The sequence below is a fragment of the Myotis myotis genome, unplaced genomic scaffold (genome assembly GCF_014108235.1).
Source record: "Myotis myotis isolate mMyoMyo1 unplaced genomic scaffold, mMyoMyo1.p scaffold_m19_p_8, whole genome shotgun sequence".
NCBI lineage: Eukaryota > Metazoa > Chordata > Mammalia > Chiroptera > Vespertilionidae > Myotis > Myotis myotis.
Window position 1 is genome coordinate 82,842,678 of NW_023416390.1, and position 72,089 is coordinate 82,914,766.

General features: G+C 38.4%; 1 pseudogene; it reads left to right on the forward strand.

Moving 5' to 3' along the window:
• The first annotated feature begins 30,338 nt into the window (after nucleotides 1–30,338).
• On the forward strand, nucleotides 30,339–30,740 carry LOC118661074 (annotated as a pseudogene).
• Nucleotides 30,741–72,089: the final 41,349 nt, after the last annotated feature.

Genomic DNA, 72,089 nt, shown 5'->3' on the forward strand with positions numbered 1-72,089 from the left:
CTTTCACGCAGCTCAGAAGGACTGGTGTCGGGGCTGCAGACCCAGAGCCTTCCATCAAAGATCAACTAGTCCACATTTGGCATGAAAGTCATTTGAGACTTCACTATACTCTCCAGGGAAGAGAGCAAAGCATTAACATTGTCTCTGTACTTAGATGGGAGAGAAAACATTTTTTTTTTTTTGTAAATATATTTTATTGATTTTTTACAGAGAGGAAGGGAGAGAGATAGAGAGTTAGAAACATCGATGAGAGAGAAACATCGATCAGCTGCCTCCTGCACATCTCCTACTGGGGATATGCCTGCAACCCAGGTACATGCCCTTGACCGGAATCGAACCTGGGACCTTTCAGTCCGCAGACCAACGCTCTATCCACTGAGCCAAACCGGTTTTGGCGAGAGAAAACATTTTCCCAGCAAGTTCCCATCTCTACTGAAAGCTCTGTCTCCACTACTTTTCTCCCATCACTTGAAATCTTCATGTTTTCTTTTTTCCTCTTCCTCCTATCAGATTGCCATTCTTTTGTTGTTTAATCAATCTTGGGTACCCAGTATGTGCTGGGCACAGGTCTCAGTGTCAGCATAATAGCAACGGAATTATATTCTAAAACACTTAAAGTTCACATTACAAATTTCTGTCTTCTTTTTTTCTCCACATCAAAGCTCTAAACATGCTATATTTTCGTAATCCTAGAAATAAAAAGGTTTTTCTATTTTATATATATTTTATATGAAAAGTTTGAAGTAACAGTTTATAATTCATGTGTCCATGTGTTTCAGTATCTAAATGTGGAAATAAATTACAGTGAATTGTCCATTACTTTTCTCCAGGATCTTCCTTGATGATAGTTTTATCCAATAGGAAAAAATAAAATGTTTAAACTTATTGTCTTTAAAATTTTATTATCACAATATTAGGGTACTGTTAATATTATTTAGTATTAAAAATAATTATATCTTGTTAATAAAAGAAAAGGTATAACAATTATATCTTTAAAAAACATGTCGTATATCCAGCAAATTGTATGCCATATATTCAGCATGAAATCATATAGGAAGTAAAGAGATATAGTAAATCATTCTCTAAGAAGAAAAGAATGTTCTTTTATTTTTTTGTTATAAAATATTTTTTTTAATTTAATTCTCTGTTTCTCTGTCTCTTTGTCTCTCTGTGTGTGTAGTATTTAGATGGCTGTATGTATAAATTTGAATTTATTTATACACATACATAATAGTTGTATAAATACATATTATATATAGAAGTCAAATGAATAAAAGTCTTTATTTCAATATCAGTACAGCTAACTCTTAACTATGTAGAAGGTGAATATTCTCATTTTTGGACCATTTTTATTACTCATTTTCTTATTATCAGGCATTGTATTTCTTCCCCAAGAAATAACATTAGCACAGAGAGTAAGAAGAGAAAGAGGAAGAAAAAGGTGACTTTACTATAAATCTACTTTTCTACTTTTGACCAGAGTTTTGAGGGTTGAGAAGTTGGTGACTGGAGATAAAGTTGGGCTGTCATCTGGATGACACTTACCTAGTACCTAGTAGTCTCTCCCTTCTACAGATCATAAAAGGAACAGTCTCCCTGAAGTTTTCCAGAATTCTCCCATCTCACTCCTATACATTTGTCTAAACCCTTTAGTTTTAGGAACTAGAAAGTACATTCTAAGATTATCCAGCAACAGTTTGAAATTTAAGACTTTTTTTTTTCATTTGATACATTAAAGAAACCACAGCAAGCATATCTATCCCTGAGTGGAGAGCTGTAAGTAAAGTAGGCAGTAGTGATTATGTAAACTTATTGCCATCAAGTCCCAGAGGCATACAAAAAGTTTGCCTAAGGAATGATAACTTTAAAATTCTTATAAATATTACCATGAAATTGCTGAGTAATTAGGTATAGACTTTTGGATTTTTTTTTTTTTCAGAATTTCCACTTCCCTGAAAATATTTTGGTCTTTAGTCATCTGTCTTTGCAATCCTATGTCTTTTTTAAGTTTATCTACATAATTTCGTTTTTTATTACATTTATTGGAGTGATATTGATTAATAACATTCTATGAGTTTCAGGTGTACATTTCTACACTGCATCATCTGTAAGTTGCATTCATAATGATGTTTTAAATATATGTATGAAAATTCAATTAATTAATACAGAAATATGAATCCTTTTAGTTGGATCTCCTCAAGTGGGCTTTATTATTTTCTAGAAAATATAAGGTATTATATTGAATAAGATTATCCCCTAAGAGTATTTCATTTGTTTTATTTTTACTATTGATCATTTTTATTGGAATCCAAATAAGACCCACACATTATATTTATTTATAATATTTCTTATACCTACTTTTATCTTTTATTTCATTGCAATTTATTGGAAAAAAAAAGTGGAGTGGGGGGCTGTTTATTCACCAGGGTTTTCTAGTCTATATTTCACTGGTTATATAGAGGTGGGGTCATGTGACATGTTTCTCTGTCTTCTGTACTTACTGTAATCAGAACTGCAGGCTTATTTTGATTTTGATTTTTTGCAATATCCTTTGGTAGTGAAGGTATACTCATATCAAAAGGCAGATACTTGGGGAATCCAAAATGGTGGCAGAGTAAGTGAAAGCTACACTGACACTTTCCCATGACCAAACTGTAATTACAACTAAAATACAGAAAAGCCATCCTGAAAAATCAACTGAAGACTAGCTGGAGAGAACCCTGATAACTAAGGGCAGAAACTGGAGACCACATAGAGAAAGAGAGGAAGTGCAGAGGCACAAAAGGGCTGGCCAGGCTTCCAAAGACAGTAGCTGAAGTTCTAGAGATATAGCTCAGCTGTGGGGGGTTCCCAGTGAGAACTCTTGATTCTAAACCCCAAGCTGAGCTCCCCAGTCCAGAGCACGAGAACTGAGAGAGGTGCCTACATAATATCTGGTTGTGAAAAGCAACAGGGTTGCTGTCTGCCAGAAGAGAGGGCTGGAAATGGAGGCGCCCTTTTAAAGTGCCAATGCATAAAAATATGTATAGCTACTTACCTTGGGCTCCATCAGAGGGAGGGCAGAGGAGACTGGAACTGTGTAGGAGAGTCCAGTGTTGGAGGCTCTGGGGTTGGAAGTTGAAGGGCAGCCATCCTGGTTTCCTGTGCTGAGCCATTCCCTCACACTGCAGATGTCATCTTTCTCTGATGGACCTTTGCCATTGGGTGGTTTTTGCCTGGGAGGAAGGCAGTTGCCCCACCCTGTGGAATACTTCTTGCCCCACCCTGTGGTCAATAGCCTGTGGCTAATCAAGACTGAGTGTCAATTGAACTGCAGTCAGAGATGGATCTCTGGAGGTTTTGTCTTTGCCTAGTCTACTTCTGGGCCCAGGGCTAGGAAAAGCAGACCCTGGTGCACATCTTGGTCCATTCCAAAGGCGCCCAGCCCCAGCAGAAGAAACCACAAGCAGTGGATTGCTGATAGCTCCAAACAGGGTACTCAGGGCCAGTCACAAACAGCACCTGACATTGTCCAACACTAGAGATTGGGAATCATAACAGATCTACCTAATACATAGATGCAAACTCAAAAAGGCAGCCAAAATGGGGAGATATGTAATAAGCCCCCAAATGAAAGAACCAGAGAATTCTCCAGAAGAGATAAATGAAATGAAGATAAGAAATTTATCAGATCTAGAGTACAGAATGATGATGACAAGGATGCTCAATAGCATGAGAAAAGATATAGTAACTATGAAAAAAGACTGGACAGAAATGAAGAATAACATACCACTAATAAAGAACAAATTAGAAGGAATACACAGCACATGAGGGGAAGCTGAGGATGGAATCAGTGAATTAGAGGACAGGGTAGAAAAAATCACTCAATCAGAGAACCAAAAAGAAAAAAAAAAAAATTAAAAAACAGGAGGACAGCTTATAAGAGCTGTAGGATAACATGAAATATAACATTTGCATAATAGGAATGCCAGAAGGGAAGGAAAGTATAGAGAATGTGTTTGAAGAAATAATGGGAGAAAACTTCCCTAACCTGGTGAAGGAAAAAGTCACACAAATTCAAGAGACATGGAGAGGCCCAAGCAAGAAGAACACAAATAGACCCAAGCCCACATCATAATTAAAATGCCAAAAATTAAAAACAAAGAGAATCTTAAAGGCAGTAAGAAAAAAGCAATTTGTTATTTACAGAGGTGCTCCCATAAGGCTGTCAGCTGATTTTTCATCAGAAACTCTGCAGGCCAGAAGGGAATGGCATGAAGTGACTGCTCTAATGAAAAGAAGAAATAGAGAGAGAGAAATATGAGCATAAATAATTAAAATGGCAATAAATAAGTACCTACCAATAATAACCTTAAATGTAAATGGATTAAGTGCTCCAATCAAAAGAAATAGGGTAGCTGAATGGATATGAAAGCATGACCCAGTTATATGGTCTCTACAAGAGACCCACCTCAGAACAAAGGACTCACACAGACTGAAAGGAAAGGGATAGAAAAAACTTTTCTATGCCAATTAAAATTTTAAAAAACTGGGGTAGCAATACCCATATCTGACAAAATGGACTTCAAAATGAAGGCCAGAAGAGACAATAAAGAGCCTACAAATACTAAAGAGATCAATCCAAGAAGAGGATATAACCCTGATAAACATATATAGAACCAATGTAGGAGCACCTAAAAATATTGAAAAACAAAACAAAACAAAAAAACTTCTAGAGCACTTCAAGGGAGAAATCAATAGCAATACATTCATAGTAGGGGACTTTAACATCCCATTAGGAAACAGTGATTAACTAGGAAACAGTGATTCTAAATGACACACTGGGATCAGATGGATTTAATTGATAGTTATAGAACATTTCACCACAAAGCTGCAGAATATACATTCTTCTCAAGGGCACATAGGTCATTCTCAAAGATAGACCACATGTTAGGACACAAAACAAGTTGCTACAAGTTCAAGAAGATTGAAATCATATCAAGCATCTTATCAGATCACAATGGAATGAAATTAGAAGTCAACCACAGTAAAAACACTCAAAAACATAGAGGCTAAATAGTATATTATTAAATAATGAATGGTTTACCAAATGATATCAAGAAAGAAATTAAAAAACTTGCTGGAAACAAATGAAAATGAACACAAAACAACCCCAAATCTCTGGGACACAGCAAAAGCAGTCCTGAGAGGGAAGTTAATAGTACTACATTCCTACCTCACAAAATGAGAAAAATGAATAATAAACTATTTAACTCTACAACTTAAAGAATTAGAAAGAGGATAATAAGAAAAGTCCAGAGTAAGTAAAAGTAAAGAAATAATAAAGATTAGAGCAGAAATAAATGACATAGAGACTAAAAAAAAAAAAATACAAAAGATCAATGAAACCAAGAGCTGGTTCCTTGAAAAGATAAATAAGATTGAAGAAACTTTATCCAGACTCATGAAGAAACAAGAAAAGAGGGCCCAAATAAATAAAAATCAGAAATGAAAGTGCTGACTTGACAACTGACACCAAAAAAATGCAAAGTATTGTAAGAAAATACTATGAAGAACTATTTGCCAACAAGCTGGCCAATGTGGACAAAATGGGAAAATTCCTAGAAAAATACAATCTTCCAAAACTGAATCGGGAAGAATCAGAAAATATGATTCTTGAATAAATGAATTCAGCAATGTGGCAGGATACAAAGTTAACACCCAGCAATCAATGACATTTTTATATACCAATACTGAATTCTTAGAAAGAGAAACTAAACAAACAATCCCATTGACCATTGCAACGACAACAATAAAAATAAGATATTTAGAAAAAAAAACTTAAACAAGGAAGTAAAAGACTTGGACTTGGGAAACTACAGCATGTTGAAAAAAAGATACAGGAAGATATAAACAAGTGGAAGAATATACCATGTTCATGGATTGGTATAATTAACATCATTAAAATGTCCATACTATCCAAAGCAATCTATAGAGTAAAATACCAACAGCATGTTTCACAGATCTAGAACAAATACTCCAAAAACTTATATGGAACCAAAAAAGACCTTGAAGAGCTGCAGCAATCTTGAGAAAGAACAAAGTTGGAGGAATCACAATACCAGATATCAAGCTATACCACAGAACCACTGTAATCAAAACAGCCTGGTAATGGCACAAGAACAGGAATATAGATCAATGGAACAGAACAGAGACTCCTGAAATCAATCCAAGCCATTACATTCAATTAATATTTGACAAAGGAGGCAAGAGCATACGGTGGAGTCAAGACAGTCTCTTCAATAAATGGTTTTGGGAAAATTGGACAAATAAATGCAAAAAAAATGACACTAGACCCCCAACTTATACCATGCACAAGAATAAACTCAAAATGGATAAAAGACTTAAATGTAAGATGGAAAACCTTAACAATCCTAGCAGAAACCATAGTCACCAAAATCTCAGCATCTCTTGCAGCAATATGTTTATGGATACATCTCCTAGGGCAAGGAAAAGTAAGAAAAAAATAAACAAATGGAACTACATCAAAATGAAAAGCTTCTGCACAACAAACATAACCATCAAAAAAATGAAAAAGGGCCGAAACCGGTTTGGCTCAGTGGATAGAGCGTCGGCCTGCGGACTGAAAGGTCCCAGGTTCGATTCCGGTCAAGGGCATGTACCTGGGTTGCGGGCACATCCCCAGTGGGAGATGTGCAGGAGGCAGCTGGTCGATGTTTCTCTCTCATCGATGTTTCTAACTCTCTATCTCTCTCCCTTCCTCTCTGTAAAAAATCAATAAAATATATTTAAAAAAAAAAAAAAAAAAAAAAAAAATGAAAAAGGACCCCACTGTGTGGGAGAACATATTTGGCAGTGATACATCCGATAAAGGATTAATATCCAAAATATATAAGTAACTCATACAACTTAACAAAAGGAAGACAGACAATCCCAATTTAAAAATGGGCAAAGGACCTAAATAGACACTTCTCCAAAGTGGACATACAGATGGCCAAGAGGCATTTGAAAAAATGTTCAAAGTCACTGATCATTGAGATGTATATTAAAATGACAACGAGGTATCACCTCACACCTGTCAGAATGGCTACCAAAAACAAATGGCAAGTGCTGGTGAGGATGTGGAGAAAAGGGAACCCTAGTGCACTGCTGGTGGGAATGCAGACTTGTGCAGCCATATGCAAAACAGTATGGAGTTTCCTCTAAAAATTAAATATGGAACTGCCATTTGATACAGTGATCCCACTTCTAGGAATATATGCTAAGAAACCTGAAACACCAATCAGAAAGAATGTGTGTGCCCCTATGTTGCAATTTACAAAAGCTGAGATCTTGAAATAGCCCAAGTGCCCATCAGTAGATGAGTGGCTAAAAAAGCTGTGGTCTGTTCAGTATGCAGCAGTGAAAAAGAAGGATGTCTTACCCTTGAGACAGCATGGAGGGACCAGGAGTGTATCATGCTAAGTGAAATAAGACAGTCAGAGAAAGACAAGTATCCCATGATCTCACTCATATGTGGAATCTAATGAACAAAATAAACTGATGCTCAAAATAGCTCCAGAGACATAGAAGCATGGAACAGAGTGCAGAATCTCAGAGGGAAGGTGGGGCAGGGTGGGTGGGTGGGAAGTGATCAACCAAAGAACTTGTATGCATATATGCATAATCCCTGGACACAGACAATAGGGTGGTGAAGGCCTGGGGTGGGGGGCTGTGTTTGGCTAGAAGAGGTCAATGGGGGGAAAAGGGGGATATATGTAATACTTTCAAAAATAAAGATTTAAGAGGGGGGAAAAAAGACCACCACAACAAAAATAAAATAAAATGAGAAAACCTGAAAGAAAAAAAGGCAGCTACTTTCTTGTTGTCTCTTATTTTATGTCAATGGCCATTATAATCATTGCCAGGATTGATTATTTCATTATGCATTTTTAAATACAAATATTCTGTGACAAACATATGCTGTATTAACCAGAAATAACACAGTAACAACAATGTCACTGTCAGCTCTGCAGCTGATATAGGAGACTCCTTTTGCTTGGAGATGTCAGGAGAGAGAAAACATTTAAGCCACAGCATTTTTCAGCTATCGGCAGCGCGTGTGAAGCACATGGTGTATTTAATTACACAGAAAGAAGAATCAAAATGTACCCTCCTAAGAATTGTGTCAATTTGACTACTTGAATGCTGTGTAAAAATATCTTTGGACATGTGCAGAAATGGGGCTACTTAAAGAATGTTTCAGTAAAAGCCAACTCAAAAATATGGAAAGAGAAAATCTTTACTTGTAGTTTTTTATAGGACAATGGGATAATGCACAATCACAATGGAAGCTGAATGCCTGCATCATAAACTCAGCCCGCAAAGCAAAGGAAGAAGATGTAGGGAGGAGAGTATTAGAGTAAGGAGCAGAACCAAACACCAGAAGAGAAAAGGAGAAGAGGTTAAAGAGCAGTTAGTCAACGAGTTGCATGTCAACTTTCAGAGACAAGAAACAAAGACAGAAGGGCTATATCTTCTATAGAAACTATTTTTTTATAAGTTGTTTAGTAATGATACTGTGAGCGTCCCCAATAAAAACTACACATTCTTTATTTCTCTCCCTATATATCACCTATTTAGGTTTTCCCTTCATTTCTTGGTAGGGCACCTGTTATATTTTTGAGTTAATTTTTTTGCCAAGTGGCATGCTATACTCTCCTGTTGCCAACAGCCAAGCTATGTTTGTGTTTCTTTAAATGTGTCCTGTGAGAGGTCAGTACTGGGAGATGCTCCAGGAAAGAATTCTGTTATTCAATTTGTTCAGCAATCATTGCTTACATTATCACTAGTTGGAGCATCTCAATAGCTGTTGGAACATCTCAGAATCAATTTAAGTTTTGTCCAAAAAACTACTTTTTACAGAAAACCACCAGTGGGAATGGTACCTGATGAGCTGTCCTGGCGAATACTGTCATAGATAGAGCTGCCAGAATACCTAGTCCTTTCCAACACCCATAGAAGGATCAGTCAGCCTAACAGCCATGTATCTAATCTATGTGCTGGTTCCTCCCAGCCTGGTGCTTTAATTGACTGGCGGGTGCCCATTGACTGGTGATGTATAATAAGAGTACTGTTCACATTAGACCCACAATGTGGAGGGCATCTGAATAACCATGTCTGCTTCATGAAGCCTTCACTGTCATCATTTGTTTTCCTCTTTTCTAAACTCCCATAATACTCCTAGTTTCATTAAATGGCTCACTGTTCACTATTGAAGTGCACAGAGGCTTGTATTTTTGGCTTATTGCTTCTATCCTTATAGCGAATCATTCTCCACTTCTACATGCAAGCAGCACGTGTTTCAGTCACAAGCCCTCAGAGTCCGCACGCATGCCTGGTGTTCGCTCAGTTCTGTGCTTTTACATAAGCTGTTGGAGCTCTCCTTCTGCCTTCCTCCCATCCTCTCCAATTACTATGGGCTCTCCGAGACCTTGGTCAAACATCACCTCGGCTGCAAAACTTCCCTGACCCCGGGAGTCACTCTGCCCTCTGTCCTCATGACATTGTGTGTAAATCACTCTGTCACACCTGTCATGTCATGTGTGCTGTAAGTGGGAGCTTCTTTTACTATCCCCCAACTCTTGCCGGGGAAGTCATAACACTGTCTTATTTGATTGTGAATCTGTTTTTGAAGGATGACTTCTGGGTGATTCATTTCCTCAGGGAGGGAGGGAGAGACCCGAAAAAACAACTGCTTTGGAGCGGCAAGGAGGAGGGAGGAAGAGCATGGTTTATCAATATTTGTTGCTTTTCAGTGGCAACTCTCAATTTTAAATTAAAATTGAATGGAGGAAGAGGGGCTTCAAACCATGAACTTTAGCTCTCAATGTCACTTGGTCATACAAAATAAAAGGTAATTTCTTTATTCTTGACTAAACTGAATATGTTCTTTTATATTAGCTGGAAAAAAAATCACTAAATATCTAATCTGGAATAAACTGTACTCCAACTTAATCTTTAAACTTCCTGAAGGGCCAGTTCTCGGTGTCTCTTGCATGAACGTGCTCAGTCTCTGCAGTAACCGCCCTGCCTTCTAGACTCTTTGCCTTGGCATCTAAATGCGCTGCAAACAGGCTCCAGGTGCTCCGGGAAGAGGAAGGTGGAGTTTCTCTGACTTCTTGCAAACGTTTGGATCTTCCTTTCGCAATGATATTCCTTTGCATCTCTCTGGTTATTACATGCCTTACTGACATAGGTAGAGAGATCTGCAGCCAGTGTGACTCAGCGTCTGATCTCTCTAGGCTTCAGCAATAGTTCAGGCAAAATCCCTATAGACTGCACTTCCACTGGTACTTGTTTCTGATCCATCCTGTAACTTGTCCCCTACCGTGGATTTCTGCTCACATCCTCCAATGAGAGGTCACCTTGTTCTCCCACCAGTATCTCTCACAGCAGATGACTGGCTGGTAAATCAGCACTTATACTACTTTGTAACTGAGAGTGGCCAGGATGGCTGAGCTCCTGCACCTACCTCTGCTTGATGATATTGCCCAACAAAATTGATGGGGCAGGAAAGCTCAGGGGATGATTCTCTTTCCGCAAAACAGCAAATCATTTCTCAGTGCTCCTCTCATGATATGTATTCAGTTCTTCCTCATGGAGGTAGACATCTAGCTGTTTTGTTTGTTTGTTTGTTTTTGTTTTCATTCTCCTCTTTTTTCTCCTAATACCTTAGTTCAAGAAAGGGTCTAACTTTCACCCTCCTTCTTTCTAATTAGCTTTCCTTATGTAAACTCTCATCTGACATCCTTGCCTGTTAATATATTTAAATAGGAAAAGCAGAAGTGGAAGTTAGGCAATTCATTCTCAAGAAAGTAGTTTAAGTTGAACATAATTGTCTTGCTGTAAAATCACATTTTTAATGTAAGAAGATGAATATTACATTCCTAATTTTCTCTTTCCTTCCCACAAGTCCAGGGATATGAGTACTATGGGTCAACTGGTGTGAAAATAATGTACTCAAGAAATCTAAGGGGAAAAAAATCACATTAATAGCTGTTGAAACATTTTTTATATTAATAAGGTGAGTTTTCTCTCTAAGGAAAAACAGTCTCTAGACAAAATAATAATGTTACTGTGTATTCATTTAATAAATACCAACTATATATTTAAACTGTGTGAGGGTTCACTTTGGGGAAGTTCATTCTATATGCGTTATTCTAAATATAGGCACATTTCGTCTCTCTTACATTTTAATCTTTGGTTAGGATTCCAACAAGAGAACGGATAGCACAGATCCAACATTGTCCTACCAACAGGTTTTACTCAGTATAGATACTAGATATATTTTTGTGAAAATAATTTGAAATAAATAAATAAAACAATGATCATGTTTCCAAGATTAAATATTGACTCAACTCCAGCAATCCATGAATTTCTTCTCTGGTCTTTTACAGCTCAAACTTTTAAGGTCTAGAGACTAAATTTCCCAGTGTCATTTCTGTTGTGGCATCTCATGGTCCCATCGAAGGTGAGGTTACTCTTACTTCTTATTTATCTCACATAATTGTCCATTCATTGATTCACAGAACATAACTTAAATCCTAGTGGTCTGTTATTAAACACTAGGGGCCCATGGCACGAATTCATGCATCTTGACAGGAACTGTGGGCCACAAAGCTGCAGTGGGCACAGGGGCAGGTCTCGGCCCATCCTCCATGCCTCCACTCGGCCCCTCCCACCGTGGCCCCCCCATCCTCTGTCTGCCAGCAGCCCCACTCCCGCTGCCGCTGCTCCCACACACTGACTGCACTGGCCCTGCTTGCACCCGTTGATGGTGCAAGCAGAGTGGGCATTGTCAGCTGGTGCAAACGACAGCTGCTGCCCGATCGCCCCTAAGGAGCAGGGGGAGGTGGAGAAGACTTCAGGGGCAATCAGAGGCCAGCAGCTGCCATTCTCACTTGCTGACGGCGCCAAGCAATTGGGTCCAGCACCGGGCAGCAGCAGCGGGTACGAGAGCCCAGTGGGACTGTGACGTGTGGGAGCAAAGAATTTTCAGTAATCACCAGAGGCTCACCCCGATGATAGCGACTGGCGCCCCGCCTTGGTCTGGCGCCCCCGCTCACCTGCTCCACCATCCTGCTGCAGCCAATGCCCATCATGTTCCACACTCTGCAACCTGCTGCCGATGCCCGCTATGTTCTGTCCACGTCCCCTGGTGGAGCACATCATAGCAACAGGTTGTTTGGTTGTTCATTGTTCCCCAAATCAGTCTATTTGCATATTGGGGTTTTATATATAGAGATTTCTCATAAAGAAGTTTCTGTAGACTGAGAACTAGGGTCCAGAAGAAAACTCAACCATATTAGCTTCCACACATCAGCAAACACTTGTTTCATTGTAATTTACAGATTTTTGCATACATACACCTATATTTATGTTTGCATTATAAGTCATTTCTAGCACTGATAAAGAAAACCATTAGCTTCCCTCTCATTCCAATTTAAAAGAGAGTTTATATGTGACAAAGACACCATTCAGAAATGTGCTAGGAACTGATTAAATCTTAAAAGCACTTGATGTTGTCTAAAAAATAAATTACACTTATGTAGAATTTTCTCATTTCTATTTCACTTGCACTGCTTCCAAAATCCCATCTTCTTTTTATCTTCTCTTTTCTCTGTTATCATCTAGGAATTAGGAATGTATGTTTGCAAGTTATGAAGAAAGTCATTATTACACAAATTCAGTAGAAGTTATGTTTAGCTATTTTGAACTGGGTTAAAGGGTAACAGAGTTCACTCATAAAACAACAGCATCCCCTCGCCTGGATAGGCCTTATTTATAGCTGAGCCAGGTATACGTCTGCTAAAGCTCATTACCAGTTCAAGGAAATTTTGATTTTTATCACCATCCCAACCAAGCAAACTTCTTTATGGAATAAACTTGAATTTACTCTCCATCTCCTGTTCCCTCTCTGCCTAGGCAGCATTCTCATGCCATTTCCATTTATTCTTTCAGATTCTTTAACCATGTTTAAGTGTTTTACACTTTCACCTTTAAAAGGAGTACATTCTTACCATAAAAAAAGGAACACATTTTCGGCATTATTCAAGTTAGGAGGTTTGGGAATGAGGGCCAAGCAACATCTTCCCTATATTTGATATTACATGATATATTTGACCATCTACTCTGTTGTTATGCACCGTAAGTCTGCATAACCATTAAATAGTTCAAATAAACATTCTCCGATAGCTGTGCTAAAAAGACTCTGCCCTCAAAACTAGAGGTGGTCTTTTAGAGCGGAATTACTTAAAATGTGCTCTGTACACTGTTATCAATCCATCAATTGTTTGTGTCCAGAGTGTGTTGTTGGGCAGTGTTCTCTAAATAAATAGAACAAGTAGGAGATAAATGATAAAGATAGATTGATGATAGGTAGGTAAATATTGATAGATAGATAGATAGATAGATAGATAGATAGATAGATAGATAAATAGATAATAATATAATAGTAGATTTATTAAAGGAATTGGTTCATGCTATTATGGAAGCTGAGAAGTCCCACAATCTGCTATCTACAAGTTAAAGAATCCGGAAAGCTGGTGGTGTAATTTAGTCTGAATCCAAAGCTTAAGAACAAGGGAGCCCATGGGGTAAGTATGAGTCCAAAAGTCTGACAATTAAGGGCCTATGTAAATTCCAATATGAGTTCAAGGGCCCAAGAACCAAGAGCATCTGTGTTAGAGCGTAGAAATTCTAGCTCAGCTCAGACAGAGAGATGGAATTCGCCCTTTCTTCACCTTTTTGTTGCACTCAGGCCCTCATCCAATAGGGTGACACCTACCTGCATTAGGGAAGGTGGATCTTTACTCAGTCTACTTCACAGACACACACACATAAATCATGTCTTACCAGTCACCTGTGCATCCCTTAGCCCAGTCAAGTTGACACATCATATTAACAGTCACACTGTGAGCATAGACATTGAAAGTGTTTAGAAGCTTTCATAGCAAATTGATGAAATCTGTTGATTCTTACAATAATTCTTTTTTAAAAAATTGCCTTGCCTTTTTGTATATTTTGAAATTTCATTTTCATAGTAATGTATTTTACTGTATTTTATCAAGGAATTAGTTAACAACAGATTTAAACAGAAAAGTAAAGCTGATTCTTACCACGGAGAATACTAAAAACATTGTTTTATTCCTTTGTGTCCTAAGAATAACTATTTTAGGATACATTTAATGGAATATACCATTGACAATATTTTATTTAATAGAAAATAGTTACTTAAGAGAAGAACCAACCTCTACAATCAATCTCAGAAGGGCATAGGACAGCAGCAAGCTAGGCCGGTGGTTATGAAGATGACTATCTTACATGAGTCAATGACATGATAAAAGAGAATAAAAAGGAATAAAGGTAATTTACTGATACTAATTTTATTTCTAAACAGGTGACTTTCATTTTTTTTTGTTAAGACACATCAACCTTTTTATAGTATCAAATATATTTGGAGTATCATTTTCATTTCACTCTTTCTTCTTTAACTATATATTTTTTTAGTTATTTTATTGAGTTGTTCTAATGATTACAATGTAGTTCTTAATTTATCACAAGCTAATTCAAGCTAGTAATTATGTAGTTTCAATAATATATAGTACTACTTTTCTAATAAAGATCCATTTTCTCCCACTTCCTTTGTATTATTGCTGACATATAATCTCTATGTTATAAATCCATCAGTTGAATGGTATAAACATACAAAATTGCATATTTTTAAAACAAATTCATTAGAGAAATAAATGTTTTAAAGTGCTGTTTTATATTTATACACATATTGTCATTTCTGATTGTCTTTCTATTCCTATATTCAAGTTATTGCCTGATATTTTTCCCCCCAGACTAAAGGCATTTCTTGAAGAACATGACTACTTTAACAAACTTTTTTTTTTTTGCTTCAGATTGCTTTCATTTAGGAAAGATAATTTTCTTGTATATAGAATTATTGGTTCATAGTTTTTTGTTTGTTTATTTTCTAAAAGTTTTTGAATATATCATTCTGCTTCTTTCTAATTTCCATTATTTCCTATGAGAAGCCAGGCATAAATTGTATTGTCATTTCTCTTACATGTGATGTCATTTTTCTCTTGTGCTTTGAAGACTTTCTCATTGTCTTAACTTTCAGTAGTTTGACTATAATATGTCTAGATGTAAATGCTTTCGTGTTTATCTGACTCCATGTTTATTAAGCTTCTTTAATGTATAGATTAAAGTTTTTCATAAAATTTGAAAAGACTTTGTTCATTATTTCTTCAGCTATTTTTTGTACCACTTACTCTTCTCTCCCGTTGGGATTCCCATTGCATGAATATTGGTACATTTGACATTGTACCACAGGTCTCTGAAGTTCTGTTTATTTTTCGTCAATATTTTTTCTTTGTAGTGCAAAGTGGTAAATAATATTTACCCATTCATCATCAAGTTCATTGGTTCTTCTACCATTTGAATATTTTTTGTGCTCATTTAGTAAAATTCCCATTTCAGTTATAATTTTCAACTCAAGTTTTCATTCCATTTTTTAAAAAATATGTACTTCTGTTTTCCTACTGGTGTTCCTTATTTGATATCATCATCATGTTATTTAAAAAATTATTTGAATAGGGCTTAATTTATTTTCATTATTCCCTTTAATTCTTTGAACATAATTGTATTTTTGCTGATTACAACCTCTTAGTTTCCAGTAACTTTTTAGTTCCTGAGTATAAATTACACTTTTTATTTTTCTTATCAAATGTCATAATTTTTCTTATAAACCAGACATTTAAGATAATATATTACAATTACCCAACTCTGAATTTAATCGTAGAGTGTGTGTGTGCTTTTGTTGTTGTTTGCTTTGTAACTGGCCTGTATTTAAACCTCCATGATGTTTTTGTTCATTTTTTTGTCCTTATTTTTGTTTTTAAACACTGTCTAAGGGTCATCCCTGTGTCTTTTTAAAAATATATTTTTTATTGATTTCAGAGAGGAAGGGAGAGGGAGAGAGAGAGAGAAACATCACTGATGACAGAGAATCATTGATCACCTGCCTCCTGCACACCCTACACTGGGGATCGAGCCCACAACCCAGGCACGTGCCCTTGACCGGAATCGAACTGGGGACCCTTCAGTCCACAGGCTGATGCTCTATCCACTGAGCAAAACTAGCTATGGCCACCCCTGTGTCTTAATGGCTTAGTGGCCAGTCAATATTTGGGGCAGAGGCTCACTTGAACACATGGATCCCATAGGGCTGAAAGACTCTGCAGCATGCATTCAAAATCCACCCAGTTTTCAAATGTGCCTGGACCTTTAAATTCTGCAGGCCTCACTTTGATTGTCCTTGTACAGGTTCTTTCCCCGGTCCATCTTTGGCTCTTTAATTTCTAGGTTCTCTCCATTAAATTCATGGCTTCTTGATGTCTTCTCAACTTCAAATTAACAAAGGTACTGGCATCTCTGTGGATTTCATCCCGTACAGCTGCTTTTCCTAATAATGTGGACATGGTCTTTGGCCTTGACATTACTAGTATATTAAGTCAGCCCCTTCGGACAGCATGACTACTGGTTTCCAGAGCCAGTTGTACCCTGGAAAAGCTACCAGTTCACCTGGACTGGACGAAGGAGGTAAGAACAGCCCTGGAAAGAAAGCTGTAGACCCCGCTGTGCTGACCAGGGTTCCAGTAGCTGTTTATGAATAAGTGCTTCTCAAATGTTTTTGATCATTTTTCCCAGTTTCATATTTTCTGGAGAAATGATATTTTGATCTTTTCATGCCACCATGCCAGAATCCTTACCTCTAGATACTGAATTTAGATTTGAAATATTTATATCTGAGTATGTTAATTTGATAGTAGAAGGAGGAGAATTTTCATAGCACTCATCAGATTCTATGATAATAAATATTTAAAATTATGTAGCATTTACATGTCCCATAAGTAACATCTAATAAACAGCTTCTGATGAGAGTGATACCAAAAGAGTTTTGGTTATCCTGCAGGTAGGCATGCACACAACACAGAGAATAATCAGTAAAGGATTAAAGGAATGAAGAATCTGAAAGGGACCCCAAACAAAATAATGCTTTTGGTTAATATCATTTGGCAGCTTAAGATAGTCACACCTGCCTACTTCAGGCTCCTTCAGGTGACAGGGCCGAAGTCTTCATAGCTGGTGAAAATGCTTCCCCCACACCCCTTTATACAAAGTCCCTTCTCTATTTCCTTATTGTGCAGCCAACTGCAAATTTTAAATGGTGAAACACGAGTACAGGATGCAGGAAAGGAACCTGATGAGAGCATTCTTCATTGTTGGAGATGGGTATATGTATCATAGCTTGGATGCTGAAAAAGAAGTTAAAATAACAGACTTATGCCTTTAAGGACCTATGTTTAAATTTGCTGCTTAGAATCTATGTCATATTGAGCAATTTAGTTATTTAACCTCCTCAAGCCCCCTTTTTAAAAAATAGAAACTTCTGACAATAGTATCTATTTTATAAGGTCTTTTCAAAGATTAAATGAGTGAATCTGTATAAAGTGCTCACTTGGTACTATGTTAAGACCTGGGTGCATTGTACTGTAATTTATCATGTTTCTTTTTAGTGGTCTGTATGCCTTTTTTTTGTGAGCTTGTTAAAATCTTGGAGAGGAAGTACTGTGGAATTCAGGAAAAGCTGTGATATCAATGCATACACATGGGGCACAGAACAAGTTCAGACAGTTAACAGAATGTCTAGATTTTTTTTATTACATTTCTCTCTAGAAATTCACAAGCTGGAAATGCTCATAACCTTTGGCATTTAGTCAAATCCTCTGAGAGAATGAGAAGAGCGTCCTGTGTTCTGTGAGCATAGAGTAATCTTGAGACCTCCTTGTCAATGTGCATTCTGCTGCTGGGAGTGATAGAGAATCTAGAATAAGGAGAAATTGAGATGCACAAATAATACAACCCTTATTTCAGCCAATTATTACAAAACATTTTCTTATAAATACAGGTGTCTGCATATAATAATACACTTTTACTATTGTTTCCCATGTTTTAGAACTGTTTTTCTGACAAACACATAATATAAACAAAGCGTTACTCTTTTGTTAAAAAAGAAATAACTATCCCTGGCTGGTGTGGCTCAGTTGGTCGGAGGGGTCTTAGGTTTGGTTCCCTGTCAGGACATGTGTGGAAGACAATCAATCAATGTTTCTCTCCCTCTCTCTCCCTTTCTCTGCCTCTCTCTCTCCCTAAAAAATCAGTCAATCAATAAAATAAAACTTACTTTATCTATCTGTGTGTTGTTTTGTTTTCCTGAAAATGTGATGGACAATTTTATTATTAATTCCTACAACATTAAAAATTTAATGTGAGTGCTTTTTAGTGATCTTTACTGTCCTTAAAATACATCTGTGATTCTCAAGAAGTATATATACATATATTAAGGCTTTAGTGTTCATTATTTTTTTTATCACTACATGTCTGTACTGTCATGTAATAAATCAGTGGGTGAATACTAAAACTACCATATTTCAAGTAAAATGGATTTGCATATTTAAGTCTTTGCATTTTTGATAGAGCTTTCAGATCACAAACCTATTGGCATTGATTTCTCTTCTCTCTTGCTTTTGGCTAATTGTTTAGAATCAATCTTTTCCCTTCTCATAATGCAGAATACTTTTCTAAAGCACAATTAAAGGATTAGTTGACTTAAATTTATCTTATACTCTACTTCCTATTTTTATCAGTGTTCAGAAAAAATGCTATAGTGGAATATTTTATTATTTTGTTGTTGTCAAGCATCCAATCTTCCTACATTATATAAACTCTCCATTGCTTATATTGGTGAGACATAGTGTCTTAACCTCCTCAATAAAGATGAGGGTCTTTCTTTGTTTTGTTTTTGTCTCTCACTCTCTGGCAGAGGAATTTGACCATTGCTGCAACACTCAGACATATCCACTGGGGTCTTTGAATCTAGAGCAAGCACCGCTGAGATGAATTAATGGCTGAATGTGTTCTTTATTGCCATGTAGGCTACAATGAAGGCTGCCAAACTCTGGAATTTGTCATTTCCAAGCTTCCCACCTTTTCCAGGTCTTACAATAAAACTATTTTTTATCTTGTATAACAAGAATTGGATGATCTTTTTAAAAATTCTGAATAATAAAACTGTTCTTCTGAAAACAGTTATTTTTGTTTAATCAAACACTGCCTAATTCATGATGTTGCATATATAATTTTGTAAATTCATTCAGTCATTCACTTATATTATTTAGTTCATTCATTTATTGAGTATCACTATGGCTGGTATAAAGCACATGGGTTTTACTAAATTGGGCATATCTAAGTTCAAATTCTAACTTCAACAGTTAGTATGTAATCTGGAATAAGATGTGTTAGAAATAAATTATTTATTTTGTAACTCAATGTATAAGAAAAAAAAGCAATAAATTTAGGGCCAAAAAAAATGACCTCATTCTTTTTTCTTTTATGTCAGTTCTAGAAAGGTATTACTGTTATGGTATCTCATGAAAGAGGTCATTTATACCCAGAGAGATAAGCAGCTTGCATGGCCCACAGCCCCTGCATATTCTGTGTCGACCATGTCTGCCAGAACAACTCCACATGTGGTACTCTCAGCACTTCTTTACATCTTGTCCTTACCTGTCTTGTCTTTAACTAACTCTATAAAGTGTCAGTTTACATTTTATTTCCTCATGGAAACCTTCCTAAACCTCTCCCAGCCTCTATTCCTAACCCAGTTTAGACTTTCTCATGATAGGGACTTTCAGCGAGCTCTTCTTCTGTGTGGGGCTCTTCACAATTATAACTCAACAATTATTTTTATCATTATTCTATTAAGCTCTATGAAAGCGGGGTCATTATCTTAATTGTATCTCTAGTACCTTACACTGTGCCAAATTTATAGTGGGTACGCAACAGACATTTGTTGGATTAGAATAATAAAAATTACTATCAAAATGAAAGCCTGGTTGTCTGATTCCAACTTCCAGATCCCTCTACTCATCTGTGATAACCAGAGAAAAGAACTTAAATTTCAGAAATATATCCTGTTTACAACAAAACCATGCCAATGTTTGCCATGATTTTGGATCCCAGTCTATTTCTTTCCCTGATGTCCTGGGAGTCGCATATTATATATCTTGGCCAGACTCTCAACCTGCAGCCACCTCACTGTTCTCTCAATGGTGAGCTCATTCATCTTTCCGTGATTTGTATAGGCTATAGTGCTTCTGTTTTAGATAACTGATTACAATATAACCCTTAAGGACACCATCAGGTTATGAGCCAAAGGCATGGGAGCAATTCCAGACTCCATCACTCTAATTACAGGAGTAGCTCTCTAAGGGTAGAATTCTCAATTCCAAGGCTGGTGGGAGACACTGGCATTTTGACGAGGGTCCATAGATAATGTAAAAATGAAAACCAACAGAAGTCATCCCTTTATTTGAAAATGAATAGTATTCCCAAGCAAATAAAAAGTGGATTTGCAAATGATTTAAAGTGCCAAATATTTTCTAAGTATCTCAAATTTTTGTAAACAACTAAAGGCCTGATATTTTGTAGGGATTCCAATCTTACTGAATTATAGATTGAAGCAGTTAGACTTAAGAGAACTATTTATTGACTATATATCCCTTATTGATACTCAAGGCTTATAGAAAAATATCCATTTAATTCAAAATATTGAATGAGAAGGATAAACGGGATGATAAAAAAAACAAAATCCAAGATACACACAAAGGTGGTTGAAGAGTATTAAGCATTTCCAATCTCCAAGAATAAAATTAAGTACATCAATTAACTAAAATTATGATGGTGAAGTCTCTGGCACACAGTCTATCTGTGCTCATTCACTCATGTGACTCTAACTTGTCTTATACTCATGATAGCTTGAAAGATCGCTCTCAGGGCGCCATCTTTCTTCCATCCAAATTTAAAACAATAATAGCTAAAATGGAGACAAACAGCAGTAAAAGTACAGCTCCATTCAAACACATGATGAACTTGGGTGATGCATAAATGCCCAAGTGAGAGACCTGTTTGGCGCCAGGTCCAAAAACTAGCAAAGACAACTAGGTATTGGCCCATACTGGATAATGGAACTACAGGTTTTCTCCAGCAGGAGAAAGAACATGTCAAATGTTTCTTCTTAAGGGAGACCTGAATTTAGTCACGAGAGGAACCTGAATCAGGCCACCAATTATGCTATTGACAATCTGATTTTTTCTTGGCTTTCTGGTGTGTGGTGACACCATACACTTCTCTATATTGGGATCTCTCAAACTGGCTCCTTTTTATTCTTATGTCCTCATCATTTTCTATCTCTCTCCTTTTCACCACTCTTTCTCTTACTCACTCTCTCTTTTCTTCCCATGTTTATCTCTCTTTTTCTTTGTCTCAGAAAAATTCTCACACCTACTATTGTGACCCAATATTAGAATTAGCGGAAATAAATAATGGCACAAAAATATCAGAATTGATAAATAAAAACCATTGTTTTTAATCTAAAAATTTATTGAATCAAATTTTTGTTAGTAATTTAACTGAGAAATATTTGCACTAATGAAACTAATTTCAACAAAATAAAAATAAATAGTAATTTTTAACTAGAACATAGAAAATTAATCTGGAATAAAATGGACTAAAGGAATCTTTCTGGGAAAAAAATCCTACGTAACACTTATTTGGGTTTATACTGTTTATATTAAAACTAAAGGCCTGGTACATAACATTCCTGCATTGAGGGGGGGGGTCCCCTCAGCCCAGCCTGTGCCCTCTCACTGTCTGGGAGCCCTCAGGGGATGTCCAACTGCTGGCTGAGGCCTGCTCCCCATGGGCTAAGCCGGCAGTTGGACATCCTTAGCTCTGCCACAGAGGCGGAGAGGCTCCCGCCACTGCTGCTGCACTCACCAGCCATGAGCATGGCTTCTGGCTGAGCAGTGCTCCCCCTGTGGGAGTGCACTGACAAAGAGGAGGCAGCTCCTGCATTGAGCATCTGCCCCCTGGTGGACAGAGCGCATGATAGCACCCAGTTGTTCTGCCATTGGCCGAAACCGGCTCTTCAACATCTCCCAAGGGGTCCCAGATTGCAAGAGGGCACAGGCCCAGCTGAGGAACCCCACTGGTGCACAATCGGGGCCAGGGAGGGACACAGGAGGTTGGCCAGCTGGGGAGGGACCACTGGAGGGCTCCAGGGCATATCCAGCCCATCTCACTCTGTTCCAATCAGCCAAACCCAAACAGCAAGCTAACCTATCGGTCGGAGCATCTGACCCCTGTTGATCAATACATGTCATAGCGACTGGTCAACAGGTTGACTGTCTGCCCCCTGGTGGTCAGTGCACATCATAGCAAGTGGTTGAGTGACCTTAGCATATCATTAGCATATTACTCTTTGATTGGTTGAATGGCTAACAGGATGACAGGACACTTAGCATATTAGGCTTTTATTATATAGGATGTTTTTGTTCAAAGTACACCCAGGGTTAAAACATTCTTAAGTTGGGGAGGAAAAATGGCGGCGGTATAAACGGACGTGTCCTGTGCCTTGTCCTGGAGCAGATAAGGGTGAGCAGCTGAAACGGGTAACATGCAGCCCGAATAGGCAGAGGATTTTCAGCTGAGAGACTGTCTGCAGCTAGGAAAGACCGAGAACCCCCAGGAAAAAAAGGACGGTTGGAGACTGCGGCTGAAGCCTCTCTTGGTGCGCCAGCTAAGCAGTGGAGACTGCGCCATCTTGGGTGGTTGTTGCCGGCATCCAGAGACCAGCTACTACCCTGGAAACAAGGGATCTCAAGCAGCGTCACTGCCTGAACTCAGACGAGCACTGCTTCTTCTCACGGAAAGGTTGGACAGCCCCTAAAGGTGCGGTTTGAAGTTCGGGTTGGAGGGAGGACCAAGCTCGCGCGCGCGCGGGGCGGAATCTGCGCCCCACAGAGTCTGCAGCCATTGGGACCAGCGTGACCCGCGAGTGGGGAAGGGGCCCCACAGGGCTGCTGGCAGAAGGGAACGCGAAAAATGAGCCCATAGCTGGACTGGATGTAAGGGAGCAGCCTTGGACTTTGCCAATCTGCTGGCTGCTTGGTGCCAGGGGCGAGTGAGCGCGCGGAGACTGCGCGCAGAGACTGCGCGCAGACCTGGAAGGTGGAGGCTTGCGAATTCGCACAACTATCAGGCTCTTGTTACAGTTCCCCTTAGATCCGTGCATTTGATTATTAAACCCAGTGCATGGGATTCCCCAGTTGGGGTCATTCACAGAGCCTGTAGGGGGAAGTTCTTTTTGGGGAGCCTGGGAAACAGCGGGCAGTGGCAAGGAACCAGCTCTGGGCAGTGGTCTTTCCTGAATCAGTTCCCAATACCATAGAGGAAAAAAAAAAAAAAAAAACCCTACTGATAGAGAGGACTTATAGCCTCGGAGGTCAATCCAGACACACTGCCACCCAGAGGCAGAGCCACGAACTGTCTCTTCTACGATCACAAATAAAGGCAGTCTGGTAAACAAATACAAGCTGCCTTAAAATCAGGTCTGTGGTTTACCGCACGGAGGGACAGTGTATCGCAGGGAAGTTCAACACTCCTCTGAATGCCTGGCAGGACTGAGGCGTGCCAAAAAGAAGAGTGGAAGATCTGAAGCACCTTCACTTCCGAATATTTATATATATATATATATATATATATATATATATATATATATATTTAAATTCTTTTTTCACCATTTCATTAAGAACCTATTTTATTTTATTTTATTTTATTTTTTTTCATCACTTGATTTTACCTTTTTAATTACTACATTGTTTTAACCAGTATTATTGCTATCCTTTTACCATTTTTTCAAGTGTCATTTTATTTTTTATTATTTTTTAAATTTTTCTTTATTTTATTTTGGGATTAGTGTTATACACACTATTTTCATCGTTCCTTTAGCATCATTTCTCTCTAGCTCACATTTACCCTTAAGCCAAAACTCTCTTCCTCACTTTTCCCCTTTTGTTGTCCTGTTTCTCTTACCCTATTCCTGCTTTGGATTTTACCTATTCCTTCTTTCTAACCACTGTTTAAATTTCACTCTACTTATATATCTAATTTCCAATCCCTCGCTCTCCCCATACAAATAGCCTCTTCCCCACCTCTATTTCATTCTCTAACTTTTTTTGTTTGTTTGTTTGTTTTTTTGTTTGTTTGTTTTTTGTTTTTTGTTTTTTTGTATTTTTGTTTTTTTTCTTCTCTCCCTTTTCCCAATCTCATTTCGGCACTCCTTTTTGTTTTTTATTTTTCTCTTTAATCTTTTTCTCTTTTTTCTTCTATATCCCCTAATTCTCTTCGCTCGGGGGGTCACCTTTATTTGGGGTTATTAATATCGTGAATGCATTTAGTTTGTTGCCTTGTACATTGTGCCTTGTTGTGTTGTATTTTGTGCCTTTGAATCAGTGCAGCAGAGAGAGAACTACATAACCAAACACCTTGAGAAGAGAAATCATGGTGAAACAAAGAACCAACCCAAATATGAGAGAAAAACAGGCATCATCAGAAAAGGAAGTAAACGAAATGGAGGCAATGGAGGCAAGCAACCTGTCAGAGAAAGAATTCAGAGTAATGGTCATAAGGTGGATGAAAAAAATGGAAGACCAATTCAACAATATGTGTAGGAACCAAGAGGAAATGAAGAAGAACCAAGAGGAAATGAAGAGAAACCAAGAAGAAATGAAAAACGACATCGCTGCCATAAAGAACTCAATAGAAAGCATCAACAGTAGACTAGAAGAAGCAGAGGACCGCATCAGCGAGCTAGAAGACAAGGTAGAAAAAAATACCCAAACAGAACAGCTTCTAGAAAAAAAAATTAAAAAGCAGGAGGAGAGCCTAAGAGAACTCTGGGACAATGCTAAACGAAACAACATCCGAATAATAGGGGTGCCAGAAGGAGAGGAAAATGAGCAAGGAATAGAAAACCTGTTTGAAAAAATAGTAACAGAAAATTTCCCGGATATAGGGAGGAAAAAACTCACACAAATCCAAGAAGCTCACAGAGTCCCAAACAAAATGAACCCGAAAAGACCGACACCAAGGCACATAATAATTAAATTGGCAAACACCAACGACAAAGCAAGAATCTTAAAAGCAGCCAGAGAGAGACAGAAAGTTACCTACAAAGGATCCCCCATCAGACTAGCGACCGATTTCTCAACAGAAACACATCAGGCAAGAAGGGAATGGAATGAAATATACAAAGTCATGCAAAGGAAGGGTCTGAATCCAAGAATACTATACCCAGCGAGGCTATCAATCAAAATTGAGGGTCAAATCAGGAGCTTCACAGACAAAAACGGTCTACGGGAGTTTATTACAACCAAACCAGCAATGCAAGAAATGCTACAGGGTCTGCTGTAAATAGAAAAAACAGGAAACAAAGAAGGAACGCAGCGGTAAAGAACAAAAATGGCGACTAACAAGTTTCTATCAATAATAACTTTAAATGTAAATGGATTAAGTTCCCCAGTCAAAAGGCATAGGGTAAATGAGTGGATAAGAAAACATGACCCATATATCTGCTGTCTACAGGAAACCCACCTCACAAAAAAAGACGCACACAGACTGATGGTGAAGGGATGGAAAAAGGTTTTTCAGGCCAATGGAAGTGAAAAAAAAGCTGGGGTAGCAATACTTATATCTGACAAATTAGATCTCAAAGTGAAGGACATAAAAAGAGATCAAGAAGGCCACTTCATAATACTAAAGGGAGCAGTCCAACAAGAAGAAATAACTCTGGTAAATATATATGCACCCAATATAGGAGCACCCAAATACGTAAGAAATCTTCTGGAGAAGATCAAGGGAGAGATTGACAGCAATACTATCATAGTAGGGGATCTTAACACCCCATTATCTCCACTGGACAAATCCTCTAAACAGAAACTCAGCAAAGAAACATCAATCCTAAATGACTCACTAGATCAGATGGAATTAATTGACATCTTCAGAACATTTCACCCCAAAGTCACAGAATATACATTCTCCTCGGGTGCACATTTGTCATCTTCAAAGATAGACCATATATTGGGTCACAGACAAAGTCTCTTCAAATTCAAGAAAATTGAAATCATATCAAGTATCTTCTCAGATCACAAAGGCATAAAACTGGAAATCAACTACAACAAAAACAATCCAAAAAAATCAAACACATGGAGACTAAATAGCATGCTATTAAACAACGACTGGGTCACCAGTGAGATCAAAGAAGAAATAAAGAACATCATGGCAACAAATGACAATGAAAACACAACAATCCAAAACCTATGGGATACAGCAAAAGCAGTCTTGAGAGGGAAGTTCATAGCTCTACAAGCCTACTGCAAGAAACAAGAAACAATGAGAATAAATGACCTAACTCTACAACTCGAAGAATTAGAAAGAGAGCAACAAAAAAAGCCCACTGTAAGCAGAAGGAAGGAAATAACAAAGATCAGAGCGGAGATAAACGACATAGAGACCAAAAAAACAATACAAAAGATCAACAAAACCAAGAGCTGGTTCTTTGAAAGGATAAACAAGATTGATACACCTCTAGCCAGGCTCACCAAGAAACAAAGAGAGAGGACCCAAATAAACAAAATCAGAAATGAAAGAGGAGAAATAACAACAGACCCCATAGAAATACAAAGGATTGTTAGAAAATACTATGAACAACTCTACTCCAACACACTAGACAACCTGGAGGAAATGGACATATTCCTAGATAAATACAACCTTCCAAAACTTAACCAGGAAGAATCTAAAAATCTCAATAGGCCAATAACTAAGGAGGAAATCGAAGCAGTAATCAAAAAGCTTCCAGCAAACAAAAGCCCGGGGCCAGATGGCTTCACAGGGGAGTTTTACCAAACATTCAAGGAAGACCTAAAACCTATCCTCCTCAGACTATGTCAAAAGATCCAAGAGGAAGGAGCACTTCCCAGCTCATTCTATGAAGCCAACATCACCCTAATCCCAAAACCAGATAAAGACAATACAATGAAAGAGAATTACAGGCCAATATCCCTCATGAACATAGATGCCAAAATCCTCAACAAAATCCTAGCAAATCGGATCCAGCAGTACATCAAAAAGATCATACACCATGACCAAGTAGGATTTATCCCAGGGATGCAAGGATGGTACAATATCTGCAAATCAATAAATGTGATACATCACATAAACAAATTGAGAGAGAAAAACCACATAGTCATATCAATTGATGCGGAAAAAGCATTTGACAAAATCCAACACCCTTTCTTGATAAAAACTCTCAGCAAGATAGGAATTGAGGGATCATACCTCAACATAATAAAAGCCATATATGACAAACCCACAGCCAACATCATAATCAATGGGCAAAAACTAAAACCATTCCCCCTAAAAACAGGAACAAGACAGGGATGCCCCCTCTCACCACTCCTGTTCAACATAGTACTGGAAGTACTAGCCATTGCGATCAGACACGAAGAAGAAATAAAAGGCATCCAGATTGGAAAAGAAGAAGTAAAACTGTCCTTATTTGCAGATGACATGATACTGTACATACAGAACCCTAAAGACTCCATCAAAAAATTATTAGACTTAATAAATGAATTCGGCAATGTAGCAGGATACAAAATTAATGCTAAGAAATCCATGGCATTTCTTTACACCAATAGTGAACTTACAGAAAGTGAAACTACAGAAGCAATCCCATTTACCATTGCACCAAAAAAATTAAAATACCTAGGAATAAACTTAACTAAGGAGGTAAAAGACTTATATGCTGAAAACTACAGGACACTGAAAAAAGAGATAGAGGAAGACATAAACAGATGGAAGAATATACCGTGTTCATGGATTGGTAGAATCAACATCATCAAAATGTCCATACTACCCAAAGCAATTTATAGATTCAATGCAATCCCCATTAAATTACCAACAGCATATTTCACAGATCTAGAACGAACGTTCCAAAAATTCATCTGGAATAAAAAAAGACCCCGAATAGCTGCAACAATCCTCAGAAAGAACAAAGTAGGTGGGATCTCAATACCAGATATCAAACTGTATTACAAAGCCACTGTTCTTAAAACAGCTTGGTACTGGCACAAGAACAGACATATAGATCAATGGAATAGAATAGAGACCCCAGAAATCAACCCAAACCACTATGCCCAATTAATATTCGACAAAGGAGGCAAGAACATACAATGGAGTCAAGACAGTCTTTTCAATAAATGGTGTTGGGAAAATTGGACAGATACATGCAAAAGGATGAAACTAGATCACCAACTCACACCATACACAAAAATAAACTCAAAATGGATAAAAGACTTAAACGTAAGACGGGAAACCATAAAAATACTAGAGGAATCCACAGGCAGCGAAATCGCAAACATATGCCGAAGAAATTTCTTCTCTGATAATGCTCCTAGGGCAATGGAAACTAAAGAGAAAATAAACAAATGGGACTACATCAAAATAAAAAGCTTTTGCACAGCAAAGGAAACCATCAACAAAACAACAAGAAGACCCACTACATGGGAGAACATATTTGCCAATGATACCACCGATAAGGGTTTAATTTCCAACATTTACAGGGATCTCATGAAACTTAACAAAAGGAAGATAAACAATCCAATAAAAAAATGGGCAACGGACCTAGATAGACACTTTTCGAAAGAGGACATACAGAAGGCCGAAAGACATATGAAAACCTGCTCAAAGTCACTAATTATACGAGAGATGCAAATCAAAACGACAATGCGTTATCATCTCACACCTGTCAGAATGGCTATCATCAACAAATCAACAAACAACAAGTGTTGGAGAGGATGTGGAGAAAAAGGAACCCTTCTGCACTGCTGGTGGGAATGCAGACTGGTGCAGCCACTGTGGAGAACGGTATGGAGCTACCTCAGAAGACTAAAAATGGAACTCCCATTTGACCCAGTGATCCCACTACTAGGAATATATCCCAAGAAACCAGAAACACCAATCAGAAAGGATATATGCACCCCTATGTTCATAGCAGCACAATTCACCATAGCTAAGATTTGGAAACAGCCTAAGTGCCCATCAGCAGATGAGTGGATTAGAAAACTGTGGTACATATACACAATGGAATACTATGCTGCGGTAAAAAAAAAGGAACTCTTGCCTTTTGCAACAGCATGGATGGATCTGGAGAGCATTATGCTAAGTGAAATAAGCCAGTCAGAGAAAGATAAATACCACATGATCTCACTCATTTGTGGATTATAGAGAACAACATAGACTGATGAAAAGGGACAGACTCAAAGACTGAGAAACAGCAATCAGGCTATCAATCCCCAGAAGGAAAGTAGGGGAGGGCGGGGGTAAGGGGAAGAGATCAACCGAAGGACTTGTATACATGTATATAAGCCATACCAATGGACATGGACAACAGGGGGATGGGAGCATGAGTGTGTGTGTGGGGGAGGTTGGGGGTTAATGGGGGGGATGAGGACACATTTGTAATACCTTAACTAATAATAAAAAAAATAAAATAAAAAAATAAAAAATAAAATTTAAAAAAAAAAACAAAAAACATTCTTAAGTCAAGAACACCAGAAGGGCTCCCCTGACATTGACTGCAGACAATTTAAAACTCTGCCAGAATTTCTATGTGAAGCATTCCCAGACCCTCCAACTAACTCAGCATCAGCTACTTCTCTGATGGGGTCCTGATTAAGGTCCTCCCCAAGAAAGACTTCATTGGATCCATGCTCAAGAGGACTTTCCCAGGTATTCCTGACCCCCCTACATTGCTGTAAAGTGCCAAGACCTGAAGACTTGGGTACATGTATCACAACAGCAAGAGTGCCAGCGGCCACAAAGACCCATTGGATCTATCAGCTCCTCTCTTTGACCAAGCAGACACAATAGCTAACCATCAAAGCAGAGTAAGCCAAGTGCTTCTGCATGAGATCATCAGCTGATTAACACACACACAAATAACTAATTTAGACCAGACTTCTAGCTTTTCCTGAGAAGTTGGAATTTGAAGGAGCTATTTTGAGGTCTGTGCTCCTAGCAAGTGGCAGATAACATTTTAGTTTGGATTGTTCACTGTTGAGAGACTGAGCTGTAATTGAGTGAAAAATAGACAACGGAATCTTGAAGAATTGCATGTAAGTGCAAGCCAGATTTAACTCTCTAAGTAGTATTGCTTGGACTGAGAAATTGCTAAATCAAACCTGTGATAGGACTGGTCATTTGGGTATCTCTCTTTGCCATTGTTGCCTCTTACTGTTACATTGCTTTCTGTGTTCTCTCTGGAGGCCCAGATGTTCTCAGATAATTCACTTTGCCCTGACTGTGGACAACAGTGGTTTCCTAGTTTAGAACTAGGCCACTGGTTGTACCAAACTGAACTTATTGAAAATGAATGTTACCAAGTATTCTTAGACCATGTTAACAGAGCTGATTATTGCCCTGAGTGTTATCCTGGTAGTCCTGATAACAGAAGCCTTGTCCTTCCTTGGTCTTTCCCATTTGAATGGACTCCCCAAAATCTTACCAGGTAGACCTTTGAAAAAGCTTGCCACCCATTTCTTCTGGGTCCTCCACTGGTTAGAAAAAGGATACATGCCTCTAGAATAGCTGGTTTTAACCCAGAATTACAATTAATCTTGGCCAGAACAGACACAACCTTAAACAAAAAACTTGTCCAAAGCAAATAACTTCTTAAAGAGTCACAATCATGGAGACCCTAGAGGGTTTTGTGATAGTAACCCAAGGAAGATGGAAAAAATGACAGTTTTTAAAATCTGATCCAGGCTGTCACTACTTTGGGGAACTGCTTAAATTGTTGGGCCTGCTCCCATGGTCTGCACCTATTCTGTTCGGCATGAATTCAATCACTGTTCCAGCCAGACTCTTCATCCAGAACCCGAGTATTTCATGTTCCCTATGTCTTAGAAGTAGCTTACCCCTCCGAAAAGTCTCCACAGCCTAATTATTGACATAGGACAAGGTAGTCCTAGAGAATATGCCCCATATTGTGTATACCATGATGATATTTCTAGTGATAACTTCTGTGGGAAAGCATCTTCATTATAGCTGACTTCTAGATGATTTTGATAAAATAACTAGACATTTTAATAAGAAACTACATTGTTCTAAATTGTACCTCTTGTGATTTTATATATCATTTATCCATATATAATCATGTATTCATAATTGGCTCTATTTGGCCTCAGTGTGGCTTTGATATTAGAGATAACTGGTCATCTCCAGAGAAACCACATTCTATTGGGTATCACCTACATAGGTTACACAAAAACATGCAGAAATGCCACTGTCTATACTTACTTGGCTGTGCATAAACAAAGACTGTCCTGCCTTTGTGGTGACTGAACTTAGAATGTCCTACCAGGAAGTGGAAAAGTGCCTGGGTATGAGATAGGTTATAAAAGAAGTTATCCAGCTTGACTCCATAATAGTATGATCAATCTAAGGGAAGCATCTTAAAACCAAGAGGTATTTCTGGGTGTTAGTCACATTCTGAACTTCACTTGTTCACAGGAAATTTAGAAAAAAAACAACCTGTTGAAACATCTCAGAGGCCATGGGATAAATTTAAAATTCTACATAAGATGCTAGATAATCCAGTGCTTATGTAGCAACTCAATATTCTCAGGGTCCCAGGTCCTTCGTTTTTCCCCTCTGAGACCCTTATCTCATTAGCTTTTGTCTTATTAGTGTCCTCAGTGATTACAGTGTGGCTTGTTGTTGCTCTAGGCATTTCAGTCCCATTTGGAAGTAGAGAGCGAAAGCTTTCTCCTTTGAAGACTCTGTCTTACTTGGAAAGAAAATCTTTCCCAAAAGTCCCTCACCAATTTCTTCTTACATCTCATTGGAAGGTACTGGTTCAAATGGGAGCCCAGGGAGCCAGGCAAAGGAACATGGGGCTGGCAGGGCCTGAGCAGGGCACCTTGTCTCCCCTAATAAAACAAGGGCTATTTTAGGAAGGGAGCAGTGGGGAATGAATGGCTGTTTTTATGCAAGAACTCATGCCTGCCACATGTTGTGAAACCTGAGTTGTTTGTTAGTCTGTATAAATATTGTACCCCAGAGACCTACCCTGTATCTGCCTTATGCCTATCTTGGTGGAAGTTCTCTCCTGTAATATTGCTGAATAAACTACGGGGACTGCTAAACTGAAAATAAAACAAAAAAAACAACAACACATTCTTAGGTCCAAATGACGAAAAAAATCATTATTCTGGAATCTATCGGAATTATTCAAGACTTATTTTCACTTCTGAGAATTTGTTTTTCCTATTTCTCACTATTCCAATAAAAAGTTTCTCTTGAGCTATAAAGGCAATATTCCCCGTTAATTTTGTACATTTGTAAGCCAAAACTTTTTTATTAGACTTTCACTTGACACGCCTGATCTTTAAGGAAATGATAAACATACAGGATTTTACAGTAAGGTTTTTAAAACTTAAGATAGCGATAGAGTCAACAAAAAATGTTTATAAAAGATAAAGTAATTTAAAAGGTTACCTTGTAATTTCATTTCCATTTGGAAAAATTGTATTTTTTTTATCAGATCACAGTTATCTCTTCTATTGTCTAAAAATGTTCATTTCCAGTAAAGAAAATGAGACTGTTTCAACCTCATACAGATGCACCATTGCTCATGGCAGCACTAGTTTTCCCTGCTGGGGAGACCCAAGATGAATGATACAAAAAGCCAGCACCGCGGCCCAGCTGTGATCCTGTAGAAGAGATGCAGGGCCAGAAGTCTGAGTTCTCAGATTTGTTACAGAAAGCAAAAATGTTGCTCCCATCTGAGGAATGACATTTCTAACTATTATTTGTACTCAGGAAGTCACTACGTAGATTCTGTGCCGGTTCTTGGGAGAAGAAAAAGCAGATTGACCTGGAGAGAAATGCCAGTCATTTTTTCCACTTCATGTCAAAGGTTAATGGATACAAAAGAACCTGCCTACATTAACTTCTTTTATACTTCAGAGAAATAGAATAACCTCACTGAAAATGAATATGCCCCTAGGTCTGACTTTTTTGGAATGCCTTTTTAGACTGTTCAATCCACCCTTTACCATGTGAGGCTCTTCTATCACACCCATTGCCAATAAGCATCATCTATGTGATCTGCAGCCTTTTTTCAATACACAGAGTAAAATGAAACTCCCAACTGAACATACTGTATTTAAGGTCCTTCATATAGAAGCTGTTACTTAGGTAAGGGTTAGACTCACAGTAGTGCTACAGGTGCACAAGATGGCTAGGACATCTCTATGACCAGAAACCCTCCTAAAGCAAAGCGTGGTTATAGAGAATATTAAATCAACTGCATACCATGTGTAGAGGTGATGCTCTATAAATAAACCTTTCATGGAAGGTTAGTGCATATCTTCAGGTCATTGGACAACTGGCTCACAGGCACCAGTAACTATTTAGTTAAGAAGAAAAAGGTTCTGTCACTTAAAATACTTTTAAAGAGCATCAAAGACCACATTCTGATTATCTTTGCATCTCCTACAAATAGAAATTACCACAATTCTAAGCATAGTAAGATAACCAATATTTGATAAACCATATGACTATATGGTTTATCAGAATACTGCATCTACTTTCAAGAAATGGAAAACCTGACAAAATACAGCCTAAGCAAGTAGCAGGTTTATTTTTACCTCTCAAAGAAAAAGGTCCAAAAAGAGCTAGTTCGGGGCTGATCTGTTAGTTCCATGATGCCACAATGAGACTGGACACCTTCTATTTTGTTTTCCCATCCCACCACTCTTAGCATTTGGCTTTCAGCTTCATGATGTCAAAATGACAGCAGCAATAGTAGGTATCACATCCATGTTCCAGGCTGGAGGGAGGGTAAAGGCAAAGCATAGAGAAGGAGACATGTGTCAGCTAAGTCTGTTCCTCTTTATCTTTAATGTAATAGCTTTCCTAGAGGCCCTAACAAATGCTTCCACTTACATTTCACCTCCTAGAAGGGAGGGTCTCATGACCAAACAAGTTGTCATCTAGGGAAATCAAGACTTTATTCACATATATTGCCTCTTCTCAAAGAAAATTGAATAAGAAGAACATTCAAAATAGATATAAGATAAGCAATTAATAGTAGCTATTAGATACATTACTTTCCAGGTATAGATGGCCAAGGTGGGTAGCAGTAGGCTGGAGAACAATGCTTCTGCATAACACAGAAGGCTCTCCATCAACTAGTCTCAGGACTTCAAATGTACCTGCCTTTCACTGAAGCAATCATGTACATGATTGCTGTCACATATGCCTCCCTGTTCCTCTAGTACCCATTTACTCAGAAAGCTATTTGCTATCAGGACTTAGTTCAGGTATCATCACATCCACATGGAAACCTTTCCTGCTCTATCAGATGTAGTTTGTCAATTAACTACTAGAAAGTGGGCTGAATGAGGAAAATCACTGTCTTATTTACCTTTGTATTTTTAACTCTCAGAACAATGCCTTCATGATTTATTTGACTTATATTCCACATCTCCAGTAAAGATATTACACATTTTTTGGCTAAGGTGCATCAATGAATGGCTTTCTCATATACAGTATTAGGGGTAGAGAACCAACAAGGACTCAAATCTGTTTCACTAGTTTTGGAACAACATGGGTGAATGGTAATCAGTGTTCCAGTGTTATACATCATAAAGCAAAGTTCACAAAACTAGATACTTTGGGGGCATTAAAAGTAACTAAATGTACAAAGATATCGAGTCCTTGGAATAGGTGTAATGAGTGCTATGGTGAACCAGCAGGTACACACCACCTCTAAGAATATTTAAATGCAAGAATGTTTACCACATTCTGGCCAAATTTCACCTGTGGTTGAAATTGAGCAATAGGGAAACAGTTGGGACAAAGGACACAAAAATGACAGCCCAAATTCTTTAAAAAGAGGTCTTCCTACTCTCATCTACCATATTTTAGATACTGAGAAATCATATATTAAAAATGCATACTTTTGCTTAATGTAGAATCCTGGTGAACTCTGCAAATAATCAGTTGCAAATCATGTATCTAGGTCACTGAATTTATTTTATTCACTACTACAGGCCCAGTGCATGAAATTTGTGCATGAGAGGGCCAGCCTGCACCCTCTCCAATCCAGAATCCCTCTTGCAATCCGGAATCACTGGCTCCTAACTGCTCACCTGCCTGCTTGCTTGATGCCCCTAAATGCTCTCCCCTGCCAGCCTGATCCTCCTAACTGCTCTCCCCTCCTGGCCTGATTGCCCTAACTACCTAACTGCTCTCCCTTGCTGGCATGATCCACTAACTACCCTCCCTTGGCAGCCTGATCCCCCTAACTGCCTAACTGCTCTCCCCTGCCAACCTGATCCCCCTAACTGCCTATCTACTCTCTGTTGCCGGCCTGATTGCCTTAACTGCCTATTTGCTCTCCCCTTCTGGCCTGATTCCTCTAACTGTTTATCTGCTCTCCCTTCCTCTTCACGCCCTTTGGATCCCTGGTGCAGGCTTGCTGAGAGCTCCCCGCCATGGCCCTGCCCCCGAACTGATTGGTCATTGCGTGACAATGTCCTGGCCAATTTGCATATTCATCCATTATTAGTATAGATACGCAATGTTTGGTATGAGACAACTAATTTTTGAAAGGCATTTGCCAAATAAAATGACATAAAGTAGAGGCACAAGAACAATTTTTATTGAATCCATGAATAATTGATATGACTCTAATGTGTTTTAAACCACAATTGGTCATATACTAACTTCACAGAAATACAAGATATCTCTTAAATACTGATTTAGTTGTTGACTGCATCAATGAGTGCATGAATGAATCAATGGCTTTTTGTTTAAGCCCATGGTTGTCACACACTAACTAACCTAACATAAATTCATGGTACCTGTTTCATTTTTTCTCCTCTCCCTATAGCCACTCATGGCCTCAATGGGGGTGAAAACGCTTTTCTGATCCCTTAACTTTGGATTCAGCTTTTTGATTTCTTTGTTTGGTCAATGACATAAAGTAAAAAAAGACAATGAGTATGTTCTGACCCTAGAGCTTAGAAGCTTTGTGTGTTTCCACACCCTTTTTGCATCTCTGATATTTACAGTGGAAAAACTGATATATAGAGATTTGTTCAGTTTAAGAAAAGCATTCTTTTCTTCTTTAAATTATATTTTAATAAAACTTCAGGCACATTTTTTAAATTTCTTTACTTATTAAGGTATTATATATGTGTTCTCATTCCTCCAATACTCCCCCAACCCCAGCCCCACTCATGCCCTCACCCACCTGTTGTCTGTGTCCATTGGTCCAGGGGTGAGCAAACTTTTTGACTCGAGGGCCACAATGGGTTCTTAAACTGGACCGGAGGGCTGGAACAAAAGCATGGATGGAGTGTTTGTGTGAACTAATATAAATTCAAAGTAAACATCATTACATAAAAGGGTACGGTCTTTTGTTTTTTTAGTTTGATTCATTTCAAACGGGCCAGATCCGGCCCACGGGCCATAGTTTGCCCACGGCTGGGTTAGGCTTATATGCATGCCACATTTTAAAAAAAAGCCTTTCATAAATATTAAAACTGGAGTCCCATTAAAGAGCTAAAAATACTTTAATTAATGAGTTTTGTTTCCTATTGACATTTCTTGTGAAGCTTTTTACATTCATTATATTATCTGACAAGCAAGATATGAAAAATAATTTTACAGAATATATGAAAAATTAATGCACCTAATTAATTCTGCATTTTTATCCTAAAAATACCAATGTCCTTTAGTCTATATTCTTGTAAAGAAAAAAAGACATTAATTTTTCTATTTCATAAAGGATATTTTTCCATTGACCATTTTGATTCAAAAATAATTTATGAGGGTAATGGAATTAGTATTCTGTGAGACAAATTCAATAAAAGCATTGCTCATAGATTATTTTATTCGATTCCTTACTGTAAATTACTGAGTAATCATTGTTATTTTTATTTTGAAATGAGAAAATTGAGTCTCAGTGAGTTTAAGTAAGTTGCTCTAATCATGCAATTAAAAAATACACAGGTGAGCCTGGCCAGTGTAGTTCAGCGATTGAGTATAAATAGAAGAACCAAGAGTTTGCTTCCTGGTCAGGGCAACTCCAGGCAGAGTTGTGGGCTGGATCCCCAGTAGGGGGCATGCAGGAGGCAGCTGAGTAATGATGTTTCTCTCTCATCAATGTTTGTCTCTCTATTCCCCTCCCTTCCTCTCTCTCTAAAATACAAAAACAAAAAAACAATAAAAACACACACAGGTGAGATTTGAAATTGGGGCTGTCAGACACCAACGTTTTTGCTCATTGAAGTGTATTTCATCATAATGTCAGAAAATAAATTACGTATAAAAGAATAATTCAATACTAAAATAATTTAAAACATGCCAGAAAGTATATACTCTCCATCATGAAGTTTTGGGGAAGAGAAATGGATTAAGAATGAAAAATTCCAGGGACTCTCAACTTAGGAAGAAAAGAAGGCATTGATAATGAGAAAGTTGTCAGCCCCAGGTTATGATGATGGGACACACATTCTGTATGCCCAGGAGACAAGGAGAGACTTTCAGCTGTAACGCCATGTTCCGTGGTGTAGGAGACACGATGATTCTAGGTGAGGCAAAGATGGAGCCCTAATAACATCAAATCATAGAGTTGAAGAAGATATGCCCTTCTATAATTGTTTATAAAACTAGAATATACAGAAGAGAAAATGAAAAAAAAGAAAAATAGGAGTACACCTCCATGAGTATTCACAAAGTGAATCTTCCAGTGTGACCAGGAACTGAGGCAGGAGTAAGGACATCACCACCACCTGAAAGGCGTCAGTTTGTGTACGCGCACAATCTTTTACTCTTCCTCCTTTTCACAATCAACTCCTGAACCCACAAATTAACACTTCTGGTTTCTGAGCTTCATTTAAATAGATAGGTCTTTTGGGGGTTTTTAATGTACAATGTAATTGTCTGGAAATAATAATTTATTTTGCTTCCAATCTTTATGCTTTTTTTCTTTTATTTTTATATATTTTTCTAGCTTTATTAAGTTGGCTGGGAGATTAAGTAAAATATTAAGTACAAGTCGTCATTGTGAGCTATAGGTTTTCTAGAGTTTAAGGGCAGCCCTTTATGAATACTTATCGAAGTTTTTTTGTTTGTTTTTTAATTCTTGAGTGGATGTTGAGTTCTCTCAAATGTTTGCCTAACTTTTTGAAATAATCACATAATTCTGACTTTTTTCTATTTTCAATTATTATAATGTACTACACTGATTGACTTAGTATTCCCTTCACCTAAAACGTGACTTTGTTTAATATCCATGTTCTTTATACCCTTTAGAAAAAATCCACCATAGAAACCATCTGTGCCTGGTATTCTCTTTGTTTTATTTTGTTTTTGCTTTCAATTAAAATGTCTTTAAATTACAGATTCCATTTATTCACTAAATATTAAATAATTAAAGTTTTTATGACAATTTGAGAAGTTGTTTGCTTTCCTCAGAAATTGTATATTATACCTACATTTTTCTCTTTATTGCCATAAAAATGTCATATTATAATATTTTGCAAACCTGTTACTCTTCATTCCTGATATTTGCTCTTTATATCTTTTCCTTCATGTTCTTTTACTCTTTTTGTCTTGATTGAAGTTACCGGTCATTTATTAACCTTTTTTTTTCTCTTTAGAATAAGCTTTGGGCTTTGTAGATTGTCTCTATTATAGGTTTCTATTTTATCAGTTTCCCTCAATAATATTTTATTGTCTTTTAATTTTGCTTGATTTAATTGTTTTCCCATTTTAAAATCATTTTTAGAGAGATATTTACATTATGATTGCCCAGCCATTCTGCTTTTCTAACATCTAAATATAGGAACTTCTCTATAAGTCCTGATTTAGGTATATTCTACAATTTATGATATCTCCCAGCTCCATATTTACTTCAAAATAGTTTTCTTGTTTTCTTAGGATTCTCCTAGAATCCATGTGTTATTTTTAAATATTTTACCTAATTTTAAAATATATGGGCATTTCTAGTTATATTTTTAAAATAGATTTATAGTTTAATTTCAATAGGGTAAAAGAATATAATCTAAATTCTTTCAATTATTTTAAACTAGAGGCCCAGTGCATGAAATCCGTGCACTCAGAAGGTCCCTCAGTCCGGCCTCCACTCTCTTGTAGTCCGGAAGCCCTCAGGGAATATCTGATTGATGGCTTAGGCCCCCTCCCCCTAAGCTGTCAGTCGGACATCCTTAGCGCTGCCACGGAGGCAGGAGAGGCTCCTGTCACTGCTGCTGCACTCACCATCCATGAGCTGGCTTCTGGCTGACCGGTGCTCCCCTTGTGGGAACACACTGACCACCAGGGGGAAGCTTCTGTGTTAAGCGTCTGTCCCCTGGTGGTCAGTGTGCATCATAGTGACCAGTTGTTCTGCCGTTAGATCAATTTGCATATTAGCATTTTATTATATAAGATTTATTGTGGCTCACTTAATGGATTAGCCAATGATCAATTTTGTAACTATTCCATATGTACTTCAAATATCTGGGATATTTTTCCAGTTGGCTGCATCATTAAAAATAAATTGATTAGGTCAAATATTAGTTATTGTGTTACCTTTATCTTCTATGCCCTGAACAATTTTTGTTGGCAAGTTCTATGAGTTTCTGTGAGGGTATATAAAATCTCCCACTATGGCCGAAACTGGTTTGGCTCAGTGGATAGAGCGTCGGCTTGTGGACTGAAAGGTCCCAGGTTCGATTCCGGTCAAGGGCATGTACCTGGGTTGCGGGCACATCCCCAGTAGATGTGCAGGAGGCAGCTGATCGATGTTTCTCTCTCATCGATGTTTCTAACTCTCTATCTCTCTCCCTTCCTCTCTGTAAAAAAAATCAATAAAATATATTAAAAAAAAAAATCTCCCACTATGGTTGAAAATTTGTTCACTTTCCCTTTAATTTCTGTTCTCTTCCTTTTTATATAATTTAGAGGTATATTTGTGGAAATCTGCCAATTTATTACCATTAATCTTTCTTTTGGATTGACATATGTCACTGAAAAACATTGCTGTTTATTTCTAGTAATGTGACATTAGCTGCTTAACTCACAAAAAAAGCATGCAAGAATCTCCACCCCAGATGCTCTGCCTTTTCTCAAAATTCCTTAACAACCTTAATAATTCCCCAGTAATCCTGGACCCTTCCCTCTGCCATTATACACTGTCAGGGGTTATTCATCCTGACCTTCTTCAAGTCTCCTAAGGGATTATATGGATGGAGAGGAGGTGTTTCACTAAATACAAAAGCAGGAACATGAATAATGGCCTCCAACTAGGATCTTCTATACAGATCAGCCTTTTGTTGCTGTAGTAGTTCTATTTTAAGTAGCATTTATCCTCCAAGTCCAGAGGCCTTTTTCTTTGGAATTCTTACTCATATATCACTCCACTTTCTTTCAAATTACATCATGCATTCAGAATGAAGTGAACTTGAATTGATTGGATAATGTCTCAATGTTCCTCATAAATTTGTTTCAGCTGATTTCCCAGCCTTTCCTTTTCTTATAAGACAGTTTCAGGATTGTAAGCTACAGAGTTTGTATGGTACTATGGTACCTAAGTTGACCCTACTAACATTTTTTATTTTTATTTTTGCAAGCTGCTAAAGATGCCCTCACCTTTGGAAATGATGATATCATATACTCCACTTAATTTATGTTAAAACATCCTGCCAATATTTGTTATGGCAGCAGTGAACACAATCTCTCTTTGTCTGAAATTTTCTTTTTTAAAAATATATTTTTATTGATTTCAGAGATGAAAGAAGAGGGAGATAGAAACATCAATGATGAGAGAGAATTATTGATCAGCTGCCTCCTGCACTCCTCACACTGGGGACCAAGCCTGCAACCTGGGCATGCGCCCTCACTGGGAATTGAACTGTGACCTCTTGGTTCATAGGTCAATGCTCAACTGCTGAGCCATACCAGCTCGGTCTTTATCTGAAATTTTCCACTTATTTTGGCTTATTCCCTTTTTGACATATTCCATCATAAATATTTGTAGCAAGTCTCCCAGCTTGAGGTTAAGCTTTATCCAATTAAGGATTCAGCTATGTCTGTATATGTGTGGGAGACTTTTAGGGTAAGTTTTTTAGGACTCTAGTTACATGGTAGATCATGAAACTTCTGGGGGAGGGGGAACCCATTGTGAGGGAAGAAGAAATCAAGTTCAGAGGTGTGGTCCAAGAACTATGTGTCCTCATCATAGCAGAGCAGTAATTGTGAACACAAGTCTCAGTCATTTCAATTATCTTCTGCCCAGCCCCCAGGACACATGTCTGAAATCAGTAGTATTATGTGAAGGTTAATGAAATATAAAAGAACCATTTCACAAAGAATTTGTGCCAAAATCTTCTGCAGGGATGAATGTCTGCACCAGCAGTGTCGGCAGGACTTAGTGCACACATCTGCGCATTTGGTGCTGGACATGCAGAACTTCGTTCCTGAAATGGATGAGCACCAGCAACTGTGGTGGCACCTGGCAGGCAACAGCAATGGTGGCACCTTTGGAGGTGCTAACTCCATACTTGCTGCATCAGCTAGTGCAGCTATGGTAGATGGTGTCAGAGTAAGCCAGAAGGAGAGATGGAGAAAAACAGTGTATGTGTGAAATCTCCAAAAAAGCTGGCTTGTGGAACATGTAGGAGACCTGTCTTGAGAAATCCTCAGAATACTCTGAAGGAATTAAAGTTTCTTCAGAGCTGACACATAAAATTGTAATACTATATTTATTATACCATATATTTTTATTATATATGTATTATATGTCTATATTATATTATATTATATATGATGTTATTATAGATTTATTATAAAATATATGGTATATATTTATTGTATATATTATATGCACATATATAATATATACAGTATGCATATGATATTATATATATACACACACACACTGTAGATAACTTCCCCAACACCCACATACACTTATATACATACTAGGCTGGAGCCATTAAGTAAGTAGTTATGAATGTTTTAAATATTAGGAGATCCAGGATAAGGGTCTAGCAGCTTGAAACAATTAAGATAAATGTTTTCTTCTCCAAAGTTTATTTTAAGAACTTATGCTTTTATATTAGTATGTTAATGAAGAAAAAATCTGAATTTTTCTTAAATATAAATCATACTGATTTTTATCTGCATACTACCAACATTTAGATGATAAAATTTAAATGCCACCCTCATGCTTGCTTTATACCTGGCTTAGTTAAAATATAAGTTTTCAAAATTAAATAAAAGTATAAAAATAAACATATATTTTCTATTATTTGTCACAATATCTTTGAATCTGAGACTATTAGAATTATAAATATCACCCATCTACTGGTAGATTACTATCTACTGATAGATTAATACTGAGGATGAAAATTATTATATCAGTCAAACACTACCTGGTTATCAGAAAGATACAGGTACTGGGGAGATCCTGGGTATTTAATTTAATTTTTTTTCATTGCAAATGCTTTAGCATTCAAAATGTGTTTTTCACATGTAGAGAAATATCGTGGAATAAGGGAAACAGTTTATCAGGAGGAAGGATTATCTAATTTACCATAGCCTACATTTTCTTGTATTTTAATTGCTCCCTAAACTGATCATTACTAAAACAATTAAACTACAGACTAGGTACTAGTAACCAAAACATTTGGTTCCTCATTCATAGTGATTAGGTTTCACAGCTTTAACTTGTTTTCCTCAAAAAATTTTCCTTAATTTATCCAAGGACCAAAAGATTAGTATTATTATATTAAAGGTCTGATGCACAAAATTCGTGCACTGGTGCGGTCCCTAGGCCTGGCCAGTGATCAAAGCACGAGCATCTGGCATGGAAGGGCAGATCCCAGCTGACTTCTGGCTTCCCAGCAGCGCCACACAGAAGCTGGCCGGGCACCCCTGCCCCCAGGTAACCAATGAGAGGTGGCAGTCCCCTGCCTGGGCACTGAGAGGTTGATCGCTGCCACCCACCCCCAGTTCCCTGTCCCAGCCCCGGAGCCTGGCCCCAATCAGGCAATCAGGGCCTGCCAGCCACTGGTCACCATCAGCAGAGTGATAGGTCAGGGCTGGGCACCCCGCCCAGCTCCCTCAGTGCCTGGGAGCCAGGCAGCAGTACCTCCCCCACTGCTGCTGCTGGTCGCCCTCTGTGGGGTGATTGGCAGGGCGATCAGACCCCCGCTCGCACCCACGTTGGCCTGGTGACACCTGCTCACTTGCTCCACCATCCTGGCACGGTCCCACTCTCCTCAGGTCCCATCAGGGCTGGCAGTGCCTCCACTGCTGCCCACTGCCAGTGCCACATCGCTGACACCCGCCATGTTCCACACCACCCCATGGAGGTCAGTACATGTCATTGTGCGCGGTCGAACTCCTGATCGAACCCCCGGTCGAGGGGACAATTTGCATATTAGGATTTTATTATATAGGATAATGCAAAATAAAAATCATTTGCGCTGCTCAAAAAATTAGAAAGAGGTAAAAATTCATTTCACAAAAAAAAGCATGGAATCACTAAAACCATCACAAATGCTATGGAATACTAAATTTGATTTTTGAGATATTGCAAGTCAAAGCATTTGCCCAAGTATGTACCAACCACAGACAATCAAACTCACATGGCTCTCCTAAAGCACCAGCATCCGTCACTGTCCCAGGCGTGCTCCCCAGGTTACTACAAAATGAAAGATCCAAAATTGTGTAGGGGGGGCAGAATTCCAAAAGGATATCTGGGGGAAGGTAGTAGACTCTAACTTGTACTTTGCTGACTTGAGATATGATTTTAAATTATGAATAGCCCATGAACTTGTGCTAGTATTGGTCTCTATAGATATACCAGGAACTCAGCACAGCCCTCGTGGGTCTGTGGGGAAGCCTAGGGAGCCCTCCCACTCGTGATGGCAAAAGAGCAAATGGGTTGAGTCCCAATCGCTTTAACACACTATGGAAGGAAGCTTTGCCTCAGCATCACTTTGGCAGATCATAACTTTTTCAAACAGTAGCTAAAGAATATTAAGTTAAATAAAGTAACATGATTGACTTTTCTCATATAATTCTCCGAATGTTTGATATTTGTTAATCATATCTGTCTAGGATTAAAGACTCTTGGAAAGCAGAAAACATGACCTAAATTTTTCAGCTTTCTAATTACATCTGAGAAGATACAGAGAATATACCAAATCCTTTCTTTATTTTCTCCTTTGTCTTATAACTTTTCATAATCTGATTATAATATTGTGAATTATAGAAAATGAAAAAAGCATAGAGAAAGATGAAAAAAATTAATATTATCTGTAATCCCACTACCAAAAAAGTCTCTGTTGATATATTGGTGCATTTCTTTGAAATTCTGTGCCCACCCCTCCAATCAACTTTGGAAAAACTTGTCCATGTTTTTGTTTGCTTGTTGTGCTTTTGTATAACTGGAATCATACTAATTTTGCACACATCTTATTAAATATTCTTTGGTTCCACATCTTTATGGCTGCACAATTATCCATTTGTGGCACAAACAACTAGCTCCTTGTTAAAGCCACACACTTCTCCTTTACAGTGTAGAGTCCCCAAACAGGGACATTCTTTCTTAGATCTAAACTGGGTCATGTGACTGCATATTGGCTGGTTATGTATGTACATAAATGATGTACGCCATTTCTGTACATAAATGATGTATGTTCTTCTGCTATAGCACACAAGAACCTCCTCCAAAATCTTCCACTTCTTCTCCTTCCCACACCTGCCAGTTTGAAATGAATACCCAGGAACACCTGGGAAATCACATGTCCTGAGTGGCAGAGCGTCCATCAGCCTGGGTCCCTGAGTGACTGCATGGAGTGGATTCATCAGTACCTCCTTCACCAGGAGTTGTGAGAAATACCTCCCACTCTGTTATGCCACCGAGATTTGAGGTCTATTGTTAGAGCAGCAAGCATGATCTTAAACAATACATAAATAGGACCTAATTTAATTATTCTTTTATTGTTGAATATTAACTGGTTTTCAAGTTTTTATTCTGCATAGAACTGTAATTATGATATTTCTGTAATTATGATATTTAGCAATAAATCTTTGTGTATACATGTATCTTCAAGACACATTTCTAGAAATCATATTATTTGAATAAATGAACATTTTAGGATAATGGTACATATAGCCACCTGACCTCAGAAAAAGTTGAAATAATGTACGCTTCGATAACTTATGTGTAAGAATTCTTGTTTCCCTAAACACTGAATCTTTCCCAATCTTTTCCAAATTCATAAGAGAAAAACAATGTTTTTACTTCTTGGATTATACCTGAGGTTATATTTTTCCTATGTATTTTTTCTTTTCCATTATAACTATATGTTTTTATGTTTCCCCATTTATGTTCAGATATAAGACCAAGATCATTACCTGCATGTTCTGAGCCACACTAGACCAAGGTTGCCAACAGGTCAATATAGTCAGACTCATACACTTGTGTGTTAGAGTTATTCTTGCTGCTGTAGAAAACATAGCCTGCCAGTTTGAGCCTTAGCACCTTTTTTGCTATAGCCTATCCTTTCTATTTCTGGGGGAACCTATTATTCTTAACTTGGGCCAAAGTTCCTGATCTCTAGTCTAGATCACCTGCTAGGATAGAAGAGTTCACCTGAACTCCAGTCCTCCAGGGTAATTCCGTAACAACCTTCCCTGTTCTCACAGCCCCCTTTCCAGGGGCCAGATGCTGCTCCCACACTCCTGGTCACTGACTTCAGTGATACCGCCTCCTGCATGTTGCACGTCTTGTCACTATCTGGAGACACCTGAGGCTTTTATGTGTATTCATTTACTCACTTATGTTTATGAAGTGTCTCCTGTGGTCAGGCTCATGAGAGGTGTTGGTGTCACTGGTGTAAACACAAAGGCACAGTCTCTTCCCTCACTAGTCACCCTGGCCAGGTGGCTCAGTTAGATGGAGAGTCATCACATACACTAAAAGGCTGTGGGTTCAATTCCCAGTCAGGGCACATATATAGGTTGTGGGTTTGGTCTCCTGAGCATGTACAGGAAGCAGCTTATCTATTAGTATATTTCTCTCTCACATTGATGTTTCTCTCTCTCTTTCTCTCTCTTCCCCCCTCTTTCCCTCCCTCTCTCTAAACAAATCAATAAAAACATGTCCTCAGGTGAGGATTTAAAAAAAAATGTAAAGAAAGAAAACAATTAATCCTATATAATAAAAAGGTAATATGCAAATTAACCCTCATGCCCTCACAATATGGCTGCCTACAACTGGCCTGGCAGGGGGGTTAGTAAGGGACGACCAAAAGACTGAACAAGCAGGCCGGCAGTGGGGGGCAGTTTGGGGTGACCAGGCCGGCACACAGAGATAGTGAGGGGTGATCAGGCCAGCGGAGGGGGGGGGGGGCAATTAGAGCTGACAAGGCAGGCAGGCAGGTGAGTGATTAAGAGCCAGCAGTCCAGGATTGTGAGAGGGATATCCAACTGCTGGTTTAGGCCCAATCCCCAGGATCAGGCCTAAATTGGCTGTCGGACATCCCCCAAGGGGTCCTGGATTGAAGAGGGTGCAGGCTGGGCTGAGGGGACCCCCCAGTGTGTGAATTTTGTGCACCAGGCCTCTAGTAAATATTTAATTGTCAAAGACAAAAACCAGAACTGCAAGGAGGTTGATTTTATTCAGGTTATTTTAACAGAGCATCTCCAAAGATTGGAGTATCTCAGCAAGGTAGCAGGGTAGTTTTGCCTTAGACTTGTAGCAGGAGGTGTAAACAAGTTGCCCATGGGGCGGTTTACAGATGGGGTTGTTCTGTAGGCAAGGGAAGTTGTAGTCAGTTATCTAACAGGAACTGTTTTGCTCTGTGGATAGCTACCTCAGCATAATTATTTTATAATGAACAGTTCTAATCTTGACTAATGAATTATGACAAGCAGTTCTGATCTCCGCTGGTCAATCATGAGACAAAGAATGGGAATTTGAGCTCTGTCTTTCCTTATCAGCAGATTCAGGCAAGGGGCAAATAAAAGTCCTGTATTTAGTCTTGGTCATAGTTCAAAACTGTAAAACAAAACAAAACACCTATGAAAGAAAAAAAAGGGGGGGTGGGGGGTTTAAGAGGAATTAACAGAGTTTAGTGAGAGTTAGAAAAGGCCTCTTAAGGTTGGGCATTTGGAGCCTTTTGGAAAAGCTTTCCAACAACACAAACAGCAAGGTCAAATTCCTAGAGTAGAGAAAAGCATTTAATAACCGAGAACGTTTTAAAAGGCCAATGCAGCTGCAGTGAGTATGAGGAGGAAAAACATACGTCAGCAGGGGCCAGATTAGGCAAGACTATGCAGCATATAATGATATGTTATTTTATTCTCAGTGCCATGAGAAGAATGTGGTCCAACTGGTGTTTGAAAAGATGACCTTAGCTGCCACTTGGAAAATTAATCAAATCTGCAAGGGGTTCATAGTCATGGATAAGGGAACTATTATAGTAATCTAGATTTAAAAAGGATGATAGTTTGGACCAGTGATGGCGAACATTTTGAGCTCGGCATGTCAGCATTTTGAAAAACCTTAACTTAACTCTGGTGCCGTGTCACATATAGAAATTTTTTGATATTTGCAACCATAGTAAAACAAAGACTTATATTTTTGATATTTATTTTATATATTTAAATGCCATTTAACAAAGAAAAATCAACCAAAAAGTTCTCGTGTCACCTCTGACACATGTGCCATAGGTTCACCATCACTGGCTTGGACTATGCTGCTATCTATGAACTTGCCAGATCCCTTACAGTTTTAATCCAATTGATAATTCTCTAGTATTTCCACACCTTTTTAAAGTAAGGGATTTAGAATGTTGGCAATAACCTTGAGGTCCCAGTAACGCTATTGGCCAGTTCTTAGTGAGATGACCCAACCTCGGCTTCTTTCTTTCTGATCAACCAATTGTAGAGGTGTAATGAGGCTCATAACCTACTGGATTTGGTTTCTCCCATCTCCGAAGATCTACCTCACATTATATATTCATGTCATACCTGTGTTATTGTGCTGTTTTCATGAAGCCTTGCACACTATCCCTGAAATAATCATTGTGTGAAAGTTTGTTTCCATATCACTATTTTTTTTACCCCAATAGCTTAACTATCTTTCTATTAGCTATGAAGTCAAACTTAAAGTCTTTAAAATCCCCTTCAGGAGAACCAACCTATCTTATCATTAATCTTTTTCATAAACTTTCTAGATCAACAAGAATAATATTCGCATTCAATGTTGTTATTGACTGAATGTCCCCACCCCCAGATTCAAAGGTTGAAATTCTAATACTCAATGGGATGGTATTAGGAAGTAGAGGCTTGGAAGGTAAATAGGTTATGAGGATGGAACTAGTATCTTTATAAAAAGAGACATGAAAGCTGGCTACCTCTCTCTGTTCTTCACCATGTGAGGGTTACAACAAGAAGAGAGCCACTCATCTATGAGCCAGATGTGAGCTCTCACACACTGGATTGTAGAACTGGCACCTTGATTGTAGAACTGTGAAAAATAAATTTCTGCTGTTTATAAGCCTTTCAAAGTATTCTATTATAGCAGCCCAAACCAACTAAAACAAGTGTGTGTGTATAATAACCTTTAAAATATTTTCTAATGATAAATTTCCTCATTTTTACCTTATTTTAAAGAGAGGCTTGGAGATTCTTTGTAAGGATGAAATTGCATCTTGTTAGGTGAACACAGAGTTATATTTGACATTGTAGGGAAACTCACATCTGTGTAGAAGGACCTGAAAGACTGGCAAGTAGTTGAAAGGATGGAATGTGCTGGGGATGAAGCATTTGTTTCTCAGCTTCAAACTCCGCTTTGCAATGCTGAGGCTGAAACTCTGCGCATCGCATTTCTGCTTTGTCACCTGGGTCCCTGTTAGTCCCTGGGAACAGGGGCTCTTGAGGGTGACAGAAAGACTGGTGAAGGGAGAAAATAGTTGTACCTTCTGATTGTCCCCTATTCCTATCAATCTCACTGCAGCAATTACTCTTCTGCTATTCTTCAGTGGGGACAGCAGTGGGTTCCTACTCGCAGTTTTTCCCATACCCTAAAGCCAGCCTCGCTGTGCCTGGGAGACAGCAGCGCTTGCCAGCTGGCACCCCTCCTCAGAGTCTGGACCCCAGTTCTCGGGCTCCTCCTCCAAGACCCTAACATGCATAGTTTCTTCTTGCAGCTCCTTTTTCTATGTTCCCTTTGAGAATTTCAGTTCTCTAATAATTGGTTAACAAATCCTTGTGTTAAATTATCTTTGTTAAAGTAACTTGTGCAGTTTCTTTCCTAACTGGACACTAAGTTGATACGGTAAGGAAGTTTTATGACAAGAAGTGACTTTAAATTTTAATTCTGCCCATTGAACTGGGTTACAGAATTCATTTATGGATTTCATAAATAAGGCTAACTAATGACCCTCCACTGGAATTTTAGGCAGCTTTACTTCTCTTGGTTATTAGGCAACTCACTTAATTTTTAGAGTGTATTTTTTTGGGGGGGGGAGTGGTAGTAGTGGTGGTGGAGGTGATCACATCACTACTGTTCACTAGTTGGTGAACTTGGACGAGTAAACAAAGAAGCACTTGTTCTCAAACCTAGACTACCTGGCTTGAAAGCATACCTCTTCCACTTACCTACTCTGTTAACCTTGGGTGAGTGCCTCAACCTCTCCTCACCTGGTAAAATGGAGATAACGAATGATTCATAATATTGTACTGAGGATTAGATGACATCGTTTATTTTTAAAAATTAGAAGTGTACTTGTCCAAATAAAAGCTCAGCACATTTTTCTGTTCTTATTGTCATTTGCCATGACATTCACAATCTTTTCTTATTGCTAATACATATCAAGTAAAGGTGAATGCATTTCTCATTGAAGTTTGAAAAAGTTCATCTAACCTCTGAGCTGCAATCTGACAAGTCACCTTTTCTCATTGACCCAAGTCCCTGTGTTCTTAGGGTGGGAGTGTGAGTTTAATTAGTGGCAGCAGTCCATTCGTAGTCTGTGAGAAAGGCAGTGCTCTTATTCTGTGGAGATAATCCCACTGTATTGATTTCCTTCACATATGGAACATTAGTAAATCAACAGTGATAGCACATGAAATACATGAAGTAATTTTATTTTCTTAAGTACCACATTTGGATTTGTGACTCAAAGTTCACCACATGACCCCGGTCATAACGTTAAATTACTTGGGAAACTAAGTTTGAATGGGCTGACCAATCTGCTGTCAGAAATGCAAGACCAAAAGTATGGGCCCAGGTGTGACTCTGTCTAATGTTGCCAACCAAGCTCATCCTCTGGAACAGCGGTTCTCAACCTGTGGGTCATGACCCTTTCACAGGGGTCGCCTAAGACCATCAGAAAACACATATATAATTACATATTGTTTTTGTGATTAATCACTATGCTTTAATTATGTTCAATTTGTAACAATGAAATTGGGGGTCACCACAACATGAGGAACGGTATTAAAGGGTCTCGGCATTAGGAAGGAGTCTGGAATATCCCCTTTCTATAAAAAAAGAAGAGAAAAACAATGCTAAACATGATTTCTTCCTAACAGTTCTGATTTATAGAGCACCTCTACGTGACCTTACTGGGAAGAATCATTACATATTTTAGATTTTTGGAAGTGCAAATTCAAATTTAAAAAAAAGATACCATCTTCAACCATAAAACTGGCAAAAATTAGAAAGAGTGAAACAGCAGGAGTTGGCAAGCATGTGGAAGAACAGGTTTGTTACTGGGAAACGCCTCAGTTGGGCTCGGGCTGCCTGTTGCTGTGTCTAATAGCAAAGGCAGGTTGAATCATATTAGGCATTTATTGAGAAGTCTAGCCAACCAAGAAGACAGGGCACTTACAAGCATCAAATCCTGCCTCCCAGCAAGGTGTAGGGGACAGGATTATAAAGGGGAAGGGGGTGAGGAATGCAGCAATGTGCAGGCCTGCAGGCCTCAGATGTCAGCTATTGTAATTAGCCATCAGGCAATGAGATTATGTTGAGGAGATGATGTTTTAACTCCTGGTGGGTCAGTCTGACCCTGCTTATTGGTTCTGCTTGCTGAATTCACAGCTGAGTCACCTCCTCAATCACTTCCCACGAGCCTTGAAAAGGAAACTCTAAGAAAAACTTAACCCCCTATTCACATATAATACACTTAACCCCCTGTTCACATAAGTATATGTGTTCTAAGATTTAAAATAATATGATTACTTTTCAGATTCATTCAGGTGCTCTATCTATTAGATTGTAAGTCCTCCCTATCAAAATCTCACACACCTTGCTGATGGACATGTAGATCACTACCAAACTTTGGAAGGTTATCTGGCAATTTAAAAATATTGCAATGTTCACAATCTTTGAACTCATCATTTGCACTTTTAAAAATTTACTATACTGACAAAAGTACCAGTACTTAAGAATGTAACTACAGGAATATTTGTTTTAGCACTTTTTAAAGTGGGGGAACCTAATTTGCATCAATAAGTAGTATTCCAATAAACTATGGAACATCTAGATTTTGCAATATTTTAGACCTGTTACAGCAGTTCCAGGGAGGGATATAAAAGCTAAGTGAAGAATGTGGATCAGAAAGAGTATGTGCAGCACCTCTTGATATCATAATACATGATACAGTTTTGTCAGAAAAATAAAAAGATAAAGATAATACATATGTATGCCTTTTCCTATGTATACATAAGCTTAGAAGCACAAAAACTGCTCAATACCACACGGATAATACTGGCTATCTCCATGGATGTGTTTTAGGCGGAGGCCCAGGTGGAAAGGGTTTCTGGAGTGACTGTTATTTATTTTCTCTGAATATTTGTAGTGTTAAGACTTTTCAGAACAGCCATGATTTTCATCTGTAATTTTTAAATAAAATAAAACAATAATTTATCATAACAGATAAGGGAACTAAATCTAAGAATTTTTAAATTTCCACATCTAATCAGGAGATAATGAATACAGTATTTGAATCCAAATCTGTATGATTCCAAAGGCATCTCAATGGTTCCGCGCACGCTTCCTCTGGCCTCAGAAAACACACACTCGGAAGGAACAGGTAGAGTGAGTAGGACTGGGCTGGAGGAGCATTCAGATTCTTTCGGAAGTCACGTTCATGCGAAGCCTTTGTTTCCTGTGGGATTCGCCTTGCCCATTGGTGAGAAAACAGGCAGAACACAGGGTGCCGGTGGTCTCTTCTGTAACATTTAACCACATTACCACGTCCGGTAGTGTCCAGGGATACTGGAATAAGGCAGCAGCGCTATTTGGAGCAGGCGTAGAAAAGTATTGCCCAGCACCGAAGAGATAAAATGAAGAAGCGCTGCTTGTTGTCACTTCAATTCATTTATCAGGGCCGGGGTTTCCTTCGGGGCAGGATAAAAAAAATGAGAGCTTGTGAGGCAGCTCAGCAGATTGCCGCGTACCCACAATATGCAAACCCCATCTAACCAGACACCCATCAGCCTGCCTTGTGTGGGGGTGAAAAGGGATGATACCTGGTGAAGTATGTTTATCCAGTGGTTTGCTTTTTCTGCAAATGCTATCCTGTGGGAAAAGAGAAGCCCCTGCTTCGTAAACAGCCTTAGAAGCTGATGAGAAAAGCAATAAGCCTCTCTGAAAAGTCCTGCCTGGGAACATTTCCCCAGGGCCCTCATCTTATGCGCATTACTATGCAATGGGAATTAACTCCCATTCGCTGAGCAGCCCTGTGCTTCAGAGTTGATTACTCTTGTCCCTGGAGGCAGAGGTTTTCTGCATCACAGGACCAACCTGTGGGAAGGCAGGGCTTACTGAGCTGGTGCCCCTGGAGCTGAGCATGCCCATTGGGTGAAAGGTGACCAAGGCATTCCCTGCATATAAAAGCCCTGGTCTAAATGATGTTTACATTGATTCGGGCAGCTCAGAGAGGGCAGGCAGTGGGAAGACAGGAAGAAGAAAAGTTGTCCCAGAAATGATTTCAAAGCTATGCTAACTAGATATCAGAGGAGTAAATCAAGAGTAGTGGGCAACGTGCTCATGGAGCCAGAGTCAGAAATGCAGGGGGGCCCACACCGTCCACTGTGGTAACTGCTGCACTTTGCACTCAGAATAAGAAAGAGAAGGAAGTGAAATGAATCCATCAAGACCAAAAGCCCTCCGGTCCAAATCCGAGGTGGAAAGGGATCCCATTTTACATTCTGTTCTTTTAATCAAGCCATTACCCTTTCCCGGATTATCATCTGTGCTTCATGCAGTTATCGGCTCCAAAGGAGCTCAAGAAAGAAGCAAGGTCCTGGCGTGTGAAACAGGCTTTGGTCGAGTACTTTCTCTCATGTAATCCCGAAAGGGCCCTGCTGTTACTCGGGAAATGAAATATTCACAGACGTTTGAAAGCACAGAGAAATATCAAATCCAGCTAAGGAGCTGGCACATTTAATTGTAATTTTTTTTTTTTTTACAAAGGGTATTACATTTGTGTCCCTTTTTTCCCCCCCGCCCTTGACATTCCCTTGGCCTCCCCTACCCCCCATTAATTGTAATTTTTAAAAAAAGTCTTTGTTCTTGTCTTTTATGATGAAGACCTAAATGTCAACAAACAAGTGTTATTTTCAGAAACTTTTCAGCCAATGTCAAATATAATGTTTCCATAGCCCTGAAAGTAGAGATCACTTTCATGAAGTTTTTCTTCCCCCAAATAACTCCTGCCCTTAAAATATATCACATGTACAACTGTTGTTTTATGTGTTTGGTTTGTTTTGATTGGATTTTAAGTTTCTCATCCAACATTTCAGATAGGGAGACTATCAAGAATATAGATTGCCGAAACCGGTTTGGCTCAGTGGATAGAGCGTCGGCTTGCGGACTGAAAGGTCCCAGGTTCGATTCCGGTCAAGGGCATGTACCTGGGTTGCGGGCACATCCCCAGTAGGAGATGTGCAGGAGGCAGCTGATCGATGTTTCTCTCTCATCGATGTTTCTAACTCTCTATCTCTCTCCCTTCCTCTCTGTAAAAAATCAATAAAATATATTTTTAAAAAAAAGAATATAGATGATAGATAGATAGATAGATAGATGATAGATAGATAGATAGATATGTTTTATTTTATTTTATTTTATCTTATTATTTTATTTTATTTTTTGTGAGGGCATAAGTTTGTCCTAAGTCCCACAAAAGAATAATGAAATTAAAAATAGAAGCAGGATTTCTTGGTTCCTCATTTGATGCTTTTCTAACCAGTTCCTACTGAGTTCTGAGTCCCGGCCCTCTCTCCACCTGAATGTTCCAGCTGATGGTTCCCAGGGTGACCCAATTTGTGGTGTGAGGCACAGGTGCACGGTGCAGGAAAGAACAAGCCGGTGAAGGCCGCTGGGTTCTGGAGTTTGAGCAATGAAAGGAAACCCATCCAGGAACCAATTTCCCCTTGAATTTATTAATCTCGCAGCCCACAGAGAGGACAGGGGAGAAGCCGCTTCTAAGAATGGCCAGGGGGCAAAACCAGGAAAAGAGGCTCAAAGTGTTCCCAGGATAGCAACTCACACAAAGCCCCTCTTAGCCCTCTCTGCTTGTGCTGCCACACCATCAGCAGGACTACCTGTAAGTTCAAAAAACACGCTCTCCGTCCTCAGGGGCTCAGGCCTGGCCACCGGCAAGTCTCCGAGCACTGACTGGGCCCCTCAGTAAAGAAATGCAAGCAGAAAGGCTAACAGGCCCAGGGAGCGAGCAGAGAGCCCTCGCAGACACCAGCCAGCAAGCTGACATCTGCTTCTAAAGTTCTCTTTATCTTGAGGTCAACCCTCCCAGGGTGGAAATGAAAAGGCCTCTGTGAAGCAGCTGCCTTTGTCTACACGCGGATCCCAACCTTTTCAAGTCTGAGAGTTCCTTTCTAAAACTGACCCATGACATTAGTTATCTTCTACTATGGGTTAATTGAAAGAAAACATTGTGACCAAATAACTGCACAAATCCAATAGTATTTTAGAATCAATGTTTACAAAATGTTAACAAAGTGTTTATAGAATTTTGGCATGAGATACTGTATTTATTCAGACTAAATATGTATTTGTCTGTTTTACTTTTAATTGAAAAGAATGAAAAAAAAAAGGACAGGGGGAGGGATAAAATGTTGAACTTTTCGTCATTGCCTTTATTTTCCTGCATCCTTAACTCCCTAGTCTAGGCTGCAGGAGAAGTACTGGTCATTATAATGGGGGGAGGGGGTTGGCAGGAGTGAATATAGAATTGAGTCACGGATGTCAAATCCTTGAATTCTAGGTTTTATATTTTTCACTTTTCACTACGGAAATATTCAAATGTTTCCAAAAAGAGAGCTTACAGAAATGAACTTCCTGCAGGTATTGCCCAGCTTCAACTCCTAGATACACTTGCCAGTCTGTTGGTTGGCAGCCTCAGTAGCTCCCTGGGTGAAATCTGGAACTGGTCCTCTACACAGAGGACAAAGAGTGATCAAAGGAACTGTGGATCTCTGCACCCAATCTGCCAGAATCTTAAAAGTTTATAGAGGAGCCTGAAAAAGGGTCAGTCTCATACACCATCCAGAAGATCTCAGTGCATTACTCTCTCAAGGCTGTGTCCCCGCAACAGCTCCCGCAGTGGGAATGAGGGGCAGAACATACATCCCAAGTACAGAAGTGGGGGCAAGAAGCCTCCATTGCCAGTGCTCACCAGCAGTAATGAACTCTCAGTGGCCTCCTCCAACACAACCTTATGTCATATTTTTTTTTAAAATATATTTTATTGATTTTTTACAGAGAGGAAGGGAGAGAGATAGAGAGTTAGAAACATAGATGAGAGAGAATCATCGATCAGCTGCCTCCTGCACATCTCCCACTGGGGATGTGCCCGCAACCCAGGTACATGCCCTTGACCGGAATCGAACCTGGGACCTCTCAGTCCACAGGCCGACGTTCTATCCACTGAGCCAAACCGGTTTCGGCATATGTCATATTTTATGACACATTTTTGTCTCATTATTTTAAAGCAAATCTCAAATAAGTATTCATCCTGGTAATATTTCTACATAGTGTCTTTATTGATGCTCTTGTTTTCTTTATTGGTTATATATATATATATATATATATATACCTAAGTGGCCGTCCGCCCGTCCGCCCGGTAACTATGATGCACAATGACCACCAGGGGGCAGATGCTCAATGCAGGAGCTGCCAAGCTGCAGTGACTTGGCAGCTGCAGTTCTTGGTGACGCACCCAGAACCAGAGAAGAAGAAGCCTGATTCCAGGGTGCACCCCCCGAGAACCATCCTCTCACAATCTGGGACCCCTGGGGGATGTCGGAGAGCTGGTTTCGGCCCAATCCCCACAGGCCAGGCTGAGGGACCCCACCAGTGCATGAATCTGTGCACTAGGCCTATAGTATAAATATCATATAATTATCACATGTAATCAAATTAACAAATTCTTACTTTTGTAATACCTTATCTATATCCATATTTGCCTGCATATCTCAATAATGATTTTACAGTTGGTTTGTTCAATTCAGGGTCCAAACAAGGCATACTAGTACATATTGCATTTAGTTTTCTAAGTCTCTTTTAGTCTTTAACAACCTTCCTTCCCATTTTAAGTCATATATTTATTGAAGAAAACTGAGTTATTTATCTCAGAGCACTCATCACACTCTGGATGTGGCTGATTGTTACATTGTGGTATATTTAACTTGTTCCAACTCTTTTCCTAGTAACTTATGTAAACTGGTAGCTAGCTAGATTTAGAAGCTTGAATAAATTGCGAATTTTTTTGTTTTGTTTTGCTTTGTAAACACAGGTGTTCTTCTATTTACGTCTCACCAGGAATTATGTATATGTAGTGAATCCTTTTTTAGTATGCTAAGACTGAATCTTAGATTTCAAAAAGTAATAGAACAAGAGTGACTGAAAAGAACATATATCAGAAGGATAAGTGTTTGTTTTTTGGAATTAGGAAGAAAGAAGAGAAATTAACAGCGAAGGCTGAAGGCCAGTGAACGGGGCGGCTGGTTGGGCCTTGCCCACTCCTCAGACTGAAGCTATGAGAGGAACAGCATCGAAGCTCTATGTCAGTTTGAGACTCTGGTGATAAAGGAGCCTTACACCCTGCTTTCCACATTGAATTCTGAAGTCATATCATCTCAGAAGCAACTTTCACCTTCCATGGCCCAGCAGCAACTTCGGGAACCAGTCTGAAGTTCGCCCAGCTGGGATGCAGAAGTGAGCAAAGAGGATCAGAATATGGAAAAGGGTATTTAGAGAGGTCAGCTCCAGATGTCAGCCTGGGCCAAGTACTTGCAGACTGAGGGACAGAATTCTCAACAGATAGTCACATGAAGATTGATAACAGCCAGGAACCACAACTATCCAAATCTCCTTCTCAGCAGATAGTCTTCCGAGCACTTATATGCCCACACATGAGGTGATCCCAATCTAGAAGCAATTTTCCTGTTTTTCCCAATGAGATCACTTTTTTTAAATGCATTTTGGGCCCTAGCCAGTGTGCCTCAGTGGATAGAGCGTCGGCCTGTGGACTGAAGCATCCCAGGGTCAATTCCGGTCAAGGGCATGTACCTCTGTTGCAAGCCCCTCCCTGGTCCGAGGCCCTGTTCCGGGCACAACCAATTGATGTGTGATTTCTCTCTGTCTTTCCCTATTTCTTCCACTCATTAAAAAAAAAATGCATTTTGGTCAACTTGAATACATATTGTTGGTGGAAATCACATAATATCCACTTATAATAATACTTAATTTATTATTTACACTTGCACAATTAACAGCACATAAGGTAATTTTCTGTTTCCGTATGTATTCACATTCCTCACATGCTCCTTTAATACAGGTAATGACCTCAGGTGTCACTCACTGTTTATTTAATAAATCTAATAGTATTGTATTCCAGGGCACATCACTCTCACTTCCATCTAAGTTGTTTGAAATATAGAATCTTTAAAATCTTACACAATACTGTGTTACTGAAAATAAATTTTTATCCCAAGTCCCAACCATGCTTGTGTAAAACTTTAGAATAGTTACTTTTTTCTACTTTGTAATTGCTATAAAATTTTGTTCTCTTCAATGTAATCATTTGTGCTTTTGCTTTTCAAAGATATTTACTAAAAGCATACTTATTCTAACCACTAACTTGCAATTATGAGCTAATGCCCTCAAGAAACTAAACTAAACCTGCATTAAATTTATTTGCTTATTTTTAAAACAATTCTGCCAGATGATCTCCATAAGCATTCAAAATTATTCATTATGCCTTGTATTTGGGCACATGTAAATTATTCCTTCTCCCCGTCAGCCATGTGAAAATGTAAATCCACAAAAGCAGAAAAGAGAAAATAATATATTTGAGTAATATTTAAGTCTGAAATAACTGAGGAGAAATCATGAAACTTGACTTATACTTTATAGAAGTAACTAAATTAAATATTTTGCTATTAGGCAGAATGGAGACTCTAGACAGAAATTAGGATATTATAGAAAAATAAAATAAATTCCATTTTTCATAACTGAGTATATGGCTTTAAAATCTATAACTACTCTCTATACACTTGGGTGATTATAATGGAGGAATTAATAAAATCTGATTCAGGGCAATGAATATCTATTGGGTTCCTCTTAAGTTCTACATACTGGGCACTGACCACAGAAAGATGACAAGATAGAGCCAGTCCTCATTAAGGTTTTCAACATTGTAATTATATCCTATCTTTCCTAATACCATTTTAACAGCAGACACCAATTCCAGATTAATGCATTTGGATACTTCCAGAAATATTTTCAGAAGTCTCAGTGCCTACTATCCAACTCATTCATTATAACTATTGATGATTAGGTAGAGATTGTGATGAATGTAATTAAGACTTCACTTAATGCAATAAGTTAAATCATTAGCTCATTACTCTAAATTTATTGGAAATATTACTACTTTTAGAGAAAATGAAGCTGAAGCCCAGAAAATGCGTAAAAGTCACATACTAAATAAATGGCAGAACTAGAATTTTGGCCCATGCCTATCTGCTTTTAAGACATTCTATTTACATTAAGGACTGATTATAAAAATTCAGTTATTTATTTTGATGTTTTATTATGATGGTCTATTTTAAAATAATTTACTTATTTTGTGTTTTGAAAACCTTCAGTGTGACTACATAGAATAGACATTTGTGACCATCAGGGACAGAGGCAATAGTCCAACCAAGGGTCTCATCAGAGAAGATTTTGGATAAACAAGAGATTATCCTCCTACCCTCAGACACTATGAATACCAAAATTCGCAGTGTGTATCACTGCTTTTGCACCTCAAAGAACTATCATAAATGTGCAGACTTAAGAGCAAAGCCCAAGGAAAAAGTGACTAAATTAAGCAAGTAAAAATATAAAAGCTTTCAATATGAAAGCTTACCATGTGCAGAGCAGTAGGCCAAACTCAGGGTCTAAGTGTCAGAATCTTACATTCAAAAATATAGAAGCTGATGAGGCTATTAGGTTACACGAGAACTTCAGCATTGCAATAAATGGAGAAGAAAACCATGAAGTTTGAGAGAGTACGTTGTTCCAAATAAATATGAAGCCAGAAATGGGGAAGTAAATTTTTACAATATCTGGTTACACAGACTTACTACAGCTTAAACACATTCGGAAGTATTTTAAATGTTTAGAAAAGTTTATGGATAATAAGCGCATACAAAATTATTAAGAGAGATTACCTGTATAGCATGACACTAGACCCTTCTGTTTTGGGCTATAAATGGAACCTAGGATATATTTACAGTGACATTCTTCTGTGTTACTCCTATGTTTCCATTCATTCATTCAACTCATTAATTGGGTATCTACCTTTTGCTTTCATTCACAGATGCAACAGGTATAGGCTATGCATCTGTTTTGTGGTCATTCATCAAGTTAACTGGGGTACAGACAATTCTGGAGCTCATGTTCTATTAGGGGATATAGACACTGTTCATCCTTTACTTGCAATTGTGAAAGGTGCTTCGAAGGAGAGCTGGGCCTTCAGAAAGAACACAACTGTGTGGTCTGCTCTGCTTTAGGAAGTCAGGACTTCCTGAGGAAGTGAAGCTGAAATCTGGATTAACCTGCCTGTAAATGGTGAATCAAGGAGGACAAAGGAGCATTCCAAGTAAGAATGGCAATGTTGAAGTTGCCACATGAAAACCAGTTACAAGGACACACACGGAGAGAAGCGAAGAAAAGTGGGAAGTGGGGACTGAAGAAATCAATGTGCACATCCTTGGCCGCCGCTGGAGGAAGTTTAAAACTTATACTGGGCAGGAGGAAGCCATCGTCCTAGTCCGAGAGATGTAGAGATGCACAGGTGCTTTTTCTCTTTTGTGTGAGAGGAAGCCATTAAAAAGAAAGATGGAAATGGATGGAGTGTTTACAGTGCGTGAGGCAACTCAACATGTTTTATCTACCTAATCCTTACAATAAAATAATTATGATCACCTTATATAATAGATGAGAAAATTGAGACTCAGTTACTCGGTGGAGTTCATACTTTTTACAGTGTGGGTAAGATGTGATTGGACTGTTCTGCTCGGCTGTAAGCCTTGTGCTCTTTCCCTTTGCATAATTTTCGTGACCCATTCCTTCTTATTAAGAATTTCTACTGTCTGTCTCCTCTCACTCTCTCCTCTTACCAAATCATCTTCTTAACTCCACTTTCATAACAGCCAAATTCCTCATGGAAAAAAACAGGCTCGGTCTACTGTTTTCACTGCAGTGAGTTCCTGATACATGTTGTACATTCAATAAATATTTATTGGATGAATTTCAACATTCTGTCCTCCACCATCTGTTCTTCATCTAGTCCCTCAGTGTTATTTGACACTTCAATGCTAATAACTGACAAGTACACATCATAAGCCACATCTTCTAACTGGAGTACCAGATTGGTATTCTTGGATGTCTTTTAATGTCTCACCAGCACTTCCAGCTCAACATATTCATTTTTTTTTGTTCCAACACCTTTACCTAATGTTTCCTCATTTATTAAAAATGCATAACCTTTTCCCCAGGAACTTAATATCAAAACCTGAATTATCTTTATAGCCTTTTTGCTCCTTACCACTCACATTTAAATAACTAAGAAGTCAGGTAAGACTTGCATATTTGGGTGAATGTAACCTGAACTCATTTCTACCAACTCACATAGCCCAATATCTCCTAACTCTTTGTTCTAATTCCAAAACATACTTCCTCAGACTTTCTCAACTCTGTTTCTTATTCTGTACATATCATTTTGGTTTTATCCTAAACGTGTTTATTCTCACTTGTGTTCTTCAGTGATGAGGGTGGGAGGAAGCCTTTAAAAAGAAAGACTAGCCCTGGCCAATGTGGCTCGGGGGTTGAGCATTGACCTATGAACCAGAAGGTCACGATTCCATTCCCAGTCAGAGAACATGCCCGGGGTGCTGGCTCACTCCCCAGTAGGGGGTGTGCAGGAGGCAGCAGATCAATGATTCTCTCTCATCATTGATGTTTCTTTCTGTCTCTCTCTCCCTCTCCCTTCCTCTCTAAAATTAATAAAAATATATTTTTTTTTAAAAAAAAAGAAAGACTAAATGTGGATAGAGTGTTTATAATGAGTGAGGCACTCAATGTGGGGAAGCATGGGACTTGGTTGGAAAGTCTGTAAGGAGGATTCTCTGAAAGGGCGGGGGCCTCTAGGGGGACATTGGCGAAGGCGGCAGCCCCTGCCTTGACTTTTCCAAACAAGTCAGAGCCCCCAGGTGTTTTGCTAAAATCTCTGTTTAGTCTCTAGACCCAACCTTGTAGGAGCATGTGCTTTCTCAAGGATACTTACCCTACTGCTAGTATCTAATAGTTAATTTTAGTTCAAGCTGTTGTTACAATAAAAGCCTAAGGAGGCAGGTGAATGAGACTACTTGGTGGCTATAGCCAGGTAGTCCCTTAGCCTCTCTTTCACAGAAACATGTGTCAGAGTAATCATTCATCATTCTTCAGGGTCTGCCAGTCAGCCCCAGAAACTCAACATATTTTATTTATCTAAGCTATTCCCACCCAAAAAATGTTCACAGCAATAATCTTGAGAATACAGTAACTTTCCTGAGGATTTGGAAGACCATATCCAGCACCTATCAGCTTCCATACCCTGTTGGCACCCTCTCTTTCAACATGGGCCTCTTCCGAAGCCCACATGTTAGGAGTGGCAATTTTCCCTCCACTTCAGCTTCCACACCCAGCATACACTCCTACTGTGTCTTGATGAGTAGTGCCACCTGGCCAGTGTGCTTTATCCTGGATTTCTAGATTCTCCGTGAATGAAATGTCTTCCATTTTGTTATAACCACTTGGTCACCAAATCCTACTTCTTTTTTCTCCATAATATTTTCACATTTTCATATTTTCCATTATCATTGCCTCTTTTTTTTTTTTACCATTGTCCTTTAAAGAATTTCTTGAATAATTGCATACTCCTAACTCTGTCCCCAGATTCTACACCTTATAATGTACACTTCCCAGAATTATCATTATGTACATTCCCAGAATGTACATTATAATGTACACTATCCCAGAATTATCTTCCTACGTCACATACTTGCTCACAACATTCGACAATCAAGACTACTTAGCATAATATTTAAGCCTCTTCACAGATTGACACCAACCTACCTCTATTTCCCTATCTCCAGCCCACATTTCTTATTTATGCTACTCTTTATGAAGCATTCAATTGTTCATCTCAAACTCATGGTTGTTTTTCTTAAAACCAGTATATTCATTATGTTTGCTCATTCTTTTCTCTCTTACAAAATGTTTTTCTTTCCTTAATTTGTATCTAACTACACATATTATTTACACTCTTTTGAAAATTTTATTTTACTCTTTCATGAAACCCACCCTAATCTTCAGTCCCCAATTTTTTTTTTACATTATCTGCATCTTGTAACTATTTCAAGTATGATACTCCTCAAAGCTACCTGAAAGTTCACCACGCTTTAGAATTCACACTTTACATTTTTCTCACTATATTTTAGGATCTGTGGAAGTTGGGAGAAATATCTTATTGCTTATTTAATTATTTATTTATTTTTAAATATGTTTTCATTGATTTCAGAAAGGAAGGGAGAGGGAGAGAGAGATAGAAACATCAGTGATGAGAGAGAATCATTGATCGGCTGTCTTCTGCATACCCCCTACTGGGGAGTAAGCCAGCAACCTAGGCACATGCCCTGACCAGAAATCAAACTGTGGCCTCCTGGGTCATGGGTCAACACTCAACCACTGAGCCAAACCAGTCACATTCTTATTGCTTTTATAAAATACCCATAATCCTTAAAACATACTATAAATCCAATCATTTTCAATACTATTTGATTAAAACATTCAGGGAGTAATTCACCTGAATACTAATAATTGTTGGGGAAATAATTCCAGTTCATTTACTTACTGTTAGGAGTAGAATTGCACTATATGAAATTAACCTCAAAGGTTAATGCAATGTGTTGTTTTGTTTCCATCACTTTCTATACATCTGAAGGGACCTGAGCTAATTGGGGGTGGGAGCTGTGACACAGGACCTTGCTAAGTAGCTTCGGTTGACTGCCATATAAGCTCCCTGGTGGTAGGAAAACCCAACCTGCAAGGCTTCCCTGTAGCTCCTCAAAATGGGAAGATAGCTGCTATCACAATTACAGCTCATTACACCAAAAATAAAAATAGAAACACCCCAGGAACAAGTGAGCAGTTTGCAGTTGATTTTGGTGATGGAAAACTATACTTCTACTAGCAAAACTATGTTCATTTTACTCAATTCGTTCTTGGTTCCCCACAGACAAGCATACTGTGTGTATCATATGTTCACTACTCATTGAATCACATTTAAATTGTCAATTCTCTCTAAAACTTCATTTTACAGCCTAAATGTAAAACTAACTAGATAAATTTTGCTCAGTTCTTCCTGACTCCCATGGCTTTCTGATTTTACATTTAGTGTAGGTTGAGGATGATGAATAGGTTTCAGAAGCTTTGATTTGATCTTTATAAGTTTTCCTCACTCTGAATCTTGAAGATCTCTACTAGGCAGGAGTGGCTTGAGTGGGCTAAGCATGCTAATTTACCTTCTATTTTACCTGTCTAGTTAGTGGGAATTTTTAACATATATTTAAGCTGAATTTTTAACATATTTTGGACCATGTGGTAGGCATTGTCATTTTCTGAGTGTCCTGGTCCCCCACATTTTTAGATGTTGTGCTATAAAGTAGAGGAACACACATCAATTGCCAAAGGTAAGATTGCATTCATTCAAGTTGTTACCAACTTCTCTTTCCCATATTAAAATTGGAGACTAAGTATTAACAGATGTGATTCTTATTCTGATATATTATAAGAAAGGGACATTCCAGAATAGCATATCAAACAGTGGCTAAGTTTATACTTTCTTTCACAAGTTGCTTGATGTTCAGAGCCAATAGCAGCTTTAAGATAAGTAGTTTGTTTTATGATAAATGGTATAGGATAAGAAAAGAAGAAGACTCTCTGTAAACTATAACATGGTGTTACATGCAGTATATTCTTCTTTCAACTCCCATGTTTGAAATATAAATGCACCATATGGAAGTAAAAGGAGCATGCAGCTGCCACAACTGAAACTCATTCTCATTGGTGTTATCATTACGAATCTGATTTTTCTTTGCCCAAATATCAAAAAGAGTATTTTAGCAGAACAAGATAGAATAGCTGGATGGCTTGCAGCGGTTCTCAACCTGTGGGTCGTGACCCCTTTGGGGGTCGAATGACCTTTTCACAGGGGTAGACTAAGAACATCAGAAAACACATATATAATTACATATTGTTTACAGTAGCAAAATTAGAGTTATGAAGTAGCAACAAAAATAATTTTATGGTTGGGGGTCACCACAACATGAAGAACTGTATTAAAGGGTTGCGGTATTAGGAAGGTTGAGAACCACTGGCTTAGAGGGTGAGGAATTGATACTTCTCTCATTTTCCACAATAGGCAACCATTATAGGTACCTGAAATGGGCTTTAGGAGGATTATCCTGGAAAAGTATGTACTGTGGAAATGGGAGGCAAACTCTCTCTCTCTTTCTCCCTCTCTCTCTCTCTCTCCCCCTTTCCAGTCTCTTTAACATCTGAACACAGCCACCCCCTACCACACTTACTAATATCATTAGGTCTATTTATCAATGTGTAGCTAATAACTACTTTTATCATACTTACCTTGTAATTTTGTTAAACGTGCAGATTTCAGAACCCTGCACTATATACACTTTGTATTAGAGACTCTCGCTCTCTGAAATTGAGATTTTTCTCACTTAAAATTAATATCAATCTTTTCTGATCCCTGGAATTTACCAAAGTAGATATGTACGTATACCCATTTCTCCCAGTTGATCAAAATATTAAAAAGGTCTCACTCTGTAGCCTGTTCCAGACTTTAAATGCCAGGTATTCTTTCTGTCCTTTGTTCTTGTTCCCAGATTATTTTCATTTAACTCCTCTTTCTGTCTCCAACAGCAATAAAGAAAACAGTTGGCCTCTACCTCCAGCATAATAAATATTATTTTCTGTATACAAACATTCTGCATATATAACTTCTGTTTGAGTTATCTGCTTTGATGAAGAGTAATTCCATTTTAGGGAAAGTCTTGTATGAGACTAGCTCATATGTTGAAATTTGTACTCATGTGTCCGGCAAATAGGCACTCTGAAAGTCAAGGTTAGAGTTCACATCACTGATCCCATATTTACTCTACACTCTACACATCTTTGAGCTTTACTTTAAAAATATTATACCCTTCAAGTCTTTAATATTCAAATTGAAAAGAAGACTAAATCTAATCTAATAATAGACAAACATGGTAATTGACCATACCCCCGCTTCACTTCCCAATGGCTAATCAGCAGGATATGCAAATTAACCCAACCAAGATGGCAGCCAGCAGCCACACAGCTGAAATGAGCAGGAGGCTTGCTTGCTCCAGTGATGGAGGAAGCCAAGCTTCCTCCCTGCTGTGGCCAGGCTCTGAGCTCCACTCTAAGCAACAAAATTGCAATTATAGAAGCTAAACAAACCCCAGATACCTGCTTTCAGTAGGCCGTGGCCTCAGAGCTGGAGCAGCAACAAAGTTTCAATTATAGAAAGTAAATAAACCCCAGAATTAAAAAAAAGAAAAAAAGGAGAGGGTGGGAGCTTCAGTCACCGGCTTGGCCAGCCTGAAAACAGCCCTCAGCCCCTCATCCAGGCTGGCCAGGCACCCTAGTGGGGACCCCCACCCTGATCCGGGACAACCTTCAGGGCAAACCAGCTGGCTCCCACCCATGCACCGGGCCTCTATCTTATATAGTAAAAGGGTAATATGCAAACTGACCCTAACAGCAGAAAGACTGGGAATGACTGTCACTATGACACACACTGACCACCAGGAGGCAGACACTCAATGCAGGAGCTGCCCTCTGGTGGTCAGTGAGCTCCCACATGGGGGAGCTCTGCTCAGCCACAAGCCAGGCTGACTGCTGCCAGTACAGCAGTGGTGGTGGGAGCCTCTCCTGCCTCCTCAGCAGCGCTAAGGATGTCTGACTGCAGCTTAGGTCTGCTCTCTGATGGCAAGTGGACATCCCCCGAGGGCTGCCAGGCTGCCAGAGGGCTGTCTGATTGCCAGCTTAGGCCCAATCCCCTGAGAAGCAGGTCTAAGCCAGCAAGTGGTCATCCCCCTAGGGGTCCCAGACTGCAAGAGGGCACAGGCCGGGCTGAGGGACTACCCCCCCCCAAGTGCACAAATTTTTGTGCACCGGGCCTCTAGTATATACTATAAAATAAAACCAACAAGGTTTTAGATACTTACATGCATATTGCTCAATGAAAAACTTTCTTATAGGACCATAAAGAAATGTAAATGGATCTGATACACATACTTATATCTACTTCAGCTACACTGAAAATCCAAATAATGACACTGGACGTCAAGACAGGTTCATCTCCTCACATCTGGGGTGTCTTTCAGAAAGAAAAAAAAAAATGAGCTGCTAGCAAAGACAGACAGTATAATAAAACGTGAAAGATAGCCAAGGATGTTACTGAGAGACTTTTAATGAACAAAGACTGGGAAAATGAGGCTGCGAAAAACAGAGACTGCAGACGTGAGATATTTAGGACCAACCAGCATTCCAGGGAGACTCTCCTTGAAGGAGAGGCATAGTGTCCAGCCCCAGAGCTGGGAAATGGAAGGCTAACAAGTGGCAGGCTTTGAAGACCAGAGGCACTGTGGAGAGGCAGCCTTTGAATTTTGGTGAAGAAAGTGATAGTCTATGTACAAAGTACTTTCCCAGTTATTCTACCAGTAAGGCATACATCCTCTGAATGGCTTCAGCAAAAGAAGAGATGTTGAAAATCAAATCCTAAATATACCAAGGCACACAATCTGCCTCTTATCTATCTTAAGAAACCAAAAACTGACATTTCTGGAGACATTCAATAATGAACCTTCAACTGAGGCAGCAGCAGTTGCCAGGCAGCAGGCCTGGAAAGGGTAGTAAGGAAAATCTCTAGGGTGAAAGGGGATGTGGGGTGTTGGTCATAATAATCAAGGTGACTAAATTTGTCAAAACTTACTGAACCATACACTTAAGATCTGTAAACTTCACTATATGTAATTATACAGGATTTTAAAAATCCTGGTGTTATCTATAAAAATCTCATAGGCTGCTTTTAACATTTTTGATGGTTATTCACTGGGTCAAATAGAGCTCAAACAACCATGAAGAAGAATTGATTTGGAGAACTTTTTCTACTGGATAGAAAGTCTTATTACAAAAATATAGTAGTAATTTTTGGCATGGTTTGGTGCAAAGAAATATAAACAAATATGAAATATAATAGAGGGTTCAGAGGGAGACACATAATATATATAGATGTTTTTATCTATGGAAAAGTGGCACTATGGAAGAGAAAAGACAAGCTTAAACATAAATTACTTTTGTTTAACTGGATATCCAAATAGAAAAGAATGAATCTTAAATTCTATTTTACATGAAAATAAAAAATGCATTCTTGCTATTGTAGTAAAGTGATCAAAGGTTCAAAAGATAATATAAAATAATCTCTAAAATTCCATGTTTGACAAATATTTCTCTGTTAGAAAAGTATACTATAAAAAGAATATCTAAAGTAATCCAAAGTAAGAACTAAGGTCAATCTGAAGAACAAATCCAAAGAAACCAACAGGAAGGAACTAAATAAAAGCCAAATTAATAAAATTGTTTTAAGAAACAAGTGACAGAGAAGGACAATAAGCATAAAAGCTGATTTTAAAATTTATCTTTATTGTTGGAGATATTACAGATGTACCCCTTTTCTCCCCAGTGACTCCCTCCACCCCCTACCCTTACCCCCCAGGTCTTCATCACACTATTGTCTGTGTCCATGGGTTATGCATAGATGCATATCAAATAAAATAAACTTTTTAACAAGAATTATGAAAAATCAGAAAAGAGAAAGAGAAGAATCTTCAAAAGAACAATTAGAAATAGAAGAAAGGTTGAAGTACAGACACAGCAGAGAAAAAAGTTGTTAGAATTTCTTGTAAGAAATACTTTGCTAACAAAAGCCAAGGTTTAGAAAAAATGAACTAATTCTGAGAGAAATAAAAATCACCAAATGTGATGTAAGAAGAAATAGGCCTAGAAAATGTTCTTGGTAAGTTCTACCACACATTCAAGGATTTTATTAATTCTGTCACATAATCAAGGAATAGATAACTCAAAAATTGGATAAACTCCATTGTAAAACAGATGAAATACTCCTCAGATCATTTTGTGATTCTAATTTATATTTGGTAACAAAATAAAACAAAGCTCACTCCTGAATGTAGACACAAATATTTCAAGCAAAACATTAGCAAGTAAAATGCAGAGGTGCATTTCAATTTAAAAAAAATAAATAAATACAATATATCTAAATAGATTTCATATCAAATTGTCTTTAATTTTAGAATGTACTTTTGAATCATTTCAAATTAGCATAGCGAAAGGAAAACTGCATGGCCATCTAAAGAGAAGCAAAAGCAAACTAAGAATAGCAACGTAAGGAACTTGGATTGCCATGACAGACACTACAGGAGCTCTTCGGCCTCCTTGGCTTTCTCTTCTTCCAAAACAGGGAGACCACCCCGTAGCCTCCCTCACAGGTGGATATGCTTATGTGACAGAATTCTGGCCACTAGGTTGTGAGAGGAAGAGATGTGCACTATCTCCAGGCTTGAGCCATAAAAACCTTCCTCATGATTTATTCACTGCCCGTCTCCCTTATAAGCTAGAGGGACAAGGAAATGAGAATGGTTGGAGAGAAGTGGGAGAGGCCATACAAACTAGGTTGGAAATATAATAAGAGACAACTGCAAGGATTTTAAGTATTGCTTTGAGTGAGATATGATATCACTGCACAATTATGAGAAGAGGAGGGGCACGAGCTGATTGACATGAAGAAAAAGATCTCTTGGTTACTGTGTTGAGAATCATAGAAAGGCAGCAAGGGTCAATTCAAGAACTCAAGGGTCAAGAGATTTTTGTTTGTGTATTTGTTTTTGTTTTATCAACTAGGACATTCTCTGACATGTAATTGGTAAATCTAGACAATTCAAATTTAAAGTGATCATTAAGACAAGTTGGATTAATATCTACCATGTTTCTAACTGTATTATTCATCATATTTGCTCTTTATTCATCCCACCCTCTTTTTGCCTCTCTGGTATAATTTAGCATTTTATATGATTCAATCTATCTCTTCTCAGCATATCAACCGTATAAACATCTGTATTGAATTTATTGGGATTACATTGGTTAATGTAATTATATTGGTTTAAGGTGTACAATTCATCTGTATATTGTATTATGTGTTCATCATCCCAAGTTATATTTTTTCCATCACCATTTATGCCCCCTTTATCTCTCTTGCCTCTCTCCACCCCTATTTCCCTCTGATAATGACCATACTCTTATCTGTCTATGATGTTTTTTGCTCAATCCCTTCATCTTTTTATCCAGCCCCATAGTTCTCTTCCCCTCTGGCAACCATCAGTATGTCCTCTGTATCTATACATTTATCTCTACTTTGTTTTCTCATTTATTTTGTCCTTTAGATTCCACATATAAGTGAAAGCATTTGCTATTTGTCTTTCTCTGACTTGGCATAACACTCTCCAGGTCTATCCGTGCTGACACAAAAGGTTAAATTTCCTTCTTTTTTATGGCTGAGTGGTATTCTATTTGTAAATACTATATTATAATTTTTAAAATTAATGATTGGTCTAATTTATAAAATACATTTTTCAACTAATCTGAATTTGTCTTCAAATAACACTATACTGCTTTATTTATAGTGAAAATATTTTATAACTGAATATTCCCTCCTGCCCCTCATTGACACTACTGTCATTCATTCTATTTATCCAGATGCTATGATCACCCAATGTACTGTTGCTATTATTGCTTGAACAGTTGTGTTTTAGATTAAGAATAATAAAATTAAAAGATTTTGGTTACCCTTTATTCTTTCTATGATGCTTTTCTTTTCTTTTTATGAATCTGGTCTTCTGACATATTTTCATTCTATTTGAATAACTTTACCATTTTTTTCAGGGCAGGTTTGTGGCTAATGAATTCTTTCAATTTTGTTTGAGAAAGTTTTTATTGTTCCTTCACATTTAGAGGATAATGTTGCTGGATATAAAATTTTAGGTTGATGACTTTTTCTTATTGTAAATTTTGTATTTTACTCTACTCTGTTCTTATTTTCATGCTTTCTGATGAAAAGTCTATAGTAATTCTTACCTTTATTCCTTAATAGCAAAGTTATTATTTTTCTTTTTACTTCTTTCAGGATTTCTCTGTCCTTAGTTTTCTGCAGTTTCAATATGATATGCCTAAGTGTTTTTATATTATTGCTTTTATGTTAATTTTGCTTGATATTCTCTGAGCTTCCTGTAACTGTGCTTTGGTGTTTGTCAGAGCATTATTTTTTTAAAATTTAATTTTTTTTACAGTTTTGGGATGTTCTGTTTGATTTTTTAAATTTGTTTTTCTCTATTCATTTCAGTATGGCAATTTTCTATTAATCTCTTTTCAACCTCACCAATTATTTCTTTAGATATCTTGAGTTACTGATGATCCCATTAAAGCCATTTTTATTTCTGTTATAGTGTTTTTGCCTTCTAATATTTCCTTTATAACTTAGAGTTTTCATCTCTCTGCTTACATTACGTGTCTGTTCTTGCATCTTGTGGGGGTTTTTGGCATTATAGCCTATTGCATATTGATCATAGTTCATTTAAATTTTATCTATGAAAATTTCAACATCTATGTAATACCTAAGTTTGATTCTGATGATTGTGTAATCATACAAAAACTTAATTTCTTTAATTGACCTTTTCTCCTTTACTTTTATTCAAACTGGCCTTTATCCAGTCTAGAAGTGCACTAACCCACCCACCTCCCTCTCCCTTGCATGGCCACTTCCTTAGTCATTAAACCCTCAGGACACTGAGGTTCTGGTCAGTAGTGTTTTAACTTCAGACCCAGATAAGTAAAATGACTCCACTGACCACACCCTTGTGAAGCCAGACAGAGTGATGCCATGGTTGCCATCAGGACCAGATGCAATGATCAACTACCTCCTTACCCTAGCACGACCCAATCAATAGAGACCATGACCCTAGCTCCACCATGATTAATGATTTTGTTTCCTCAGTCTAACCCATTTTATGGAAACCATCAGGGAGCCAGGTCTTAAGCAACAGCTCACTATGATTCCAGGTTTGGTTCCGTTCTCTTAAAAATAAATCTTTGCTGTTTAGGCTTCAAACTCCTGTTTACATGTGATTGGTCTTTGATGCTCATAGGCAAACAAATCCCTTTAGTCCAGTAACAGTAGCTTTGTCTCATC